The sequence below is a fragment of the Tigriopus californicus genome, chromosome 8, assembly GCF_007210705.1.
Source record: "Tigriopus californicus strain San Diego chromosome 8, Tcal_SD_v2.1, whole genome shotgun sequence".
Classification (NCBI taxonomy): domain Eukaryota; kingdom Metazoa; phylum Arthropoda; class Copepoda; order Harpacticoida; family Harpacticidae; genus Tigriopus; species Tigriopus californicus.
Window position 1 is genome coordinate 9,600,312 of NC_081447.1, and position 62,447 is coordinate 9,662,758.

At 42.5% G+C, this 62,447-nt stretch overlaps 5 protein-coding genes and 1 long non-coding RNA gene across 8 annotated transcripts; 2 read left to right on the top strand and 4 right to left on the bottom strand.

The window, feature by feature from the left end:
* Positions 1-1,412: 1,412 nt before the first annotated feature.
* On the bottom strand, positions 1,413-2,475 carry LOC131885052 (larval cuticle protein LCP-17-like). The gene is made up of 2 exons (XM_059232976.1): positions 2,180-2,475; positions 1,413-2,112 (listed from the first exon to the last, which is right to left on the bottom strand). The coding sequence occupies exons 1-2, from the start codon at positions 2,186-2,188 to the stop codon at positions 1,540-1,542; spliced, it is 582 nt and encodes a 193-aa protein (XP_059088959.1). The 5' UTR covers positions 2,189-2,475; the 3' UTR covers positions 1,413-1,539.
* A 953-nt stretch (positions 2,476-3,428) lies between these two features.
* On the bottom strand, positions 3,429-9,447 carry LOC131885336 (protein nervous wreck-like). The gene is made up of 5 exons (XM_059233360.1): positions 8,486-9,447; positions 8,058-8,267; positions 7,127-7,399; positions 6,847-7,046; positions 3,429-6,781 (listed from the first exon to the last, which is right to left on the bottom strand). The coding sequence occupies exons 1-5, from the start codon at positions 8,738-8,740 to the stop codon at positions 3,850-3,852; spliced, it is 3,870 nt and encodes a 1,289-aa protein (XP_059089343.1). The 5' UTR covers positions 8,741-9,447; the 3' UTR covers positions 3,429-3,849.
* Positions 9,448-23,603: 14,156 nt separating this feature from the next.
* Positions 23,604-25,248, bottom strand: LOC131885138 (larval cuticle protein LCP-17-like). Its single transcript, XM_059233075.1, has 2 exons — positions 24,362-25,248; positions 23,604-24,294 (listed from the first exon to the last, which is right to left on the bottom strand). Exons 1-2 carry the CDS (start codon positions 24,368-24,370, stop codon positions 23,722-23,724), a joined length of 582 nt encoding a protein of 193 aa, XP_059089058.1. The 5' UTR covers positions 24,371-25,248; the 3' UTR covers positions 23,604-23,721.
* A 2,098-nt stretch (positions 25,249-27,346) lies between these two features.
* On the bottom strand, positions 27,347-28,703 carry LOC131885198 (larval cuticle protein LCP-17-like). The gene is made up of 2 exons (XM_059233155.1): positions 28,368-28,703; positions 27,347-28,299 (listed from the first exon to the last, which is right to left on the bottom strand). Exons 1-2 carry the CDS (start codon positions 28,374-28,376, stop codon positions 27,592-27,594), a joined length of 717 nt encoding a protein of 238 aa, XP_059089138.1. The 5' UTR covers positions 28,377-28,703; the 3' UTR covers positions 27,347-27,591.
* Positions 28,704-32,913: 4,210 nt separating this feature from the next.
* On the top strand, positions 32,914-41,904 carry LOC131885272 (potassium voltage-gated channel subfamily B member 1-like). 2 transcript variants are annotated; one of them, XM_059233281.1, is made up of 5 exons: positions 32,914-34,040; positions 34,833-34,891; positions 36,712-36,765; positions 38,692-39,230; positions 40,330-41,904. In XM_059233281.1, exons 1-5 carry the CDS (start codon positions 33,435-33,437, stop codon positions 40,557-40,559), a joined length of 1,488 nt encoding a protein of 495 aa, XP_059089264.1. In that variant the 5' UTR covers positions 32,914-33,434; the 3' UTR covers positions 40,560-41,904. The 2 variants fall into 2 exon arrangements, with proteins under 2 accessions (XP_059089264.1, XP_059089265.1); XM_059233282.1 differs by lacking the exon at positions 36,712-36,765 and having other exon boundaries at positions 32,915-34,040.
* A 13,008-nt stretch (positions 41,905-54,912) lies between these two features.
* Positions 54,913-56,596, top strand: LOC131885162 (uncharacterized). Of its 2 annotated transcripts, none has more exons than XR_009373804.1 (3): positions 54,913-55,592; positions 55,644-55,804; positions 55,884-56,596. It is a non-coding gene; the product is annotated as an uncharacterized LOC131885162 (long non-coding RNA). The 2 variants fall into 2 exon arrangements; XR_009373803.1 differs by having other exon boundaries at positions 55,654-55,804.
* Positions 56,597-62,447: the final 5,851 nt, after the last annotated feature.

Consider the following 62,447-nt stretch of genomic DNA (forward strand, 5'->3'; position numbering starts at 1 on the left):
TCTATGAGGCCGTAGCAATTCGCCTACTCTATTTACGACAAACAAAAAAAGCGTAGGTTTATTTTTTCTGGCTCCCCTTCTTCTTCAATGAGGCCGAGGCTTGGGGTACCCAATAATGCCATCCCCGAGATGGCTGCCAATGCTCAGGGTTTTCTAGTTCTACAATCGTCACGCTCAACCTCAAAGGGTTTGACTTGGAAAGCGGGAATCATACGTGCGCTCTGCCCTCCGCCCTCGGCCATAGATGGCTTCTGGGCGTTGTGGCTGAACATCATGGCCATGCGGTCAGCCAGGAATCAGCCAATGCATGAGCTCCCCTTGAAGACCGGACCGTTACTTTTAATTTGAAAATCACAGCCAGTGTTGCCAAATCTTGAGTAATTCTCCCTTTTGGGTTAATTTTGACAATCATGAGGACGACGATATTTGGCCAATAAATAGCACCCAAAATTTAAAAAATCTGGAGATGTTTTGCTTTTCTTGGTGAAAATATAAACATTGGATAAAACCAGCCAAAAGCAAATAAAAACTGATCTAAACCATGACTTGAATGCAATTCATAACAGAGGAGACGGCAAGCAATTTTTCGATTTTAAATTTTTGAAAGTTAGCATTATTTCAAGGCGCTTAGCATTGAAATGTTTTGATTAACATTGATCTAGGTATTAGCGTTTTTGTATGTTCTTAGCATCATGAAATCTTGTCTGGTATTTTAGTATTTTTTTAACATGATTGTTTTGTGGAATATACTATATTACATTTTATTTACTCACAAAACACCATGTACTGTCTTTGAATCAGCACATCTAATACAATATTGATTATTCTAGTTGCATCTCATTCCAGAAGAAGCTTTAGCCAAATCACTCTAATCAACTAACGAAATGTCAACCCATGCGCCATTGTTTTGATTTAAAACTGTACAATTTAAGATTCAGACCTTGATGGTACTAAAAAGGCAAAAAAAGGAACGGACCAAACTAGAGCCCTCTAGACCAAACTAATCTCAGTCGCCTAAGACTACTCAAACATGACACGGGGTTTTGTTTCAACGTTTTCAGACCTAAAATGCCCCGGTTGTATGTTACTTCAACTTCCCAAAGATTTAATATCGATTTTCATTATCACAAAAATAAAAGCTTATTTTGCTTCCATTCCCAGACCACGTCTCTAGAAGTCCAAGGTTTGATCCACCAGCCTAAAACATTATTTAATAATCTATTGAATCATTTGAAACAAAGTTTGTGGAATGGTATTTATTGGATGTCAGTAAAATGCGACTTAAAAGCAAAGCTAACACTTTCCTGATTGAATCCCATTCAATATTTAATCTCACGGTAAGAGACTGATACTACTGCATCACTAGAATACATCTCACTACCCTGAAGTTTTGCAAGCAATGGCAGAGAGAATCATCGATATTCATATGTTTAATAAATAATCATAGTGCATAGAGTTTGGGAAAGTGTTGCGGATACCAACTAAAGACGACTCAACAGTCACCTCTTGAATCCTTTTTGATTGAATCCCATTCAATATTTAGTAGTTGTATTGCGTGTATGTGGGTTGAGCAGGAGAAGCAGCACCGTATTGGCTGGTGGGAGCGGCCGGAGCCGCAGCAGAGTAGCTGTTGGCAGGAGCAGGGGCGTATCTGTTGGAAGTGGAAGAGGCAGCGGCGGCTTGTTCCTCTTGTTGGGCAAAGGCGATTTGAGCGGCCACAGCCTGGCGTTGCTCTTCAAATGGGATCTCTGGGGCCACGGGCAAAATGTCAGACTCAGCACGATAACCATTCTCATCGGCCTCCCAAGTCACGGTCACATCACGACCCTCGGCATCCAAATAGGTGTAGCTGCCGCGCATCACGACCACCTCGGTGTCATCAATGGTCTTCATCTCTCCAGTGGCCTCTTGCCGGATGCCATTCTCTGTCTCAAAGGCAAAGTCAAAGTTCTGCGACTCGGCGGTGGGGCCATTGTAGACTGAAGAGACAATACCAATGGGAGCTTGAGCTTGGGCATTGCCCCTCTGGGATCCACTCTGGGAGTATCCCGAGTCACGGGGAATGCGGGCACCTGAGGCCACAGCCACGATAAGGGAAAGAACGGCGACGAACTGGAAACAGGTTTTGGTCTCATGTTATTGAACTAGCATCCCTTGGCAGGCTGACAATTTGACTTACTTTATTCATGGTTGGGATGAGATGTGCTCTTGAAGTCAAGAAGGGATCAACTGATACCACTGGTTATTTTGGGATGCCCTTATATAGGTCCTTGTGCCTAAACTCGTCTTCAACAGTAGACTTACCGTTCAGTTTCGACAAAATCTGATACACTTCTTCCACCGACCGGTCATTTCTCCCTTGTCCAAAGGGGAAAATGACGCTTGCCATTGGGTTCAACACCGACGCACTTTTTGCGTTAATGTGCTAACTTCTTGGCGGCGCTGAAGAAGTGCCTCACGTTAACCCCTCGCCTTTCCGTTCAGCTCCCATGATTCATTTTTGGGTTTCGTCGTTGAGCGTTCGAGCGTTCTCCGATCTCAATGCTCCGCTGTGATGACACTTTGCTCCCAACAGGCAACGGCGCATCTCTAAAGTACAAAATTCGAAAGATTCTGATACAATTCTTCCACCGACCGATCAAAAGAAAATATTTCGCTCGAACTTTGCAGGTAAAGCGACATTGACGCTATTTTTGCGTTAGAGGAGCAACTTTATCACAAAGCCGAAAAGACTTACCTAACCATACGGTTTAAGTTCTCCATCCATGTTTTTTTTCTTGAGCTTGCCATTGATTTGAAAAGGTTCCTCGAGGCCTACAATGTAAGTGTACAATGCATACACGAGTATAAGAGTAGTTCACAGAAAATTGAAAAACATTACTTTGTCCAAATATCCCAAGTAGGTTAAAAATTAATTTGACGTTACGTCAGTAAACCAGTTTCACGGCTATCTTGGCGTGCAGGATAGTTGCAATGGATGCAAATGCGTTTTTAAACCTCTTAACTTATCAGGGGTCCAACTGACAGGCAAGCTCCGGTTTTTGGTACTGAGCTTAATCAAAGGATTCTCAAAGTTTAGCTTCAAAGCGAATCATACCTTTTGGTTTCGTATCTTATTTTTTAACTTTTCACCACCACAAGTAGATGTCACTTTAATAACATGCGTAATTTTACATTTGCTTCCACGTGTATAAATTGATTTGGTGTTCACTGAAGCTTTGCTATTATACTCGTTTAACGGTGTTTTGCAGTCGCTCTACTGCTTCCCTTATTAGTCGTAAATGTCAAAAAGGTAAAAAATCACGAAAAATGACTCTTCGGTAACTACATGTAGCGAGCGCCATTTAGCTCGTGAGGGGTCTGCTGATTTCTAACGCTCAAGAATAACCGAAGGCTCTCGTTTCCCTTTCGAACATTGAATGATACAACAACGTTAATAAGCGTTTATTCATCAATTATATTATGGTCATGCAAGCAGTGACAGAGACAAAGGCGTTTAAATCTCTTTTCAACTTTGGGCATAAGTTTTCTGACACTGTTCACAAGATTATCGTTTCAAAAGATGCGATTGGTTGATTTTTTCCATCAAAACGTAACTTGGTGCGAAACACACCAGAAGGTCGCTAAAAGATCCTCGTGATACTTCAATTCCACGAATAAGCACTAACATTAGAAGTAATATGTTGAGGATTTTTGGCGCTTGATAGATGGGACTTACTATTATTTTAACAAGACATTAACACGCCCCCTTTGGAGTGGGCTGCCGCTTGGCAATAAGAAGCAGTTGAATGAAGGATTGGAAAAATGAAATTCGTTTGAATTCGTTTAGCCCTCTTGGGGGGTCATTCATTAGGCTGTGGATTCCTTCATGCTATCTAATTTTTTGAGTTGTCGAAGTTCCAGTTTCTCGGGTGGAACTGTCATCTCTGATTCGGTCTCAGATTCGCTCGAGGAAACTGGGTCTGGTTGGCCTGCGCTCTCGGAACTTGAGCTCCCCTTTTCCTTGCCCAAAGAACTTCGCTTTGAAGACACGCCGGACGAGACGGAAGAGTCCGAAGATGACTTGCGCTCAAGAATGCGCCCTGCTGTTGACACTGACTGAGCAGAGCCAATTGTTGCATCGATCTGGTCAACCGCACTGGATTTCATCGACGACTGATCACTGATCATACCCTCTGACTCGCGTTTGTCGGTTTTTGTTTCTATTTCAGTAATTTGTGGTGGAGGGGGAAACTCGGCGGCGAAGTTTGCCGTGAAGTCCGCCGTGAAGTCCGTTGTGAATGGAGACGTGGATGGCACTTCTTTGACCGAGACATTGCCTGAAGATTCAGGTGAGCTTGGAGATGATGAAGCCTCTACCGGGTATGCAGGGGGCAATGAAGGAGGCTCAGTTTCGGTTGAGGCCGACATGGACTCTTCATTTGCATTGTCAATTGATGTCGTGTTATTTGAATCCTCCTGTTGTTGCTGAACATCTTCTAAGGCATCTTTAATATCTGAGCTATTATGCAATGTTTCCGTTACAGACTTTTCTTCTGGTGATTGAATCGTCGGGGTTGGGGCTGTTACTACAATCTCCATGGAATCCAGATTGTTGGAACAATCCACTTCGGCTTTGGGTTGAGATGGCTCAGCAGCGCCTTGGTAGAACTTATCCGTAGCATCGTCATCAACTGGAATGTCTGGAACTTCATCAATTGAGATCTGAACACAAGGCACAACGGGCTTACACATTGCGTTATCAATTGGTTCCTCAGATTCCTTATTGACTATGTCTACGCTGGTCTCTGAAACCTCTTGGACTGGCTCTTGAATTGGCTTTTGAACCTCTGTGACCTCTTTTGGAATGCTTGTCTCTATTTCAGCTTCAGCTTCGTCGTGATCCAACTCAACTTTCTCCGGAGGTGCCGTCATAGGTGGAGGAGGTGAGAATGGAGGGGGAGCAAAACTAGGCGGCGAAGTGATTGAGCTTGCATCCGGTGTTCCTGAACTATCCGTGACTTCCTCGACCACGATGGATGGAAACAGTCCAATGCGTCCCTCAATTTCTCCGAGCCACCAACCGTCATCTACTCCGTTAGGGCAACGTTTTAGAATCCTTATGTTGTCTCCTTCCTCAAAGGAGATTTCGTCGGAGCCAGTTGCTTCATAATCGTAGAGAGCCTTACAAAACTCTTTGCAATCATTGATCGACATACTCAAACTAATCGAGGGTGGGCGAGAGTTTTTTAAGGAAGCCTGTGATTCCACAGATGGAGCACGGGGAGGGGGTCTAGGCGGAGGACATGGAGGAGGACCTGTCGGTGGCAGCGTCGTTGGACGAGGAGGGGGGCCCGGAGGAGGGCCTGGTGGTGGACCAGGTGGAGGACCGGGTGGAGGACCTGGAGGTACCATGCTCAATGATTCCGTGAATTCGTCAGAAGATTCATCTTCAGGAGAACTAACATCTGGTTGTAGGTCTGGAATAATAGGTTGTGCAGCCTCTCCTTGTTCAGGAATGGGCTCCATCTGAGGAGGATAGCCGAAAGCAGACGCTCCCCAACTCCCATTGCTCCCTTGGGAAGTGACAGAATCTTGACGAACCACTTCATTCTGCGAAGCAAGACTGTCCTGTCGATAGATACTTTCACTTTGAGAGACGTAACTGTCCTGTCGCTGAACACTTCCCGATTGCGATTGAAAAGAATCTTGTCTGGCCATAGACCCATTGGCAGTGTTTGTGTAAGTTTCTTGGTATTGATAGATATTGTTGTCGACGGCAAAGTCATTTCCTTCCTCGGGTGCTACTTGCTCGTCATATTGTTGTTCATATTGAGTGGCATCCACGGGGATTTCTTGTCCATCCAATTGAATGTACGCTTGAGGCAAATATCCACGATGGCCATCCGCATTCATGCCCATGACCCACCCTTCTTCGTCGCATTCGTCCAGGAGTACACTGATCTCCTCGTTCTCTTGGACGGTCAACTCGTCCTCGTTCTGAGCATCAAATGCGAACATAGCAACGCCTCGAGCAATATTGGGCTCAGAAGACGCAGGAACCTCGGTGTTTTCGGCCCAATTCTCATCAAGGTTTTGAACTTGACCATCGATTGGAGCTTCAGTCCCCACCTCTGATGCACCTTGGACTTCAGCCTGATTGCCAAATTGAGCCCATCCCTGGTCTGCGTCCGTAACCACCTCCTGCCTTGTATTACCACCCCACGCGGGTGTATCAGCCCAACCCACACTCGGGTCGTCGTCAACCGGGTTCGATTGAACATACTCTTCAATCTGATGATTCTCCACTGGGGGGTATTGTTCTTCTTTGGGAGAAGAAGGCCACTCTTCTTCCACCTGCATAGCATCAGGATTTTGTCTGGTATCTTGTTGCTGCTCTTGATCTTGGGGTTGTTGTACGTTGTCTTGCGTTTGCTCATTGTCAAAACTGTACACAAAGGCATCAATGTACTCATCAACGGCAATGCCACCTTCTCGCAATTTGGCCAAGCGGGCTTCTGCTTTGGCCTTCTCGTGTTCAGCATTTCTTATAGCCAGTTCCAATTCTGCAATTTTCACGTCTAGGCCTGGGCCACCTGTGTCATTGGGCTCCTTTTTCAAGCCTTTGCTCTTGTGATAGTGGCAGGCTTTGATCCGTTTATGGTATGCTTTTATGGTCTTAACAGCCTGATTGAGCTTGGACGCATTTTGCCTCGCTTCATAGTTCAGACTGTAACCACCATCATGTTCAGATGGAGTTATGATCCGTACTTCGTCCCCACTCGGAGTTTCGTGTTCATACCTAAAATTAAATCAATCTTTTTTTCTGCTATGGCTCGCATAGGAGGTGCGCTAATCCTGACTCACGTTATGTGTTGCCCTAGGGAGGGATAGACTTTCGTGTAGCATTCATAGTTGTATATCCTCGTTATAGAAGTGGCATGATCGCGAATGGTGGAGAATGATGAGTGCATTGCTGAACAAGTTAACAATTCGGTTCGCGCTATGGTGCTCAAATATTGAGAGACTTTGTCGTAAAAATTTCCTTCCAGATTCCTCATAGTTTCCTAAAAAAAATGAAGGTTAAGTTCAAAAGCGAAAGAGTCGGACAAGAGGAAAAACTTTTCAATACTATCAAATCACTCACTCCTAGATCTCTTTTGTAATAGAAATCTTGATAGGCGTTAGCAGAAGCCAAGCTGAGGATGTAATCATTTCTAGCTCCAGTTGATCGGATTTCGATTTCGTCTTGTTTGGCAGATAGAATTCCAGCGTGCTTCCGAAGGGATGTTTTTGATTGGAACAAGCTCTTCATATCACGCTTCTTGCCTTGTTTTCTGTCTTCGGCCTCTTTGGCCTTTCCCCGGACATCCTCAGCCTCGGATTCTTCATTGAAATAGATGCGTTTGGTTCTATCCAACTGAAACCCCGAAATTGTAAGTTAGTTTAAGGAAATCAAATTGCACGTTTTATTTTGTATAATTCCCAATAAATAGGATAGTGGACAAAAATAAATACGACGGACTCGAATATTTTTGCAATTTGAAGAAATGTTTCCCCTTTCCATTTTGAAATTGTTCTTCCAAGCTCTGCGTAGAAGTGCTCTTTCCTGAGATTTGGAAGACTTTTTATCCGGGTGTGTGTCTAAATGAATGATGAATTAATCGCCAGAGACCAATAACATAATGAGTTGGCACATCAATTAACTAATTAAGCTGACCTAAGACAACATGAATGAAGAACCAAAAGAAAGAAGTATTTACCTAACCATCTCCGGAAGAGCGAAAAGGCAATTACACGTACCATAAGAACTTTCTGGAAACTTTTGTTGTAACTTCCTGATATCACTGCTTATTATAGAAAGGTTGTTATTTGGTGGATTTTGTCTAGAGCCTCTTGTTTATGCCTAGTGAGTTGCTCTTAGAAGCTTTTAGATGTCAAGGACAAGACAGTTTTGAAAATATCGAACAACAGTTTTCCTCTGGGACAGCAACATGTTGAAGTCAGATGAAAGACGCTTTGACAATTAAGTAAGTATTAAATAATCACATGATACAGTTCTCCTTCTCTTTTCTTACCTCTGCAATGCACGAATGAAGATCCTTTTGGTAATAACTGAGTTTTTCGAAGGCTTTCTTAGTTTTCGCCTGCTTCTGTGTCCTTACACCCTTGGCATCTTTTTCAACCTCCTCCTGGAAGACTTGAATGGCGGCCAAGCGGGCTTTCGCCAATTTCTCATTCTCATCGAGCACTTTTCTCCAGATGTTGTAGACATTAACCTCCTGATTCTGGAACAAATCTCAGTTTTAATAGTTACTTGTAGGGAGCTGCATTCGAGCCTAGGCCTTCTTGGGTTTCTATCAGGCCTATCATAACAGCTCTGAACATCCTGTTATCGTGGCTTTTTCAAACCCCTTAAATCTGAGCGTGGTGTGGTGGCTCCAAGGTCAATTGAGCTAATTTGGTATAAGTACAATAGCAAAAAAGTTATGAATGAGTCATCTACCTGCTCATTTTCTCCTTTTTGGATGTCCGGGATGGTTGGTAAACGGTGATTTAGGTGCGAGTTGCTCAGTTTGAGAAGTCCTTCCGCGTAACTCTTTTCCAAAGCAATCTTGTGCTTGGTAAAGGTTCGAATGTCTTCCAGAAGATCAATTTCTTGTCCATGCTTAGCTTGAAGCTTGATCAGTTGGTCTTTGTGGAGAGCTTGAACGTGTTTCGAGTATGCGCCCTTCCGGGGCGGGGCAGCCAAGTTGGACATAACCTACAGTACTTGGGGTCGTCTGCAAGACACACCCACTTTAGTAAAGGAACGTGATGCTTCTTTCCACTCGTCATGAATTGTTCCAAAACACCACTGCAGCTCCGCTCTTACTAGGGGCACTCTTTGAGTAGCCAAACAAGGCCCAAACATGCCCTGGTGGGCTAGGTCGTTTGATTCAACTAAAATAGTCTCAGGTAATACTTCACCATAGAAGAAGTAGTTATCGGACCATCAAAATGAAATCCTATGCCATGTCCATGGTCGAACAGCAGTCATATGAAGCCAGGCAACAGTCATTGTAGGGCAAGAAACGCCACCACGCGCTTCAGCAAGGCCACCGAGCGCGAAGGACCCTAGGAAACCAAGCTCTAGTGTTGGTAGTGGTGATAGTAGTAGCATTAGCAGTATCAGCAGCTATTATTTTGAGCTCGCATCTTGCTCGATTGTCACGTGAGAAAGACCATGAAAGGTGCCGTGGCACACCAGCACACCCCGTACTTGGCATTGTGCCTCCACAACTTGTGTATGAGTGTGTCGGTTCGTCGTTGCGTCGGGGGAAGTGGATGACCAAGTGGCAGGAACGGCCTACACGTCAAAACAGCAAGTGGAAAGGCCCTTTGGATCGTTCAAGGACTCGCTGTCTGAGTAAAGAGGTGTTGGCACACAACTTCGATCTCAGTTTTAACTTGGAACATTTTCAAATCCGAAGAGTATGGAAGTAAGACACGTAACCGTTTTCTTACTGAAATATTCATTCTATGTATGACTTTATGAAAAGAGGTTGAGCCCAAAACTAGATTGTTTGGTCTGGCTGCAGCTTTCTTTTTCACACACACACACACACTCACACGCACTTTCTCTCTCCAGCGCCGCTTCCCCTCTTTCAAACAGGGCCCTTGAGTCTTTTTCAAGGCTTCTTTCTATCTGTTTCGCTCTCCTCTAAACCGAGCTAGAACAGACCACTTGGAACACATCGGCGGCGTAGTGGTCTTGCTTGGTTCGCATTCTACACAACTCGCTCCACGATGACTCCAAATATTTGTCCTCCAAACGTTCCAAATGAGAGTGGAACAGGCAAGCTTTCTTTTTCGACGCTGGCTTGTAAAGAAAACCATGTGGGAAAATAGTCTTGAGAAAGGTTTTGTCTGGTGAAGGCCACAGCTATGTTCTAGGTTCAACCAATCTCTAAGGCCTTCAACTTCAGAAGCACATATGCCTTGCCAAGTATTTACTTCAGCGTCAGTCCGTATAATTAGCAAAATCTCAAAAGACATTTTTATCTGAAACTGCGTAAAAAATGCTGGCAAGCCTCTATTCAATAAGACAGAACCGACAGACACCAAACACTAAGGTCATCAACAATCTATACAAAAAGTCTCAATCAATTTGACCAAATATATTGTTTGCTAATATGAATGTTGAACCAATTAGTTAGTTCATTTGTTAAGGTATAAAGTACCAGGCTAGCCTTATTGAGTTACCATTACATCGGCTGAGCCATTCATTATGACTTATGATTTCCGCCTCCCGGTTTCAATGTTGATTGTGTTTCAAATGAAATTGATGCAACTGATTCGATTGAAGTTTTGCCAAATATTGTGTTTGCAATAAGTTGAAGTGACGCTCAAATCTCACTTCATCATTTAGGAAGTTGCGTTACAATCAACCGTCAGTTGCGTAGTGATTTTTTTTACTTTTTGATTATTCACTAAAATAGCTCCTCTTCAATTAACCTTTTAGGACCTTACATCAAATCAAATAATGTTATATTACCCTAGGACTGTACAAAAATCTAGGTTCTGGTTTCCAAATGAAGAGAATGATTCGTGTCAGTAACACTATAACAAAATTAAAAGAATGCATATTTTCCGTACATTCTTGTTCATCTATTTTGCAATTTTCATGTATTTTGTAGCATTAAACATTACATTGAAACATTTCTTTGAGCATGAAAGTACAATTTATGACTCGATGCCATTGCTACATAACTAGTTAAAATGTCCTATAAAAACAATAACTTTGGCCCAATTGAAAGAACCTTGAGAAATGTACGATGCAAAGTTTTTGCCAGGCCTTTGTATGGTAATGTTGTGCTTTTTTTCAACATCACGATCAAATTCTTCTATTGAACCTATGGCATAAGTGAGACATGGAATGATGGAATGATTATCGTTGGATATTCTTCCAAATAGTATGTGAAACTAATTTATCACCCGCTGGCTTGAACAGCGTGATCAGTATTTTGTATTTCTTTATGGAAGGTTAATGAGAGTGTGTCAATGTTAGTCAATTTAGACTACTTTGACCGTCTTGAGATTGTCACGAAAAAAATATTGTGCTGTAGATATATGTATCAAAGATGTGCCATCAGATTCAACAAATGTTGTCCATCTGTGAATTGATTTCTGTTGATGACATTGTTTTCCTCACCTTTGCTCTCTTCGACAATCCCAAATGTCTAAAATTTCATGGGTGGTAGCCAAGAGTCTAAGTCTTCTTCTCTAAATTCCCTCACAGATACACGTAAAACAGCTGAAGTTCCCTTTTTGAAAATGCTTCTTATTTTGAACATGCTTTTATTGACAGAAATTATAAGGCAGATTTTTTTTGTCTACAAAGCAGTTTTCGACCTAGATATAAAAAAGTTTGTTCTATTAAGGTTGATAATTGCATTATTTTAGATTACTTTATGAGGGTTTTAGCAAGTGATTTGAAAGTGGCGTGATTTTACAAAGCTCTTGCACCAGCAAAACCTTTGGGACATCCTGTAGGTCGCATGTTTAAGAATCTCATTGCTAGAGGTCGCTTGTTCAAATTCTGGTGCCCGAAGTTAACCTTTAAACGGTGGGGATTAACGTCCCGGGAGCGGTAAGGAAGCTCACAACACAATGAGCATCGAATTACATTTGAGTACCTACTTGTTGGTGCTGTACCTTGATGTCATCTCTAATCCACAACAATTTATTTTAGCAACATTATTCGCAAGTCTTCATTTGCTCTGTTGACACCGAAGAGACGAGGAGTCTGGCGCAGGGCTTGTTTTAGGATTTCTTCCTTCCAAATTTCAGATTGGCGGACCTAATTGTTGTTCATTTTATCAAGTTTTGCAATCCCATGCTCATAACTCATAAATTGACTGTAGTGTACGTAGAACATGTGAAATCGGATGTGAAGCACATCAAAATAACTTTTTCACCTCTTGGACGTTGTTTCCAGATCATTGGAGAAATATTTTAACTACAATGATGGAACGTTGGCCACGGTTTGAAGCTATCTGTGAAGTCAGCAGCCTCATCTTCAAAGGGCGGAACAAGCAGTAGCCGAATTAAAAGATTTGTTGTCCTTTCCCCGCTTGTTCTGGGCTTTTCTTCTTAACCATGTTCAGACTCCCGGAACGAATACTCTTGATTTATGTATAACTAACTATTGTCATTTACGAACGCGGTTGCACGTTCCCTTATCCAACATCTTTGTTCCCTCGAGCTACAGGGGATCCCGAGGGAATCCGGCTTGGGGTCCAACTCGTTCCACAAGAGGAAATCTTTTGAAAACGATGGCTAAAAAAAAGGACACAGACTTACTCGTAGAGTACATATTGTCACTAATATTGTTTTTCTCTTTGGGACATGAAAGACAATTATCAGATCAATAGTCCCTTTTTCTTCTGTGATCGACATCCAAGATGATGATTAAGTGGACAACTAGAGCGAGAATCAAATCCGTCCCTCGGTTGCCCCTTGCGCTTAGTTTGAGCCCAATTTTGGAAAGTGCTTTCACGTTCCCTTACTCACTCCCTCAGTCCCTCACTCTCTCTTGGATATTTTAAGACAAAGAAAGCCACTTTGGAAGAGACGCCATGTTGTCATTTTCCTCAGGGAAACGGTATGTGGGCAATTCATCAGTTCCAAAGGGAGGCCAGATCATGGTGATGATAATAACGGTCACATTTATGAGCTTGATGTACGTACTCTAGGTGCATTGTGGCATGCATGTATTCATGTACTGTTGTTGACTGACTGAAGCACGTTCAGAAGAAGTTCGCAGTTACTATTTTTGAGGCATTCTTTGGCTCCAACCATTGCAGTGGCTGTGTGGTAGTCAACTTATCACTCCATTAGTTGGATAAACGATGGCTATGGCTCTCGTAAGTATTATATATTGTCTCTGGAGTTACCGGGAAATTGGGCAAGAACTTGCTTCTCTTTCGCTTCCTTTTCGACCCCCTCCGACCCAATTCTTTGGGTTAGATCCATTTCAAGATCAGTAAGGCCATCATCTCTACGGTTTGTTCTGTTGGGGTGATTATGACAAATGAGCCCCGTTGATCCATAGGCCATACCCATACCACTTGGCTTTGGTGTTGAATTCAGATCGTCGGGAACATATTCAAACCCACAGCATGCAGTAACAAAGACCCAAACCATGAAATGTTAACACTGATGTGACAAAATGACACCAAGTCGAAAGGAAACTGCCTTAAATTGTTACGCTGTTTGATTTAACAGCGTACTTAATGTGTCCAGAATATGTACAAAGAATACCTTGTGATCGATAATAATGGTAGGTTTTCAACTAATTTCTTGAATACATGCCTGACCGAGAACGTGATCCAGAACGGGAAAAGAGCTTTACGAGTCAATTAATTTGGATAAGGTCTCATGTATTTTTGTTTAACAACTGTATTTTTCGAGACCTTCACTCACTGATTCATTTGCTAGTGGTGTTTTACTCAGATTTTGATCAAAGCGTTGTGAAGTGGATGTGGGAGTTTAGAAGCTCTTATTGATAGCATCATATGTGGGAAAACTGCGGATAATGAAACCATGACACTCTCTCCTGGCCGAAAATGCACTCTGTTTAATGAACAGAGGTACGAGTCTTCTGAGGTTGCGTGAAAAGGTATAGAATAGGCCATCAAATCCAGCAAATGGCGGCCTTGGTCCATCTCTTCGACATTATACGGCCCCCATGTCATCCCCCAGGAGAAAAACGGTCCCCCATTTCGCTTCTCATCCTTTACGACGCAGTCATTTAAATGCAAATACAAAACCACTCGAAACAGTCCGACATGAATCGCTCGGGTTTCCATTCCAGACCCTCCTTCGATCAGCGTGACGCCTTTTGCAGGTCTCTCAGGTGGCATCCTTATCATCCGTGCATTCATTATCTGTCAATCTAACCACGGCAAATGGTCTGGACATCCCCCAACTAGGCATTCCAAGGAACGGATGGCTTGTCGCCTTGTCACATCTACGTAGAGCCACCAATTTGACTTGAATCTCTTTGGACACTAATCTGCGTGTAACCTGCTCGGGGCTTCACAACAGCTCACATCAGCAAAAACCTGACCAAAGATCAAGATGCCAGAGGGTGAATGAGATTGACCTCAAACTGTCAGGTATGATAACAATGAAATCATTGTTATGTTACGACGGCTTTCCTCGCTTCTTCTTGTGCGAAGAAGGGGGCAAGCACCTTCTTGACAAGAAACATAAAAGCGAACAACGCTATCAAGGAATAAAAAAACCACCCTAGACATATATCGATACATAGAGCCGTGTCTAACTTTTGTGTCGAGATTGCCATTCCGCATAGAAGTTCTCGAAATAAAGCGAAACTCAATGGGGGGATATCTTTATGGGTATCCCAAGAGGGGCCGCTCCATCTGAATATGGGCCTCTAGGGTTTCTCGTCGCCCCTTTCCCGTCCAAAACGTGGCCAGAGAATTGAATTTCTATCCTCGACAAACGGAGATGTTGTCATCAATCCAGTAGGCTTGGTCTAGCAGGCTTGGGGTTTTCAGTTTCCTGTGTTCGGACAATGAGAACTTCCCATAGATTGACTTTGAATGAGCGGATGATAAATTTTTCAATCTCAGGGTATACCGCAAACCAAACGACCTTCGTTATTTCTTCTTATCTTTGCGATAAATCTTCAATGTGACAAATATGACTCTGAGAGAAGAGTCGATGGAATGAGCTGTTGCCTACTGGGCGTTTGAAAGAACTTGACAACGCACAATTTCTGAGTTAGGCCCTTCGGTCTTAGTCAAGACATAACGATGCAGTTGGAGCTATTGTTTTCGGTTCATCTTTGGTGATCCTTATCTTTGTCAAGCCAACGGCTGGAGGATCACGATGACAAGATGGCCATATCTTCTCAGAACAAGATCAAGAATGCCGGTATCCAAGACAGGAGGAAGTTCTTATTATCAATAGTGCATCTTTCGTCTGCGAGACAATTGAAAAAAATACGGTATGTTCCAAAAAAGTCGAGTTTGCAAACTTGCTCCCCATCATTGCTAATGAACATGAAATCTTTGAAATTTTCGGGAGTTCAAATCCATTCTGTGGGCCCGAACTGAAAAAGATGTCCACTTGCTTGCAATTTGTCCTTCAACTCCAAATCTGTTATCGCTGGTTTGAATCAGGCACTAGAGAGAGCAGATACCAAGAAGCGAAGGATTAGAGATTGCCCAGAGATGGGATTTGGTCTGAGCGAGCTCAACCATGCCAAGCAATTTCCAAGCTATTCCATTTAAATTGTTATCTTCGCATACCAATCTTACGCGCCTCAAAGGGTCAACTTTATCACTCTTCGGCAGATATTCAAGTTTGATTCTGTCGTGGGATGGCCGGATGAGCACATGAACCCATTCGGTTTTCCTCATTTTGATATCAGCTTGATGGGGCATAATTAAACCACTTTTGTAAACCAGTTGGGCGCATCATCACTCCAGGAATAGAATGCTCGGGATTCTTGTCTATAATCAGCTAGTCTAGTTGCAGCTCCAGGCAATTTGGTGTTCGAAGTGTCCTTGTGTGCATTTAAAATAAAAGAAGCGCAAACCGTCGTACTCTTACAACGAAACTGGCCCGCGGATTTGCCAGCTTTTTTTGGCTTAATCGAGAGGTTGGAAGGTTGATCTTTTACCTTCTCCTTCTTTCTCCTCTTCCTTCTCCTCCACCACCTCTTTCTCCCATATTGGTAATGCTTTCATGTTGAACATCAAAGTGACTAACGGGCATCAGGCTTGCACATACCGTATATCCGTAACCTCGATCAAAGTTGAAAATTGTTCAAGTATTAAAACAACGCACAGTCGGATGCTATGACCCCACGATTGAAATATCTTGCATATTGAAAGAAAGCAATCCTTGTAGATTTTTTATTGTACCCTCAGTTAACATCTTTGAAAAAAGCCAACACTTTCTAATGCTGTGCTTTGTTTTCAAACTGAGTTGCTGACATTTACTCCACGAAATGAACCGGATTCAAAGCTTTGATAAATTGAATTATTGGTCAATCCATTACCTTGATGGATAATCGTCTTTCTAGTGGAGGATGATTGCACTTCCTTCAAACAATAAAATACATACTTCCAGCAGTCCCATCAAATATTTCTGCCCCCCCCCTTCAAACGGATTGGAAGATTTAGATGGAAATGGGTTGGCAGCATGCGTTTGATTACATTGGAATGGAATTGGAATAATCTGGTTTGACCATTGATTTGTTACACCGGCATAGATTCTTCCACGTGCCTAGCAAGGATCGAGTGAGAATTTCCGGGAAGTCAAAGGCCAAATCTGTAGCAAAACCCACTGTGGATCCGCTGATTTACAACCACCAGTCCTCTAAAAAGGTGATATGAGTGTAAATGGGGTAATAAGGTAGAATCGAAGCAAAGTATAGGAACCCATGATGGTCAGGTATGGCAATTGGTCAATAGCCATGAATCTTTTCAAGTATTGATAATTCATCGGGATGATCAAGATGGGGCTGCCGTTAGCATTCTCAACATAAAAAGTCTTCCATAATTTGAGGATGTTTAAACCTCTATTTAGCTTGCAAAACATTCAGTGCCTCTTGTATTACAAAAAAACTATATTTCTCTGTCAAAACTAATTCAAGTTATTTTTTTTTCATTTTCTCATCGACCAAGTAAAACTTACTAACAAATTGTTTTTGGACGTTACATTCCAATTCATTCATTTTACTAACAACCCAAACTTATTTACGATACCGAAGGATGTACGTACTACATGAAGTATTCGCTATGGATGTCGCAGTCGCTGCAAATAGAAAACATATAAAATGCCCTTGAATGTGAGTCAGGCGAAGGTGTTTGGATTACTGCCGATAGACCTCAAATTGGTTTAATATAGCACAACAAATTTTGAAAAAGCGTGAGCTCCGACAAAAAGATGGAATAACAAAGATATACAGAGAGAGAGAGAGCAAGAAGCAATGAGATTAAAGCCGTTATAGTAGTGAGAAGCCGGGCGGTTCGGTCTTCTCGTCGGGATTCACTCGCACTTCTATCGAGTTCTTTGAGGGTCGCTTTTCTACTTGAGGAACCAAGACAGGGACGGCGAGCGGGGCTGATGCATAGCACATACACTAGAAAATGACACGGGATTAGTAATTCATCATCTCGAGCTCTGAGAGCATTGTAAACAAGACATTTTATCTCAAGGGCTTGGCTGAAGAGCGCATTGGTCCATCAACATAGATCATATCATGGCTACCAAAGCAGATCATGAATTTCATCCGAAATACCTTCAGATGGATAAAAATTAGCAAGAGATTGAAGATTGTAGAATCAAATAATGTCATGGTTTACGAATTTGCAGATCAGAACAAAGTTCTTTTAAAGTCACGACCAAGGCAAATTGTCGGCCTTCATACCGGTATAACATCTACGTGCAATACTATAAAGTCGGTTAAATAGAACATGAATTACATCTTAAAACTGCATGAAATAAAGAATGGGAGAAAACCTTCACTACACCCAAGAGACGATATTCTGGGGTATCAATATATTTGTTACAATAATCCATAATTAAGCTGTTTTAGGATCTCATGGATGATTGAGGTTTGTCTTTCAATTTGATTATCATTATTTGATCCTATAAACTTGTTAACTGCGAGTTTGACTCTTCAATCTTATTTGTTTCAGACTTCAGTCAAGTCATTATTGTGATGCTACAAACTCACTACTACCGCAAATTCACTTTGTAAGCGGCTCCATTGTCAGGAATTGTCCTACAACATGGCCTTTGACAAAATTCGGGTTTGGTTGAAACTCAAGAACTCATTTACTAAACGTGTTTATTGTCCGTTTTAGCATTAAAATAGCATTATTTGCATAGTCCAAGCATTGTGAAATCTCGTCTAGCATCTTAGCATTTTCCTAGCATTATTTCACTGAAAAATTGACCAAAAGGAAAGAAAAGTAATAAAAAAATCTCACAAGGGAACTACATTTGCGGTGTTAGCAATGTTATTTCATTGGATTTCATCCCATTGCATGAAATTGATACTCTGTAGCCATAAAGTGATTTCCATTGGATTGTTTACTTTATATGAAGCAAACAAAATGATTGAATTTAGAAACAATAAGAATAAAGGGAGATTTAGCCAAATTTATGTTTGTAACCAGACTTTTGGCACACAAAACGATTTCGGGTTAGCTAACTCAAATAAAAAATTGATCAAAATGTTCAGTGCGTGTATAAGGACGAAGTACCAATCCTTGAGTAAATGTAAGTATGGGTTAATTTCACGGTAATATTCAAAAAACCAAAAAAAGGCTAGTTTCTTTGTATTCCGAGAAGTATCTCCCCCCCCACACACATTTGAGGTAAACCAAATTACAAGATAAAAAAGAGGAAAACAATTTAAAAATAGAAGAGATAGACAACAATTAAGAACCATGGGAAAAAACTTATTGCACCTCTTGTTAATGTCCACTTTGAAGTATGAAGCACAATAAAAAAACCCAATTTTTCTTATTTTCATGATTTAATCTCACCCAAGAAGAACACTATTTTTGGCGATAAGATCAATTTTAATTGTATGCCAAAAAACCTTGTTCAAATCCTGAAAATATATTTTTGCACAAATAAAACTTGTCACTTTTTGGTGTCCCCTTCTAAGTCTCAGGGTTCAAAACTAGGAGAACATCACAAACACAACTGCATCATTTTTTCTGCCAGGTTTTTCTTTAGATTTTTGTGTTTTTCAAATGCTTTTTTTCTAAGAGTATAATTTTCAAGATGTTGCCTGAACATACCCTGTCAAAGAGTGCCAAAAATAATTGAATTGTGAAACTGTAATTCTTTATGAGCACCATGAATAATGTGCTCTTCTTAAAAAAGTAGCTGTTTTTAGCATTCCAGACAACCTCACCCATGATTGAGGCGCTGAGTTCACTGGGCAGCTCTGGACCTCTTTGACCCTCCTTGTCAGCATCAAGGCGTCCAACACCATGGCCTACCACCTGCAGGCCAACGGGATGGTCAAGGGCTTCTACTGAACCCTCAAGGACGACGGTCCTTACACTTTGTTTGAGTGCAATGTCAAATATTTCGTCTTGGATCTTGGAGGCCGTCCCGACAAAGTTTCCCTGGACCAACTCAAGGTTGCCAGGGGCGTGACCCCAGAGGTCGTTGCTGTCGCACCCCGTCGTGGGCGTCCCCAAGCTACGGCAAAGTTCGACCCTCAGTCCACCAAGGAGCTCGGCCGGATGATAGTCAAGAGCTTGAAGGTTGTGACCCCGATTTCCCGCCCTTGGGCGCTCAGACCCCGAGAGTCACGAGATCGAGGCGTGTCTCGCCAAATCGCCAACTACGGCATCATACATCACCATCCAGATTGATTTGTTTACTAATGGGGGCATATTTGTAGCGGCTTTCATTTCCATCATTAAAAGGCTCCAACATCTGAGTCAAATCTCGTGATTTGTGATTCCCCATCTTACTTTGTTTATGCTTTACAATTGGAGACGCCAATATAAAGCATAGTTGCGTTTGTTAACTTTTCTTCGTGATTTATTTCATTCAGAGGACAACCCTCTAAAGTATCGTCTATTAGAATCCCCAAGTGATTGATTTTCACATGAAATGCCTCGTCTCTTGCTAACGCTATGTCGTATTCCCGGGCAAGGACACTAAAGCAAGGAAACGCCACCTTTTTGTGATCACCAAACCTTTCCCGCCAAGTAAGGCCTAAACTTTTGCCGCTGAAATTTTTGAATGTCAGTTATTGGCGTAATTATTGAACAAAATATGTGACTAATATCATTTTCGTAACCATTGATGGTATGTGCTTAAAACCAGGCATTCAGATAAACTTAAAATGACTTTAAACATGCCTTAAAGTACAACAACTGAAAATTGCTAATTAGGTTTTCTTGATAAAACAAGAATTTGCTCAAAACACAATCATTAAATTCTCTTTTGCCAAAAATATTATTTGTAGAAAATTCTTTCAGACACATCTTGACCAAATTTCAAGTAATTTGACGCATTTGTTTTGAAACTATGGTTCTCACTCTAGGAATGGCCCTCAATCCAAAAGTAGACATACTGTAGCTCTGAGCTACGTATTTTTCTTTAAACTCATTTGGATGCTTCATAATCATGAAATAATAATTTTAAGAAATATGGCACCTGTTTTATTTGACTATATTGGTATTTTGGATGCTTTTGCAAGAAAAACAATTTATTGGAGTACAAAGTGCAAATTGAGATCTAGTCTACTGTACTTTGATATTTCTCAAAGCCCATTAAATAATGCATGCCTTTAATGCAAACTTTCTAATAAGTAGAAATTTAAACTCTACAAAAAGATAACTCATTCCTTTCTCATCAATGCCGCCTGATGTTTTTTTGTCAAATGTGTGGGTTTAGAAAAAATTATCAATTGTCCATCGAAGATATTCTAATTTGTTAACATTTATGTACATGCACTTTTATTGCTTATTCCATACATTTTTTTTATATTTTGTCAGTCTACAATACCCATCAATTAATAAAATGACTCTTGATGATTTTCTATCTATGTGTGTTGAGCCAATTTTACGCAATATTTCACCAATTTCAATCGAAAAACAATTAGATTGTTTTTGATTAATTTGATGTTCATTTATTCTTCTGATTTTCAAGATTAATTCAGAAATATTTAGTATATGGACGGAGTTGTATATCAAGGAGATCATTATTTAATTAAAAACACCTTAATGTACTATGCAGTACGGATAATCTTGTTTTATTTGTACTGGAGTTAATGTCTTGATTCAGCGCAATGGCCTAAGTTGGCGGTGAGGGGAAATCCGTGTCGTTTCCTCTCTATAGAGTCCCTGTCCCGGGTTAGGACAAAGGGAATGGAGACATTTATACACATAAAGGATTAGGTAAAGTTCATACCTACGCTGAATACTGGAAAATCCCAATGATTCGAGGCTTTCCCAATAGCTTAATTTAGACATCCCATCGAAATATTTCGTGAAACTTTTTTGTACCCGCTCAATCTTATTTAACCCCCAGCGGTCATGGGGGCCCAGATTCGGGAAGTGTATACAAGATGTGGCTGGACTATTGATTTGTACAGGGTTTTCATAGTCATTTTCATAGTTTCATACATCTCTGGACTTGAATGTTCGATATATCCAGCCGCAAGTCTGAAAAGCCTTGGTCACTTTTGACTGTACATGCTCTTCAAATTTACCATCGTCTTGAAGGATTATCCCGCGATCCTTGATTGAATTTACCGATTCGATAGGGTTCCGGTAGTTATCGATATAAATAGGGGGGTCTATACCGACTTGGTCGTATGTCATAACACGTAGTTTATCCCCATTTAACTCCATGTTCTGTGCTTGAACCCAATCATATATTGTGTCTAAGTCACTTTGCAACTCTGTCCCATTCGTTGTATTTCTTTCACACACTAGCTTGGTATCGTCAGCATAAGAGGAGATTACAGACGCAAGGGGTAATTCATGTAGTGGTGCGATAGAGGGTATGAAGAGGATTGGGCATAGTATAGTGCTTTGTGGAACTCCGGATGAGACTTGGCAAGTGCGACTCAAGCACCCTTCAACTCGAACAACTTGGGTACGGCTGGTCAGGAACTCTTTGATCCAAGAATACGTATTTCCATTGATGCCTATTTCAATTAAATAATATAAAAATAGAATGTGGTCTACTTTGTCAGAAGCTTTAGCAAAGTCCAAGTAAATAACATCTACACATTCATTATGCTGTAGACCCTCAATTACCTCGTCAAAATGTTGAATAAGTTGAGTCACTGTGCTAAAATGAGTACGAAACCCATGTTGTTGGTCAGGAATACTAACTTTTTATCAAAGTACCTTAACCACCTTTTCCATGACCTTGGCAATATTTGACGTTAGGGATATTGGTCTATAATTGCTAGGTATATCCCTATCTCCTCCTTTATAAATTGGCACAATATGGGCAGTTTGTAATTGGATGGGCACTCGACCCTCTGATAAAGACCTATTCATAAACTGTGTTAGTATTGGAGCAACGACCTGTGCGGTGCGTTTAAGGAACTGGGTTGTCACGCCATCAGGCCCCGGAGCACTCGAAAACTTCAAGGCTTCAATGGCTTTACAAACATCGTACTCATCGATGGAAATGTCTGCTAACGAGGAATTGCTGTTTCCCAAGTGGGGGTTCATTGCTACATGATCAACTGGGATAGAAAATGCAGAGGCAAATTGATCACTAAGGATATTGGCAAAATGGACTGGATTAAATACCTCTTCATCGTTCGGTAGTCTAAGGGGCCCTACAGGGGTAGGTTAGGCCCGTTAGGAGTTGGCGTATGAGTAAAACGCTTTTGGGTCGAATTTAACATCTTGGACAACTCTCCGCTCTTTCCACAACTGATCCTTGTCCAACGAGTTTTTCTAAAGAATGTCGATGTTTTTAATCTTATTTCTAACATTTTGTGATATGAATGATTAATCATCCAGGGACCCCTCCCCCATCCCTTCTTTACCAATGACACCAGTTTCTTGAACAGCTTTTGTCTCCGTTTATATATGTTTTATTTAGACACTCATCCTGCTCATTCATGAAGATGACAGTAAAACTTTTAAACCGTTCATAGTGTGATAGGGGGGCCTCGAAAACTTTTCGAGCTGAGTTCGGAAATGTGTGAGCGTAATTGAAGTTCTTTTTGCTTCTGCATCCCCAAGTCGAAGAACTATTGTTACTGAAGGGAAATCAGGCACACGTATCGAATGTTCAATGAGTGAAAGAAAACCTTTCGTTCCCTTTTCTTGCCCAAAAGAAGCAGCAACTTGCCACCTCACAGGTAACAACAAAACTTTGCTCTTGGGTAGCTGGCCACGACAAGAGAACAGATTCCCTTGAAGGCATATGGCGATGTCGAAAACCCTCGAAGACAAAGTACCAACAAAAAAGAAACAAACTTGCAGATTTCTTTATGTTGCTTTTCCGCTTTAAAAGCTTTACCTGAAGCTGAAGTTGATCTTAGACCATCATTCATTTGCTATTGCCAAGGTGGCAATGACCCACTTGTGGCAGAAACTGGCAGAAATTCGCTCAATCTCGATTTTTCCCGTCGCTGATCTGTACTGTAGGTAGGCAAAATGAGCAAGTTAGCAAGTTATAAAGGATTTGACAAATCTCCTTAATATCTGTCCATTAAGCTTTGTTTTACATTTTTCTGAAACAATCAAATTGGCTGTAATTTGAATCAGTTCAAAATTTGTCATTTGTCATTGTAATTGTTGGTGCTAGGGTCAGCAGTTCCAATCTCACCCAACCAGAAGGGCCGGTCATTCCCTCATTCTAACGGTTAGTGTCATGTCTAGCGTGAGACAGACTGGTTCTCGCTTTGATCCAGGTGCGATCTAACCAGGTTAACGTCTTCAGTAACAGGCCCCCCCCCCTACAAATGTCTGGGAGGGGAATTGAACTAGGGCCCTCTCTCACGGTAAGAGACTGATACTACTGCATCACTAGAATACATCTCACGAAACTGAAGTTTTGCAAGCAATGGCAGAGAGAATCATTGATATTCATATATTTAATAAATAACCATAGTGTATAGAGTTTGGGAAAATGTTGCAGATGCCAGAAAAAGGCGAATCAAGAGTCACCTCTTGCATCCTTTTTTGATTGAATCCCATTCAATATTTAGTAGTTGTATTGCGTGTATGTGGGTTGAGCAGGAGAAGCAGCACCGTATTGGCTGGTGGGAGCGGCCGGAGCCGCAGCAGAGTAGCTGTTGGCAGGAGCAGGGGCGTATCTGTTGGAAGTGGAAGAGGCAGCGGCGGCTTGTTCCTCTTGTTGGGCAAAGGCGATTTGAGCGGCCACAGCCTGGCGTTGCTCTTCAAATGGGATCTCTGGGGCCACGGGCAAAATGTCAGACTCAGCACGATAACCATTCTCATCGGCCTCCCAAGTCACGGTCACATCACGACCCTCGGCATCCAAATAGGTGTAGCTGCCGCGCATCACGACCACCTCGGTGTCATCAATGGTCTTCATCTCTCCAGTGGCCTCTTGCCGGATGCCATTCTCTGTCTCAAAGGCAAAGTCAAAGTTCTGCGACTCGGCGGTGGGGCCATTGTAGACTGAAGAGACAATACCAATGGGAGCTTGAGCTTGGGCATTGCCCCTCTGGGATCCACTCTGGGAGTATCCCGAGTCACGGGGAATGCGGGCACCTGAGGCCACAGCCACGATAAGGGAAAGAACGGCGACGAACTGGAAGCAGGTTTTGGTCTCATGTTATTGAACTGGCATCCCATGGCAAGCTGACAATTTGACTTACTTTATTCATGGTTGGGATGAGATGTGCTCTTGAAGTCAAGAAGGGATCAACTGATACCTCTGGTTATTTTGGGATTCTCTTATATAGGTCCTTGTGCCCAAACTCGTCTTCAACAGTAGACTTACCGTTCAGTTTCGACAAAATCTGATACACTTCTTCCACCGACCGGTCATTTCTTCCTTGCCCAAAGGGGAAAATGTTGCTTGCCATTGGTTTCAACTATCGTTCCTCGCAAGCAAGTACGTGTCTGTACTGTAGGTAGGGCGAGACTGACGCTCTTTTTGCGTCATCCGAGCAACTTCACTTCGACGCCGAAATGTCTTGCCAAGAGCTCAATAGTGTTACCTAACCCAGAGGATTCATTCCTCTCCCATCAAACTGGAAACGCCAAACGTCAGTGGCTTCGCTATTTGTACATGTATATCATAAAATGTGAAAATCTATCACCTTTCAAAGGTGCTTGATTTTTGAGATAAACTGACAAACGCAGACTCTATACTTGCCACAGAGTTCTTGAGCTTCATTCCCATTGACAGCATTTTGTCCCCGTTTCATTGCTCATTGATCTTTTTCAGTTGGTGTTGCTTTGTTCTATAGCCTAAAATCCAAATTTGAGCTGAAACTCAGATAATGGTCAAAAATCTGAAACTGGGATCGCCGAACTTTCACCTCCGTTGCACCTATCAGGGCCCTGGGGAGGGCTTTAAAGGGTATTTAATTCTAGCGCCGTACAAACGGGCTATTTATCTTGCTCATCCCTTGAACAGATATCTTCAAATAGTTTTCATGGTAGCGACAAAGAGAGGGCACGATTCTTAGCCCTTTGTAAAGGTTCATAATAAATGAGTTTTGATAAAGGGTGTTTCAAAAGAAATGGACCACATGAAGTTTGTTGACATTATCTAAATTGGACTTTGCCTGGACTGGGGTACTTGGGCCAGTTCCTCAGACAAGCGTTTTGACTATTAGGCTGGCAAGGTCATCAGTGGTATCACAATTTTACGGGTCTTTGTGACATTCTATCGGTTTCATTGGTTGACCAATTCCTGTTTATGATTAACCCTTCATATTTTCTTCTTTTACACGATTTTTACGTGCCCACGAGTTGGGAATAAAGTTGGTTTTAATTTAACCCGCACTTGAGTGATTGGACATCATGCCAGCCAAATAAATTGAAAAATGTAACTTTTTAAAATGCCACTTTTGTGTAATACTTTTGTTGACTGATCAATCGCCCCTGGGAATGTAATCCCCAGCAGTATGATAATAAAATGTAAAACGAAATATTGATGTCTGGAAGCCTTACTTATCTCTATGTTATTGTAACATATGAACCACCAGCAAATTTGAATTGTCAGATCTTGTTAGCCAATAGCCCTTTTAAGCAGGATTGGTCTAAAATTTGGTTCACAAACCTATCTGATCCTGACATTAAACCTGTTAACTCTAATCTAAATGTCATCCACCAAAACTTACAGTCTTGATAGCATATGATTTGCTCAAACGCCAAGAAGTAGCAAAAAGTGTTTTTCTTTTATGAGGACCGGTTTTCAGGGGTGTAATATTCACTCTCATGCACCAAAGGGAAACCAAATGCCATGGTTAGAATCTTTATTTCATGGCTCTGAGTTTATAAGTGGCTGGAAAATAAGTTTCTAGCCTCTCGTGGAGCAAAAGAACATATTCAAACGTCAAATTTGGCTTTGAGTGGTTTTAAGTGTAGTTTATTCATATCATTTATTCCTTTTCTTTTATGCTTTTGATTTGACATAGAGTTGATTTAATTTGATCTGCACTTGGGTGATTGGACATTACGCCTCCCAGACCTTTGCAATTATTTTCAAAATGTCAGCAATAAAGTCTTTTATTAATATGACCTAAGATTATTTGTTTGTAGTTGCTATTATGTTCCTCCATGAGGTTTTGCCGAGCATTTTAAGTAAGGATGTGCAAAAGGTGCTGACAGGTTTTTTTCCAGTGTTATGCACATTTGAGGTGTTTAATCTGATTTGCATTTTTCTTTTCATTATCAGCAATTCTTGACAAGAAAAAGTGGATTGAAATTATTGACCAATGAGGCTTGATATGCGTTGAGAGCATCTCTAATCCCAAGACCATCCAGGCTAGATCAAACACTGATGTCCACTTCTCTTCATTGTTACACTAACGAAAACCAACATCTTTTTGAGCCACCTTCCACACCCATTGATCCCAATATTCAGTCATCAACGTCCCTCTCCTTTCACAAGATAACTTCAGTCACCGGGCTTACGAAGCTCCTCAAGGAGTATGGTAAGCCTGGTGTGTGATCTTACAACAAGCAAACCAAGGCTCCATATTGAGCTTTCAAACTGGCCTTCGCTAGAATTAACAAGGTTGGTAACTTGTTTCTATTTGAACTCGGGCAAAAGGTTACTGCTGATCATTTCCAGCCATTATGCTCCAGTTTTCACGCACTGCAGTATTTTTCATTCAAGGTTATTGACATTAGAATACAAATTTGGTGAAATATTTGGCTGTTTTTCGCTCAGTAGTGGTTAAAACTTTTGGTTCACTTTCAAGAAGCTATTACATGTTTCTGGCAGCCACTGTAATCAAAGATATTTTGGAACTCTACACAAATTCATGTCACTCGTAATTTTTATTAACGCAAGTCAAATTTCTTTATTCGTGCATGCTGCATTACCCGTTGAGCTGAAACTAAACTTGGACAGCTATTAACTTGAATCGTAGAAAAAACAGGTTGACAAGAATTATTTGAGCTAAAGCGTAAAACTTGCCATGTTCCTCTGTATAATTTTAAATACTTTTGGCGACTGAATCTGCGTTGCTAGGATAACGTGACTCAGATTTTTTCAATTACTGGTTGGAGGTTCAGTTTAATGGTTTCTAAGTTTTCTGTTATCCTATACAGGAACATTTGGCAGACGCAAATATGTCTAGTGTACCGTCGTACATGCACAAGCACATGCATGAAGCATGTGTCAACGTTTATCAGATGTCTCCCTCGTTTTGTTCTTTCGTCCAAACTTTAACTTACCAAAAATGAGAGTAAACTGTGAAAATATGCCTTTAACATCATTTATTTTTCGCGTCGAGAAATTGAAATCCATTGTGGGGTTGTTTTCACATTTTGTTGTAAATTGTGAAAAGAAGTAGAAATGATTTTCGTTGGCATTTCAACATTTTTTTTCATAAATAGATATGTCAAATAAATATGTTACACATTTTTAGTAGTTGTAACGCCTGTAAGATGGCTGGGATTGGACAGGTGCAGCTGAGTAACGGCTCGCAGGGGCAGGGGCGGCGGAATATTGGTTGGAAGGGGCGGGAGCAGGAGCTGGGGCAGCACTGTATTGGTAAGAAGGAGCAGGGGCAGAAGCAGGGGCCGCAGAGTAACTATTGGCAGGAGCAGGGGCGGGAGCAGGGGCAGGGGCCGGGGATGCAGAGTAACTATTAGCCGGAGCAGGGGCATATCTGTTGGAAGTGGAAGAGGCAGCGGCGGCTTGTTCCTCTTGTTGGGCAAAGGCGATTTGAGCGGCCACAGCCTGGCGTTGCTCTTCAAATGGGATCTCTGGGGCCACGGGCAAAATGTCAGACTCAGCACGATAACCATTCTCATCGGCCTCCCAAGTCACGGTCACATCACGACCCTCGGCATCCAAATAGGTGTAGCTGCCGCGCATCACGACCACCTCGGTGTCATCAATGGTCTTCATCTCTCCAGTGGCCTCTTGCCGGATGCCATTCTCTGTCTCAAAGGCAAAGTCAAAGTTCTGCGACTCAGCGGTGGGGCCATTGTAGACTGAAGAGACAATACCAATGGGAGCTTGAGCTTGGGCATTGCCCCTCTGGGATCCACTCTGGGAGTATCCCGAGTCACGGGGAATGCGGGCACCTGAGGCCACAGCCACGATAAGGGAAAGAACGGCGACGAACTGGAAACAATAACAAAAGTGATGTTTAGCCTACAATTTTATCTAATACACTTGTACCAATGTCCTACTTTATTCATGGTTTGGTTGAGATGTGCACTTGAAACCAAGGAGGGATGAACTGATGCCGGTTGTGACTTTTGGAGTCCTTAAATACTAGCACTAGCCTCCCGTTTTGAACTAGAACAGCATCGATTGCTGATAGTTTTCTTCTACCGACCGGTCGTTTATGCCATGCCTTAAGGTGAAAACGTTGCCGTTGCATTGGCGTCTTGTATTAGTAAATAGGTGGTGTGCACTTACCATCATTGACGCTTCCCTTTGCGTCGTCGATCCCTCTTCGCAATTTGACGCAACAGTTGAGCCCATCTTCCACCCTGCTCATTTCTTTTACATCCTTACCTTGTGCTCCTAAAGTGCTCTAGGTATTGAGCCGTCAATTTGTTGCGTCCGTTTCTTGTCCCGACGACGCCTCAAACCTGAGAAGACGCTTCCCCTCGCTTTGAACTGACCACACGACGATTAGGTGTCCGTAATCCAGATCAACGGAACTATAGCGCACGAGGCTTCCCATCACAGCCAATTCTTATGGATTGCCAAGGAGATTTAGTCTTTAATTAAAACAAGAGCAACTTATTGTAAAATGCAAAAAAATCACCTCATTGCCAAATATTCCTTGAAAACATGAATGGAGTTTGGGCGTATCCGCTATTCGTAAAATTGTTATTTTTGCCAAACATGGCCGAAAGTCATCATGAGTTATAGTTTGTTGAAATCATGTTCTTTTTGGTTGTACTGTCTGTACGAATACTCTTTTGTCAATTTGGAATGCTATTCAGCATTTCATTCCATCTGATGCCAATTTGATGAAAACACGTTAGTAAAAACATTAGGTAAAAGGAAAGGCTCTCATTTCTTCTTTGCAATTACAAATCAGGGGCATTTTGTCTACTTCTGCCAATTGGTACTTGAAACTAAGGTGTTCATGGTACATGCAAGATGATTGAAAGTGACAAACACTGACCCTTTAAATGAGATTTGACTTGAATTCGGGGTTCATGGCCCCAGCTTCTTATAGAAGAAAGGACTAGCTTATCATATTCAGTAAATTGAAAGCAGTCGTTTAATTCCCATCCCGTTGTTGGAAAACCCTTTTGACAAAATTTCTTCTTCTTCCATCCCGACTTTCGAAGCTCCCGTCTCTTCAATTTTCAAGCTCGTTTACTGAGGCAATCCGGCAGATTGCCCGTTAGGCCAACCACGAGAGGGTTTCCGGAGCCCTCAAGAATAACCTCCAACCAAGATGGCCTCGAGGTCCTAAACTTGTCTAAGTTTGCTGATTCGATAAATGTTGATCTTATGAGGGGAATGGGGCCAAATGGGGGAAAATCCTTTCCGCTCTTCAGATCTACAAGTGTGCAAAGAATCATTCAAGTGTTTCCTGACCACCAATGAAATTCACTCCCATTCTTTGGGCCAAACTTCACGAGGAGCAACTTAATCCCCAGCTTCCTCAAAAAGCATCCAGTGTGCATGCAATCGTATGTTAGATACGGGGTGTTAACTTGATTCAAATCATCCCGACCTAAACGAACTTGCAGACGATTATCAAAAAAGTAAATAGCCAGAATCCAATGGCCTCAAAATCAAATGATAGATATTGCCTAATGATCAAAACATGAATGCAGAAGCAAAATCAAACATATTTTTGCCAATGTTTGACCTCTGAGGGCGCCATCTAGTGGCGAATTGTTAAACTTAATGTTTACTAACCAGATTCATTTGATTCTATTCTGGAGCCTGGTGCTGCTGCTTAGGGTGCTTTGGTCAGAATTAGAGCCCTCTAGTCAGAATGAATTTGGTGGGATCAAACCCATCATGACAGCTCCATTTTTTGCTAATTGGCCCAAGCACATAAAAGGGAGTTGAGTTTGATACTTTTGCTAAACATTTCAGTCAGGGGGTTTATTTCTCCATCTGGTCATGGTGCACGTAAATAGTTGAAAAACTCTTAAAAAACGAAAAACAAGTCAAGAAGGAAACGGATACTAACAACCAAATGGCTAAAATTTTGCAAAAGGGTCGCAAAGTTGAAAAATGGCAAAAAGTGAGAAAAATTTGGCTTTTTTCGGCTAAGAAGGCCATAACAATACAAGTATTAGGCTTCTTTTATCTTTTTCAGGTCTAGTTATCACATATCCCATATGGTGTTTAAGAGGTTCGAACAATCATCGAGCAAGCACTCTTTAAAGATGGTTAAACAGTGGTTCGGTGGTGCCATCGTAGTTTTGGGTAATTTTCATTGTGACTCACTTCAAAGACGAGTGTCAAGATCGAGTTTAGGTTCAGAAAATAAAGGGCTATTCGACAGTACTAGACATTAAATGAAAATGCGTCTTTACTGTGCTGAATACTACCAATCAGGCTAACTGTAACTTCGTTGCAAAATTCGCTAAATTGTGCAACGTAATCTTGCCGTAACTTTACGAGTAAATACATTCTTGAACACTGAAATTCGGCATCGACTCCCATCTTGTTTCATGACAAGCATCAAAGAAGCAGTGATGTGTTAAATATAAATGATAATACAAAGTTATATCAAAGATCTACTAACTCTAGTTCGTTGGTGGATCAGAAATTAAATGAATAAAAAGTTAACCAAAATGAATACGCTTTTCTTCTTGAACTGTTAGGGATCCCAATTCCAGTAGCGTTAAGGAACTCTGCAAAAAAGCATAAAAATGTATTTCATGATTAAAAATCGAGGGGGAATGATACTCTTCAATAGCCCCCCGTTGTTCCTTGGTGCATTGGCGCCTAAGGACGTTTCACTTTTGTCCTCCCGTCCAATCCATGAATATCCTATGTATGTACTCATTAATGGGGATGTGGTCTAGGTACTCGCAAGTGGAGAGTATTTGGAAAGACGAGCATGCAACGTCGATGAATGACAGCGTAGGGCTTAGGGATGATCAATCTTGCCATCCTCGTGGATTAGGATTTAGAAAGGCCTCAAGAGACGATCCCATGTTGTTGACACATTCCAATGGCTCAAAATAGTGAGTATCTCTCACTTGTGCATGATTAAGCAGGTCGAACGTGTGATGGCATCGAGGAGGTGAAATCGGCAATCCCGTACACGGAACATGGAATTGAGCCGAGTTTGCAAATCGCCATTCCTCTTTCCTCTGGAACTTGCCGACTCGGCGGGAAACTAGCCCTCGCTCACCTGACTACTTTTGCGGATGGACTTGCTTTTTCTTCTTGGTCGTTCGTTCTGTTGTCTCCTTATGGATAAGGTTTGGTGGAACGAGAAGAATCCATCTGTGAATTATTTCAGTCAAGAATGATTTGAATGCTACTATTTGAATTACTTACCTAAGGGTTTATCAACAGACTCCTCTCAAATTACTAAAGGTGTTAGAAATCCTCCTGGCTATGTGCGTGCGTGCGTGCGCACGTGTATATTGGATCCGAAAAGCTTGATTTGGATCGGATTGAGTGACTCCTTTTGGATTATAAAAGGATCCAAATTTGCATGGGACACGAGCCTTTAGAAATGTGGACTGTGAACGGTTTTCTTGTCAAATTGGACAGCTTTGGTCGGAGCAACTGTGAGCCAATTTTCGAAATATGCAGTTAAGCACCAAAACTAAAAAAAGGAATTGAAGTTAGAGAAATCAAATTAGAGTGGGGCTTTTTTAAAAATTCAGCTTCAATTACGGGATATGTGTTCGGATTTATAACATCTAGTGCAATAAATCGGTTTTACCCTCTTTTTTTATTGGATTATGAAGGGGCAAAGTAAATTGAATTCGAATCGGATTGAATGACTGTTTTTGAATCGGATTCGAACTTGGATTCGGAGATCCAGTCGTATCCGATGCACACTTCTGGGCTATACATAAATGTGCATGCGTGTTTATGCGTCGTACGACGTCTTTTAGACAACCTTTATTCGAGAGCCAAAGGTCGGCTTCTGGTTCAGAGACAAGGTGGCCTCCTAAGAGAAGCAGCTTTCACGAGGCCTACTCAAGCCTTGACGCTTTAACTTTTTCTTCGAGCTTAGGCATGAAGAAGGGGTCCCTTGCTCTCTTTCGACTTCCCGCGATCCCGGAGAAGAGACCCTTCGCCAAGGCCAGGGCGCGAGCAAGACATTCTACGGACAAATATTACGCCTACAGCAGCAGCCAAGACTTTTGCCCTTGGCGCTAATGCTACTGATGTTGCCAGTCGTGTGTCGACAAGACAGTTACTGTTGCCGTTTCCACGAAAAAATAGTACTAGTATACTATTGCTTCCTTAAGAGCAGGATTCCAAGTAGTGGTACTGCTACTGTCGCGTACAATAAATGGTCTTTCGGCCGCTAGATTTCGTTCCCACAAACCTCATCGGGACGTGGTCCTCTCGAGGGAAACGGATCTTGGTGCTCCGACAACTTGCTGCTGCTTGCTCGCTTACTTGCTTGCTTACTTGCTTGCTTGCTGGCCTGCTTGTCTGCCTGCCTGCCTGCCTGCTTAGGTTTGCAATATGTTTCTTCCCCCTCTTCGAGGTCTGACTAGTCGTCGTTCTCCATCCTTCCGCAGTTGCCCGCGTCCTTGTTCTGGTCGACCTTGTCTTAGACGGTGTTGTTGGGCTCCTTGGGCGAATTAATGTCTGTATAGCTATCGTATGCGTGAGCATTGGGGGTCCTAACCCAAGGTTTCACTACGAGCCGAAATAGGAAGGCTACTTCGGCCTGGAACTCCCCTGATCTATCTTGGGGGCTGTTGCTCATCACTAAAATCAGACAGCCTAAAGCATCATCGTCTCCATTGGTTCCTGGCGCAAGGTCAGTCTCTCTTGAACCACGAACCAGAGCGGATCCGTATTCGTTCTACCCTATGTCATTCCTCTGCTCGGAGTAATCTGCGTTTCAATGGGACCTCAGAGGTGATCCAATTTCGTATCTCCTTTCACTACGTCATCAATACAAGACGAACCTGATTCGTCATTGCTGTTGGCGCCGCCGTTGCTAACCTCTTTGTCGCCGTCCTTATAACTCCCCCACCCCCCACCCCATCATCATCATCATCATCATCATCTTCTTCTTGAACAACAATAACAACATAATCAGCAACGACAACGGTCTCAGCACTATGGATAACAAAGACAAGGAGGAGTGTCAACCTCTGAACCCGAAGTCCGACAACAACATGGCTTCAACAGTGAGCACCTCCAAAGACACCTCGGATGGCGGCAAGGTGGTGATCTTGAATGTGGGAGGTCAGCGTCACGAGGCCCTCAAGAAGAATTTCGACAAATTCCCTCAGTCCCGCTTGTGGAGAATCATGCGTGCCAACTCTGTGGATGAGATTTTACATTTCTGTGATCGCTACCGGGTCACTCACATCAATGACGAAGTCCCCGAATACTTTTTCGATCACAACTATACCGGGTTTATCGCGATTCTTGACGCCTACCGAACGGGTCATCTCCACTTGAACGCCAATAACTGTGCTATCATCACAAAAGAGGATATGAACTATTGGGGCATTGATGAGCTCCTCATCGAGCCCTGTTGCGCTGTCAAATACTATCCTGAGATCGAAGTCTGTCAAAGTGAGATCGACATGGAGGAAGATGAGAAACAAAAGGCCATTGATCGAGAAAAGCTCGAAGATTTCGGCCCTTCCAAGTTAGGAAGACTTCGCAAGTTCCTGTGGGATCTTTTTGAGTATCCTCAAACCTCAAGAGGAGCGCAAGTGAGTTCCCAAATCAGAATGCATAAATCATGAGAACAAACGAGGATTAACTCTGTCTGCTTAAAGTTTCTGAGCAATTTTTGTCTTATTGTTTTGCTCCCGCCTCCTCCCGCCTCCTCCCCGGGGGCGGCCAAGTTAGGTCCATCACCCGGGAACTCGAGCATTTCAGTCGAGACCTTAACCAACCAACCAACCAACTAACTGGCTTACTTTCAAACTCCCGAGAAGCGAGGAGTTGTTTGTTATTGACTCCCTGGTTGACTCACCATGATTTACTCATGTTGTGCTTCGTGCTCAAACACGAAGCGAACTTAAAATAATGATCTCTCATTCCAACTCCTCTATTTCGAGAGCCCAGGGGAACTCCCAGGGGTCAGTAAGATAACAGCCACCGAAGTTCGGGCGAAAAGCAGTACGGAGTTAGAGTGCGGAGAAACTCGACAAGAATGGGGAGCTCGCAGAAAACCATGTACGAAAACTGATTTCACGATCAAAATGGACCCATAGGACTAGCTAAAGGTTGTTATGGATTGGTTATGTGGTTTGGAAGATTGGTCGGTGGGGTCGGAGATAATTGTCAAGATTTAGTTCCAAGAATTGCAATTCTAGATATTTCGAAATTTTCGGGCTAGATAAGAGCTTTCATTTTTCCTTTCTGAAAGTGCATCAACTTCAATGAGCTAGGAACTTTTGATAGAGATCCTATGAACATTGCATCGTCAACTGCATATTCACGTTTAAATAAGTCTGATTATCCGCCCTATTCGTCATTTATCTGTTCTCCTTTTCCAGTTCGTGGCATGTTTCTCACTTTTGATGATTCTCGTATCGACAGGTTGTTTCATTCTCAGGTAAGTTATGCTCCTCTATTCATGTCCAGATTGAACTCAAACGGTTTTTGCTAGCCAAAGATCAACTAGTGAAACATGATTGATAAATTGGCTTCATTCGATCCCCCCTCCCCTCCACTTTTGAGGAGAAGAACAACAACTAACAGTTTTGGTCTTACATGGACTTGAATTTTTGATGACCATTTCCTTCTTTGATACCACCACTTCGTAGAACGTACGAGCTTATTGGTATCTGAGTCAAGATACGCACGATATCTGGTTATCTATGGATCCATACATGTGTAGGCTCACACCCATCGACAACTGAATACGAATGACATCGGACAAACGACCTGGCGTGACATTCAAAGACATCTTTGACAGCTTCCCAGATGAAACGAAATAATGACTGCCACTAATTTGTGCGGGCGAAGAGGGCCCGATAGGCCTGACGTGCCTAACGGGCCTGGCGGGCCTGACCAAGAACAAGATCTGGAGGATTAAAAGCCTCCTTAACCAGTGACTCTATCGGATTATCCAGATCCAGTGGCAAGGGGCATTCAAGTTGGTTTGATTGATCGGTATTCACCTTTCCTCATTTTGATTTATTGTTGATTCGACATGAATTGGACTTGGAAGTACCCAAACCCAATGGCAGTCAACTTTGAACAACTGTTTTACGCCTTTGATTCTCGATTCATTTAACAGCCGAAACCCAAGGCTTTTGACATCTTTTTAAGGCCTTATATTGAAGCCTTGTAGTAATTCGATGAGCAATTTGTTGGAAACATCTAATTTAGAAACAAGGGCATCAAACACGACTTTCAGTCTTAAACAATAATCAATCGACCGACCGACCGACTGACTGACTGACTGACTGACTGACTGACTGACTGACTGACTGACTGACTTGACCTTTGGCTCTCCGCTACTCCTGCTCCTCTTATCAACATCATTATCATTATTAACTTGTTTAAATCGATGTTGGACTGCTAAAAGAATCAGCCCCTCCCTCAATCTTTGTCCGACCCACAAAGCACCTCCAAGTACGTAGTACATGAGGAATCGGGTCATCACACGATAGAAAAACATCGATATTTAGCTTTACTTCCTAATGAAAGCAACATGAGCGGCCAAGGTGCACACCATTGCTAGTCTCACTGCATAAAAAGTTCGTGGCATGTTCAAACCATCAATCAAACAGAAGCAACCCCATCCAGCCCACTACGGCAACGACCTGTCACTTTCCCGAATTGTGCCATTTTCATGATTTGTTTTAGTCTTTTGCATTAGTGCTCGCCCCACACGCGTGAGCCTTGAGTAGGCAAAACTTTTCCTGTTTTTTTTTTCGAGACATTTTGTTTCTTCTTTTGCTCTGCCATTGAATTAGGAAATGAACTGGAGTTGGCGCTCGTCCATTCGTCCTCTCGTCATCCATTCGTTGATCGGTCGTTGGGCTGTTAAGCACTGAAACAATACTTATTGCCACTATTAGCTCTGAATGTTTTCCTTTGCATTGTTTGCTAATAATACATTGTTGAACTGAAAAAAAAAACAATTTTGGAGAAATTCCATCTTGGTTGGGGCAGGTGGCGAATGCGACTCGAGTTCTCTCTTTGAACGACTAAGTGAAGGCAACAGATTTCCTGATCCAAAGGCAGACGGAACTAAACCCAATTTCCAACTGTAAGCGATGACTGTTCCATTAGACTGAACCTTTTTGTGACCACACTGGCATTCCGTTTGTTTTCCAAGCAGAACCATAACGATTGCTAAACTATTGATCACTACTGATAAGACGAATCTCCAAATTTATATTATATCTCTGCACCTGTATTTAGTTGCATTTACGGTGAGGACTCCATCTACTTGAACATCAAAGAAGATAACATCAGGTATTGGTTCATTCATTCAAGGAGAGAACGTGATACCATTACGAACGTTGTTATTATCATTATCATCATCATTACTTCTTTCACTATTATCATTATCCGTATTATTATCGCCAAGATTTTTAAGATGACTTCTATTAGTTCTTTGTACTTTGGTTTCGGTTCCAACTTTTCTCCATTTTGCCATTATCTTTGTTATCGTTCTTTTCCAAACTTTTCATCTTTAAAGCACATTTTTGTACAGTAAATCTTGATCTCGCTCTCGAACTGAAACTGAAATTGTAAAGGGGTTGGCCTTTTGGGAGCTCGATCTTGTGAATCCACACCAAAGGCCAACCATCCACATTAATCGAGGTGTGGCGGTAGCTGAGCTAAAGAGGGGACGTGAACAACCCGCTTTTAACTCTGTGTTTATTGAATGACTTACTCGTGCGTAGTGTAGTGTACCGCATAAAACTGATGAAATGTACATATGTATGTTGTGCATGCACACGAGCCACCTAACCTGTAGCACATTAGTAGGACCCACGGTGATCCCAATGGTGCCCAAAAGATGCCCAGTGGTGGGGGGTTGGGTTCCAAAAGAGGCTGCACATGCAAGGTACACTTTTGATGAGGTCTTGCTTTTGACGTCTTGAGTGCAGAAGTGTAATTTTAACATACGTATGTAGATTCAGCAACAAATAAAGGGAAAAGTGCGTTGAATTGACATTGAAATCAAGAGCAGCACTGTGGTGCAGAATATTGGCATTTTTGTGAGGTATTACTCCACTAAACATGCTTTGAGACTCCAAAATGAACTAAACCTCTACTAGAATTGCGAATTATTTGATTTGGCATTGTAACATGTAATCTATGCAGAATACAAATCCATGGCTACGTACATTTAAGAAGTACATGTATGGAAGTCGGTGGGCTAATTGGTAGAAATCCAGAATACAAGAAAAGAACGTTGAAGCTTTTTTCCATGTTTTGTGCGGCATCTCTAAATTTTTACCTCGCGTCAGAAGCAAATGTTTAATTCAAACCAAACAGTAGAATAGCAATAGTAGTAGTAGTAGTAGTAATAGTAGTATTAATAGTACGAGTGTGTTGGGCTCTCTGTAATCCATGACGAGACTGCCAATCGTTTTGGACCAGATGGGCTTGATCACCACATCAATACCATAATCATCATTGCTAGCATGTGTCCAGTTACTGGCTACATATGTCTTGTGTCAAGACATATGTGTGACTGTATCAGTGACCTCTCCCCTAGTCTGCCAATACCCTGTATATTACAGTAGCACTAGTAGAAGCAAACGGTAGATCGGTATAAGTTGACTGTGTACAGCAGTACGAGTATGTATAGCCTCATTCCGTACGTACATAAACGTCTCAACATTCTTCTACCTCTACCTTTCCAACTCTCTTCCTGCTCTGTATCGTGCATTCTTCTGAAAACATTTACCCTACATTATCACATACTACATAAGTATTTGTTTAAATAATCTCTTCTTTCCTGTTAGTATTCTTAAAGAACCACTGGCACATATAGTGCATAGTGGCCATATCTATTGTTCTTGTATAATACTCTCCATGAAACATATTTGCTAAAAGGAACAGCGGGTGGGAGGGCAGATGGGTGATCTAGTTCTACAGGCTGATTGGCCAATGGTACCTGGTTCATTCAGTGTTCATAGAGGGTCCTTCTGGTGTTGAATACAACGCTGAGCAATTTTGAAGTCATTGGGCGAACTGGACACTGAAATGTGGCGGTACCATTGGCCATGGACGGGATTTGTATTTTCCAAAGCATGCCTTACTTTCATATTACGTACTCGTTCATACTTCTGTACACACAACAGACAGCGAGTTTAAGATTCTTGGTTGGATTGTCGACGACAAATCATGGTCTTGATTCGTGATCCAAGTGTCTCCTCGTTGCAGTACGAATCCAGATTTTGATATTGTGGACAAGCCTAGCAAGGAGGAATTGGAATCCGAGGAGCATCAACGGAACACGGTGGCCACAGTCATCTTATGGGTGGACGCTTTCACGGCCGTGTACTTTACCATCGAGTACTTCGTTCGCCTGGCCTGCACCCCCAAAAAGCTGCAGTTCTTCATCCAACCCATGAACCTGGTTGACTTGTTCGCCATTCTTCCGTACTTCATCAACTTCATTGTGGACCATCTTTCGGAGTTCCACATCATTGGGAAAGCGGGCAAAGTGGTTCGCTTGGTGCGAGTTACGAAGATCCTTCGCGTCTTCAAGTTGGTTCGCCACTTTGCCGGTCTTCAGAGCATGTTCTTCACGATCCGACAGGCTGCCAGGGAATTAGGTCTCCTGGTCCTGTTGATAGGTGTTTCGGTGCTTACTTTCTCAAGTCTCGTCTACTTCGCCGAGAAAGACGACTCAACCAACAACTGGAGCTTCATGGACAGCTTCTGGTGGGGATTACTCACCATCACCACGGTCGGAAATGGTAAGTAGAATCTGGATGGCGGGATGGATGGATGAATGGATGCACTCATCTTGACTCCTCGGCCTTTTTCATTTTCTTCCCTTCAAACACAAGCAATGTTCCCTGAGAGTAGGAACAGTACGTACAACTGTGATGCTCGTGAATGTTTGGTGTATGTACGTACATACGTACGTACGTACTCCACCATTACATGCATACATACATACATCCATACATACATACATGCATATACTATGCGTAGTGTTTATATGGAGGACACACTTAAAGTACACGACTCTCGAGGTGCTCTCCAACATTATCCTGGCGGCATGAAGAAGGAAGAAGGAACGAGGATCGAGGACAGAATTTGAGTTGCTCAAGCACAACTTTATTGACGAACTTGGCCGCTCCTGAGATGAGTGTTGGCCGAGCCAACGGGCCACACTCGGTCGCTTTAAAGTCCCTAAGCTCATCTATCCATCAAAATTGTCATATCATGATGCTTTCGAGCTCGAATTGTTGGAGAGCATGTACAGCTTTTTACACGCACAATATGAACGTATTTCAAAAAAGAAAGAGGGATGATACAGGTTTGATGGGGGGGGGGGCCTTGAAAAATAGAAAAAAGGAAAGAGCGACGTTCCCTGGGTATTGTATTCTTGAAGAGAACCAGGACAATGTTCTCCTTCCCAGTGATGGAAATGATGGAGTGGAAGCAGCAGAAGCGTTTCTTCTTTCTTGTGATTGTGAGGCTCGTTCTCCACTTGATTAGGAATCCAGGTTCGTCTAATGGGAGCTCACTCAATGCACATCTGAATGATTCTTAAGTCTCAACGAACATGGTTCATTACGTACTTCACGTACTGCTTGAGCTCCAAAAAAGGAAGAACCAATTTGGCAATGGTTCAAGAGAGATGCTGGGATTCTTCTCCGGAACAACCACTGAATCGAAATGACTGAACTCCGGCCCTGAGCTTAGAGCAACTACTCAAATGAGTATTCGCGTTGGTTGGTCTCTCTCTCTCATCCTCTGTCTCTCGGTGCGGTTCGAGAGTTTTTGAATAACGATTACCCAGTCACCCATGCAGAGCCCGTTCCTTCATACCATTTTTAATTTCAGGCACTGACCGGCCAGACACGGGTGCAGGAAAGTTCGTGGGCTCAATGTGTGCTGTCTTTGGCATCTTCACCATGATCCTTCCCATTCCGATTGTGGTGAACAGTTTTGCCGCCTTCTATCGTAACCGCCTTTGGCGCAATGAAGTGGCTTTGAAAAGGCGAGACCGGATTGCCAATGGTCAGCAAGGAAAAGATGGAGGGATCATTGAGCTCAATGGAGTGACCACCTAAGTTACACAACAAGGTCTTACGTTGTCCCAACTTGTATTCGATCCCCTCGCCATCGTCGTCGTCAACACCAACACCGCCAACACCAACACCATCATCATCATCATCACATCATTGTCATCACAAAAACTACCGCCACTCTACAACAAGAATGGTTGATAAATTGAAATGTCAGGTCCCAATGACTTGACCTGACTGAAAATGAAGTTGGAACCCCGTAGAGAACAGATTTCTCACTTCTTTCTGTCTCGTACAAAGTTCAGAAAAGGCCAAAAGCTAGCAGTCCTGAGTGGTTACCTAGTACACCAAGAAAATACGACTGCTGCTGCTCAATTCAATTTGCTGCTGCGGCTTTAGCTGCTGCCGATGCTACTACAAATAATGCTCGGAGAGAAAAACCTCTGTAGCAACTCTACCTTATTGCAACTACTTCTACTACTGCTACTACTACTAATACTACTACTAATACTACTAGTACTACAGCTATCATTCTTATTAGTATTATAATACGTAAATACTAAAATTCCTTTCTATGTCCTCGATGTGCTAGAACAATTGTCATTTAGAAACAGATCTGTCACTCTTTGAACATGTGTCAACATTCCTAGAACATCGTACGGTATGTAATCACTAATCAGTCAGTTAGACCATGCCATGCCCAAACATGCAAAAGAATGCTAAACCTGAACCTGAAAAGGACCATCAGAAGTCGTCCTTTGAATCATCTTTATCATGAATATGTTGGTTGGGCAGCCTGAAGCACCGGGGACAGTATTTTTTCATACTGCCACTGTCTGGTGTCGGCGATGTGACTCCTCCTCCTTCTTATAGAACTAGAAAGAAAACTATCAACCACCACAACCGAATCTCATCTATATACTTACTGTATTGTCTCGTAAAATGTCGTCCCAGAGCTAGATTTGCTTTCTACGTTTGCAAATGGATATGATTATGGACGCTGCTGCTATCAATGTACAAGCACGAAATAAGTATACTCGTACGAATTTACCCACATCATTTCACTGAATCGCCCCGCTCCTCATGTTAGGCTGAGTTCTCCGTTCAATTGACTCATGTTGATTCATGTTTCCCTTATTTGAGCCTCTTCTCCCGTTGTTCCCAGTCAACCCACGCACTATTGGGCAAACTCACCTTTTGTTCCTATTCTCTCATTCATCAATGCGGAAGTACTTTCGCATACTTTCCTACTTCCCCCAAAATCTTTTACTACTGTCGGATCGATCATAATGATTATGATTTTCATCATCGGTATCTTCTTCTTCATCATCATACTCAGCTACTATTTCTCTGTTCGGAATGAAATAAATTGCGTTCGAAATGTTTCTTATCCCGTTGGTTTCCGTGTTCAATGATTATTTCCATTTTCATTTTTTCCGTCTCAAACTAAATCAGGAAAGGAAAAAAAGCAATATGCTCCAGCTTGGAAAGACGGGTAGATCATCTTTGTAATCCATTCGGGTCGGAATCGAGGTAGGGTCTGGAATCCCCGAGTTCCAAACGTTCCAAGGGGGGGAGGGGGAGCGAGAAAGTGGTGTTAGTGGGAAAAGACGGGAACGAACCGTCGAACACCTGTTGTGTTCAATTTCGGGCTTTATGGCCTGTAGATTTGTAGACTCTTGTGCGTGCCGGGTTTACCCCAACGCAGCTACGTAGCTTCTTTCCACCGACCTTCTCGTTCCCCTTCCCCTCTTCATCTCATTTAACAAGCTCAAGCCATTTCTCATGTTCCCTGAGCTAAGAGGCGCTTCTGGCTCTTCCGTAGTGCTCAGAAAGGAACTAGCGGATATTAGTGCACACCGCACACGAAACGGGCAGTAAGTAGTGTGTAAGGATCCAGCCGAAGAGTGGACGAGCCAAAGAAAAAGAAAGAGGTACGACCTAACATTACCACGTGCCTGCCGCCGTATAAAACCTGGCCTTCGCAGGCCAAAGGGCTTTGAGAAGGGTCCTTTCTCCTCGTCGCCTTCCGGGACCTTGAATTCGAGGAGATTCAGATTTTCTGAGGCGATATGAAACAGCCCAGGCCAGTGAAACGGAACAAGCTCATTTTGATGATGAATGGAACGGGGGTGAACGGAGAAAAGGGGCAAAAGCCGAGAAAAGACACTTGATTGAGACACGAACTCTCTCTCCATTGGGATCGGAAAATGAGCTCATGTCGAGTCGGATCTCGTTTTTCGGTCGATTTTCAATTGCTACATAATTGAACTGGAAAAGCTCAAACAACTTGATCAGATGGAATTCAGTAAAAATGTTTGGTTGAGGATTCAATATGCATTGGGGGACCCAACCGCATGCTTGCCTCATTGAATGACTTCATCGCTAATGTAATAAAAACATAAGCTATCAATTCCAACTCCACGATTAGGGACACTTTTAAATGAAGAGCGATCAATGAAAGTTAGCTACTACTGGTAAACACGAACAAAAATTAGGCATTAGTTTCCTGTTTTGGTTCATGAACTTGTTTAAAAGAGACGCTAACAATTTCAATCTACAACCAACGAAAGAATTGCAGTAGGACGAATTCGAATTTCGAAGTAATATTTAAAAGAAGTAATGCAACTTGGTTCACCTGGTCCAATCATGAATGGGGTTGGCGAGTTTGGATGAACAAATCATCCAAATCAGATCAATTGATTAATCAAGAAGTCCTTGTGAAGAATCAGGTTATTCAAAAAACACATTGGTCAACTCACAATTGATCGATTCAGATTGGTTGTAGTTCCATTTTGGAAAATGGAGAGGGATTATTTTGTTCTCGGAGCAAAAGCATTGGTGACCCCGACACGAATAAGCTGTCATGAAGCCGTTAAGTCAACCTTCACCCGTTTGACATTTTCCAACTTCTGAAAGGTTTGTTCCCAACAAGGTATAGTTGATGAATCAAAATTAATTTCACCCGATTCTGAGGGAGATGTTCCTTGTTAATGTTCTTAAATGGAGTGGCTTCCCTTTCAAACACTCCTTTGCAAACAAAGTGGTTGGAATATTGATATTAAATAAAATCTTAGGGTGTGCAAACGAAGGCAAACGAAAACGAAAGTTGATTTTTACAAATAGCGTATACCCAAGAAGCTTTCATACAATAAAAACGGACAGATCCATAATTGGGAGACGTCCTTGAAAGAGAGTAGGAAAGATTGCAAAACTTTGTTCGTTTTTATTGCTCAAGTGCAAGGATTATGTACGCACGCTACACACTGGCCACTATGCTGTGCATACATGAACATAGTACAGTACATCCCAGAGTAATACTATACGTTAATACGTCGAGTTCGTGCTTTCCTAGGTTGTGGATGGCTTGCGAACACTTGAAAATCTACACTTCATTTTACACCTCAATAAAACGGATCCAGAAAAAGAGAATGTGCTAATGTAATTTGTTCCATGATATATATTTCTGGAACATCGAAATGCTTTGTTCAGCAGTAGGTCAAGTTCCTATCCCAACCCTGCTTGGCAAACCCAGCGCCTTTGTAGAAGGCCACCATGAGAACACGAACTGACACGAAATTTTTCCATCCAGGTTCAGTGTCTAAGCACATACTGCCCTTGATACTCATCCCCTGAATTCTTTTTCAGTCTTAGTCGTAGACCCCAAGGTCGTGGTTTGGAGTTAAAAGGATCTGGTTTCCAATGACGAGTGCTCTCCTTTGTTCATGTCATCCTTCTACGATCAGGTTCATCTCCGGATGGAGACCTCCCAGACAACCTGACTTCTCACATAATGACACTCTCGAAACGTATTTATTTAATCAAACTAAGCTTTTAACGGCTTCTCTCTCTACCTCTTTGGTCCTCATACTTTCATGTGTACCGTGTTGAAGATGACTGCCACTTGATCTGTGGCCTGGTGGAAATGGCTGCTATGGGTTATTGAAAGTATCAAGGGCCTCCTTGCCGGGATGTCCAGATCAATGCATTTTCAAGAACGGATGTGGAGCAGCACCTGAGATTACGTACTTTTCTTCCAGAAATGCTTGGCCAAGTGGAGGTCCCGATCCATTGCCTCTTCGTTCGGTGGTTGGTTGGCTTGGCAAACCATGTAACAACTTGGCAACGCCGGAACAAAGACACATTGGCATTTGGCACCCAACAACTCTGAGCTAGGCCCCCAATTTCCCCTAGAATATGTTTCAGGCTGGACGTTCCGAGTTCAAATCTGCTTAGAAAGAAGTGGGCCTGACTGCTCTTTGCTGTAAGGTACGCAAACACAAAAAAGTTCTTTGCCTCAATGTTAGAAAAAGATCGTGAGTGTGCCGCGTGAGTGCATCGCCGGCGGAGGAAATTCAACAGTTCACTTGTCGCTTGGTTGATGAAATGACAATCATCANTTAGAAAAAGATCGTGAGTGTGCCGCGTGAGTGCATCGCCGGCGGAGGAAATTCAACAGTTCACTTGTCGCTTGGTTGATGAAATGACAATCATCAATGGCATTTCCACCAGCAACCTCTCTTCTTTTTCCTCCTCTGATTCAAGACTTCTAGTTCACGTGTTCACCCACCCAAAAGTGTTATCTTGCAAGAAAATCTGACCCTTATTTTATTGGGTTTAAAGGAGAAGCACATGGCGTAGTTTCCTACAAATAGTGGAATGAATTTGATTATGGGGAATTACAGATAATAATATGTAGGTAACGAACTTTTCCAGAATGTCAAGTTATCCCCCAGGACGACTTTTTGCTTCGTTGATCCTGATTAACTTTAACTTTGATGGAAGACATAGTCACTTGTAGTTTCCTAAATCATCATTCGAAAGCGATTTCTGGTCAGCTTGAGAGGTTACAAAATATGCCTTCCAGAGCATTTAAATTTTTCACAAAGGGTATCCCTGGAGAAATCTCACTTTTTTGTCATGGGTTAAATAGAAATCGGCAAATCAAAAGAATAAATTGGAACATGCACATGAACACACAATACATTAGATGTTATGATCACACAAAATATGAAAAGAAGCACACCAAATTTAGAGAGTGGCACATGTGAGTACGCACAAAAAAAGTGTTTATGTAAAAGAGGCACAATGAAAACTAAAGCTAAAAATTAATAGCTTAGAGGTGTTTGGGCAATAGGGGATTGCCTCCTCCAGCCATCAAAGCCAGCCATCAAATAGACAGTATCGAGTTCCTCAAAACCCCTTCTCTCAATCAATCAATGAAATAAAAGCTGGTAAAACAAGGTTGTGTCAATTTCTTTAATAAATGCCACATTTCGATTGAACTTGAAACTGGTCATTTTCAGTCAGTCTCTTGCCAGCCGGCCCTGAAGAGTGGCAGAACCCTAACCTGTTTGGGCACAAACTCATTTCCCTTCTTTCGAAAAAACAAACCATTGGCCAACATGCACGGCCACTATGAAAGCTTTCAGAGTTGAGAAGCTTTTTTTGTAATAAAGTCTATGATGTTGGATGCTGAGCAACATTTTTCAGCTAATGTCACGTCACTCATATTTTTGACGTGGGAAAATTGTTCATACACCTCTACATCCACTCAAAGCTAATGAAGCTTAGTTTTTCTTTAAGAAAAGCAATGCTTCAAATGAAAAAAAAAATGGTCAATTGTGAAATCGACACAGTAGGATATTCTGTTTGCCACTGACAAAATTTACACTGTATCTCAATGTTGCTTCTTTAATCTGGGATATCGGGTTATGAAAGTCTGTGGTGAAAGGTAGTTTTGCGTGTGAGACATGGAGTAAATGGAAGTCCATTAGATTCAATTGAAGTAGAAAAGAATCTAATTATAGAATATAGAAATCCTGAAAGGAAACAGGATTTTTCTGCCGTTTTTTTGCCTGCGGTCAGCTTGTCCTCGTCTGCCTCGTCGTCGGCCACCTCGTCATGGGCCACTTCGTCGTCGGCCACTTCGTCGTCGGCCATTTCGTCATCGGCCACCTCGTCCTCGACGCCGTCCTTGCGCCATCAACGATGGCTGGCAATCCACCTCTTTCGCCGTCATCACCACCACCTACGAGCCCGTGAACTGCGTAGTGAGAACCTTCCAAATGCGAATGCATGCGCCCCCTCAAAATGCGTAGAGATTAATGTGAAATACAGGGATTTCCCGCGATCCCGGCGGATTTTCTCCTCCTATTTTCGGGGGAAATGCCCCATCATTTTACTGTTAGGCCTTATTTTCAGTCACTTTCCATGACTTTTTTCGGATTTTCCCCCGATACACGGGATGAAATCCCCGGTAAGAAAAGTCAAGCACGGTAAAATATCTGATCCTGCAATGAATTAGAATTGGCAGATCGAGATAGGCCTGGTACAAAGGCTGGTCTGTAATCGTATTTAAAAACATATTTAACTCGGCTTTAAAAGATGGCATTGGATCATCTAATAAGTAGAATTGTCGAAGGCAGGAGGGTAAAAGAATATATAGGCTAGTAGCTCAATATAGAATAAACGAGGATTTCATGGTTTTGACAAGTCTAGTTTCATTATGACTAGACTGTACTCTCACTTCACGCGTTATACCCCGACGGTCATTCTCGTTAAAATGAATTCCCGGATTCGGGCATCGTTTGTGAATGCATTTAAAAACATATATAATAAGATATCTTTCATATCTTCGTTGAGTGCTATAAAGCCCTAGCTGTTTTAGTCCCTCCCAATAAGAGAGGCTACACATTTCAGGTATATTACGTGTAAAACTTGTTGGACCTTCTCTATTCTTTGAAGGCAGAGCTCACTGGTGCCCAAACAGGAGATGCATACTCTAGATGGGGTTGGACAATAGATTTGAAGAGAGTCAGCATAGTCATTGAATCACGGGATTTAAATGTTCAGTATATCCATCCGCATGTTTGAAAGGCCATAGCCACCTTCACCTCAGTGTGCTCATCGAATTTACCGGTATCCTGAATAATCACCCCTAGATCTCTAACTGACCCAACTTGCTGAATGGAGTGACCCCTGCTGTCCATGTATTTTGAAACTGTGAGGACATTACCGAATGTCATTACGAAATTTGTTACTATTAAAAGCCATATTATTTGCCGATACCCATCTGTATATATTTTCCAAATCGTCCTCCAACCCCGAAGTACAATCATCCGTTCTTCCTTAGACCAATATGGTGTGATCTGCGCAACAAGACACAATGGAGCTTGTTGCTAGATGCTGTAGTGGCGATATAAAGATAATAAAGAGTATAGGCCCAAGAATGCTGCCTTGTTGTACGCCCGATGATAAAGTGGTCTCGTTCAACGAGACTCACAAAATATTGAAAGATTTGTTGAACGAGACTTGCATAATAAATAATTAAAATGAGATGGAAATTGGAAACAGTGTTTAATGACCAGGGATCCCCCTTGTGTAAAATTGAAATGCTCTCGAACGCACATTTGAGGACTACTGGCTTTAAGCGTCGTAAACATTTAAGAGATGTTTTGGACGCTTCCCTTAGCATCAAAATAGGTTGAATGGATTCAAAGAGTCGACCACACGGGTTTTAAGCACAGCACACTCACACACTGAATAGGGCTTCAGAAGAGTGCATCCCTGGTAGTGACAAACAGGCAAACTGTTTCGCCTTTTCGGATTCGGGTTTCCCTACTGGTTAGGAGAGTAATCAAACAAAATTGAAATAGAGTTTAATGACTGCGACAAGAGTTAGGCGTTTGGAGAAAAGAATCATGTGAAATTGACGTATAATAAATAGAATCGTTGTGATGCCTATGGTTGTTATTTGATTCATGTCAATATTTTTGAAATGACACTTGTTTGCATTCAATCTATCTGTAATTATTCATCTATAAAGCAGATGACCGACAAATTCATAGCTCCGATTTCTTCAGAAATGTGACGAAGGGATTTTGGTTTCGGTTTAAGGGCTCTTATGGTTCACCATCAATGTTAAGACAAGGAGGAGGTGGTTAACAAGAGCTGTGATGATCCTACTGCATAACTGAATCTTTTATAAGGCCTGGCAAGGGCAATAAAAAAACCGCTGTGGTGGTGGCCGGCCGTCAATTTTATCATGGAGTCTTTCCAACTTCCTCGGCGGATCGGCACTGCACCCCGAAGTCAGCTTGATTGATCAGCGCGTTTATAGCTCCCCTCGGAGAGTTTAGGGATAGAAGAATAGTTATACAATTTGGCAACAGGGTGGTAACTTCTCCGGGTAGCCTTGAAACTGACACTGAAGGAGTGAAACTTTCTTTAGAACTTTGGCCTCAGGAGACACAGGGAGACACAAAACGAAGACTCGGCAGAGAACAGGGAATGAACGTAGGAAATGGTAAGAGAGAAGGACAAGGAGAAAGAGAACACGTGGGTGCTTTATTAGCCACCTACATTGACAGGGCTTGTGAGACTGAAGCGACTCACGACAGAAAACGATCCCCCCTTCCTCCTGCCCTTTTTTGACAACTTCAGTGCCCAGAAATCACAACTTGGGCACAAAAAACAGGCGTTCATCTCGAGTGATAGTTTAACACGAATGAATCGGTCATTACAACAAAAAGAGCACCATATCCTTAACACTTTGAGGTATCCTCCAAACCGTCACTAGGATCTAAATTGATGTTGGTGCACGTTTGAGTTCTTTTTAAAATCAGGATACCAAGGGGAACAAGTACATTGGAACAACAGGTCTGAGTTCTGATAAACATGAACACATTTGTGTCTATTGATATATTTCTTATAGATTGGACATTGTACCCTCAAACTCAGGGCTTGTGTAACGCTACCGGTAGCGTGTTGCTTTTCTGCAAAAGTAACGGTTTCGCTAACGAAACGGATTTTAACCCCCACTGCTACGGTATATATATACGGTTATATAAAAATGTATAAAAGTTTCCTCCCCGATTTTTCTAAAATCTTATCTAAGAATCTAACTTAGAAGTCTTAAATGCAGTGACTTATTTCACACTGATGGGATCCAATGAATAATCGCGGAAGGTCTTATAAATAGATCGTTATTATTATCATATCATTATTTTCATATTTAATTTCTTTTTTGGGTATTGAACTACCGCCAAATGATGCAACGTAAAACCAATCGGTCAATAGCTTTCAATTTTCAAAATAAAATGTCACAGTCACGAAAGAATGTACCAATCAAGGAACATGTAGGTTAGTATCTAATAGTCTATTAAAATGCATTTTCATCATGAAACTGAAATACCATTTTTTAATACTTATTCCCCGTGGCATCATGATTTCACAAAGTACTAACAGTGTGTGTGTGCAAACATTTCTGTCAACCCAATTAATTACTTGAATGGTGCATGCTTCCTTTTAAAGCCTTAACCTTCAATTTAGCCTAGAAATAATCATCCTCGTGGAATTTACACAGCTTTTGAAGATTCTTACTTTCCTAAAACAGAAGAGAAACGAATTCATCTACAGTGTAATGGACAGGTCTCTAAGGGTAACAACAAACTGTGCACGACTTTGGATTTGACACTTGGTTCTGATTGCATGTGTGTATAAGTGTAGTCCCAATGCTGGAAGTCCTTGAGAGCTATAAAGTTGATGCTCGTCCATTCAAGAATATGAATGCACTTGATATCAGCCCCTTCTCTCCCCGGATTTTGAAGATTAGAGCTAGTCGAATTGAGGCAAAGAGGCAAACCTCCAAACAATGATGGTCTCTGGTTCGTTCCCTTTCCTCCATTGTGTCAAAGTTATCAGTAGAGTTTAAGCTTCTCCAGAGAGGTACAGTGTTGTTATTTATGACCACAAAAGCCTTTGACCATAACAAACAATACGTTTGGCCTTTTTTCTCTTCAATTTCCTCTTTCTTTCTTACTTCCTGTTCCTTCCTTTTATCCTTATCGGTCTTGACAACAAGCCAGCCAAACACTCACCCACTCACCTACCGGCTAACTCCAAAGGCCAGCAGAATTCCTTGTTCGTGGGGTCGATCGGGGTCGCTGAATAAAAATAAGCATTTATAAATTTATTGGTGGCCACCGGAAACGACAAGGTCATCACCCACCCAGAAGTCCATCTAAGAGCCGAGAAAAAAAAACCATCAGCATGATGTGATGGGCACAGTACATCCATATCCATACGAAAACCGAACGTCAAGTACTTGGTAAATGGTGGTAGGTTCTCGAGAGGGTCTGGAAAGAGAAATTCCAAGCATTGACATATACGGAGGATCTAGGCGTGCATATGGATGGATGTGTATGGGTGTGGGTTATGCTCTTGGGTCAAAAACGTACCCAAACTCGTCTAGAATTGGGCACCCAAAACGAGCCATGAATTGCCCCTCTAAGGACGACAACACTGACGCTGGCTCCAATGGATCTTTTCCAATATTTGTTGTTGTCTTCTTCGTTTGTCACAAACAGATGTGCGACAGCTCAATCTCCTCATATAATCAGTTTTCTCTCTCAGGCAGGCAGCCTGATGGTCAGGACAAAGTTCCTGACTGAATCTATAATGTGGGGGTATCTCAGTTCTTTTGGTTTTCCGATATTGCCACAGGTACCTTGGCAAATGCTCTTTGGCCTTAATCATGGGCTCGGCTGATCATTATGGTTGTGCATCCAAGCTTGAGACAGACGAAAAATTACTCACGGGACTTTGGGAATGAATTTTCCTAGCTACGCCGAAAGAGCATGCCTTCACCAAAGAAAAGAAGAATAAGGCCTAAGCAAAGGTAACATTCAATTGAAATCCATGTCAAGTATCAGTTGGAGAAGAAATAAATCAGTTCTTGGCCGGGACAAGAGAAAGACAAATTGTTGTACTGAACTTTGATGCCCGTCCTGTGTTTTCCTTCTCTTGCTGACTTTTGAATTGTCAACGTGGAAAATAAGAAGGGTGAATCCTTGAATACCTTAGTAATAGTATTAGTGAAAACGTTGGGCTAGGGATCGAACCGTAGGTGGCAAGTAATGCTAGCCCATTAATGTAGGGGTAATTCAAAGTTTGAATTTCAAAAATTATAATGTCAAACTCAATATCTAATTGATTGTATTAGACTTTGTCACAATAGGCGCAGAATGAAGCTTGAATGGTTAAAGAGGACAAAGTATCAAATTTTGTTTTGCAAAACAGTCTCATTCGGAAAGGTTTATTTGCCTTCGTTGGTCTGCACTCATTTCAGGAGGTAAAAGTCGATTTGTTATTTGATGATTTTTCAAGAGTTACTCGACTACTTTGCTAATAGTCTTTCCTAAGCTACACAAAACATATCTTTCCTTCTGAACCCTAAAGTGGTTTCTTAGTTGCTATAAATCATTTTTAAAATATTCTTACTAAGTCAGATGCTAAATGTACGATATAACTGACGCAACTGCCGAATGTTCTTTTCGGAATATTGGGGATGAATTTCCCTATCGTTGTTGTTAATAACAAAGACGAAGAGCGTAACAAAAATCTTCTCTATAAACCGAATCAAAACGTACCTAAAGACCTGTTTTTCATTGGATTACTCTTTTCTCCAAGCATTTGGATGCATGCAACGAAACCACTTACATCGTTTTCACGCATGCACAACGAGGATGTTGATGTTAAATAGTGGATTACTATGAAAAGTCGACTCAGAAAAATCATTCCCGAAAATAAACACAAGCATATTGGAAACAATAAATTTTTCAGGCCATTCTCACGCATCGTGCATTCGAGCTCCTGCCTCCCAAGGCCTACCTAAGAAAGGGGGAAACAAGGCTGGGATTTAGTGGGTGTGCAAGCCATAATCCATCATAGGGCTTGTTGATTCTCACATCTTTCAACATCCTGTCGGTTTCGTCAGTCCGTCATTTTGCTATTGCCATAAAGTGAGAGACGCCTCCCGGTCCCAGAACCCATGTGTGTGGATGGCCCCGTTGTCGATGAATGATCTCATACTCACCTCACCGTGCCACTCCATGTACTCCGAGTCCGTAGAGCTAGCTCTGGAGGGCCAAAATGGCACGGGTGTGACTTTTGGTTCACGTCATGCGTTTCGAACACGAGCAGAATGCTGATTACAATACAGCTAGAATGATACACAATCCCCTTCGAACCTCCTTCTTGAACCAACCAAGGACGCAAGTTTTTATTTGTTTTTACAACAGGAAGCAATGGTACCCAAACCAGGTGTTTGATGAATGGTGTTTTGATCTTGACATTGGAAATCAATCAGTCTTCCGAACACGAGATAAATCCCAAGAGGGGAGCAAATATTACTTAACTGTTTCGATGAATTGTATGGACTGTGCATGTGTACTGCCGTACTGTATACGTATAAACGGAGTGGAGCAACGATTTCTCGCAATTCTCGTTGAAGTTTTTGTTTGAAAGGAAATGGCCAATAACCAGTAAGTAGATGAATAAACTTCAGGCACTTTGACCTCGTGAGAGTTTTGACAAAGTTCTTCCCAACTGACCCAATGCACAACAAACTTCTCGCATACAATCGACCAAGTCACCGATCCAGCTACGTCAGTCACCAAATCAACTGGAAACTCTTCCGGCAAATGAAGTTTTCGGTTTCATTGAATTAAGGCAACTTGTGGCTTTTCATTAAAGATCTGCGATCCAGTTGAAAGGTTGGCACTCTTAAAGACTTAAGCACCTTCGCTTTGTCTGGGACCATGAACATCGTCAAGGCGATGAGCCATCCAACCCAGAAGCATCACCCACCTCCACTGTCCCCTCCCAGCCTTGCCCTGCCAAGGGCATTTAAAAGGGTTGACCTAATTGAATTATGGTCTTATCATTCTCAGTTTGTGGGCTATCAGATACGGTGGAGTGTTTAGTATACTTACTGATTACACCGTGTGGTGCCTGACCACATTCGTGTGGTTCTCTCAGCTGTTGGTGGTCGAGGCCAGAGGTTTCACCCGAGCTGAAGAGAGTGGTTTACCGTATTAGATCTGTTTGCTTTGTATCACAGCCACTAGTACAGAAGAGTAAAGCAGAGCAGAAACAAGAACAAGACTCTCCGAGGGCCTTTGAGACAAGAGCCCTTGAGAGACTCGTTGAGAGATTATAATTGGATTAATCTCCAGGCTCAAAGAGCAGAAAAGTGGGCCTATCATTGGTACCAATTAACCAGACAGGCACATTCTCACACATTCTCGCACATTCATACGACACACGCAATAACAAAGTGCGGAGGAGAGAAAAACAATCACGTGGACGGGGGGCAATCCCCTTTGAAGTTTACAGCATTGCAATAATATCTAGTACTCATTAGAAGCTGAGAACAGGGCAGGGCACTTTGAATTTGAATAAAATGATTCAATACCGTCAATTCGTTTCGGGTCGGAAATTCATTTTTCTCGTCCAGTCAGTGAAGCAAATCCGACTACAAGGAAGAGAGGATGATTATAAATTCTGCGGGAAAAAAACTACGAGGGAAAAAAAGAATAATTTATGGAGGATCCTCGCCGAAATCCCAGATTCTAGATCGAAGAGCAGAATTGGAACACGACCAACATCAAGTGGAGGTGAATTTCCACTTTGGAGGCTTACATTCGATTGGAGATTCTAAAATGGAAACAAATGCATCCGGCACTCATTCTTCGGCCATTTAGCTTCTGATCCTTTAAACAATTGAACTAGATTCAACAAAGGTAACGGATAAATTGTGGGTCCTCTTCCAAGAGCACGGATACACGTAATACAATAAAACGATCGAGTACCATCATCAAGGATGACCAACCAACCAGTTGTGGAATGCCAACACAATCTGTCAAGACCCGTTTTTTTAGAGAATTAACCTCGTGGACAAGACAGGTTCTCTCGAAACAACAAAAAGAATGCACCGGTCGCTTTTTGCTCCAGTTTCATAATGGCATCTTCTTTGGCTCATCATCCCTTGCGTCTTCTTTTTCCGCGATTACCGGCGTCACTCTTTTGGTTCGGTCTAAACTTGTTCGGTTGAGATGGCCCAAGACTTCCGGAGGCTTTTTAACCAACCAATTATGATGCGCTCGGTATCTTCTATTTGATCCTGCGGCCAAAACATACTAGTACGTACTGTACTGCGTATACGCGTACGCAGTACGTAGTACGTACGCTCTCCGTAAACCGAAGATGCTCGTTTATCTCATTAATCTGCCCACGAACGAGAACGTTTTTTGCTCTAGTTGGAATTTTGACCAGTTCTGAGACACTCGCCAGCGAATTAGGGCCCAATAGGGTGCCAAAGCCATAAAAAGACACTTTCAAGAGTCTTAAAAATCATCGGGAGCATGATGCCAAAAACGATCAAGGAAGATCATTTAACCCAAATGAGTTTGAATAAGGGCCTTGTTTGGAACACTATCCTAAGTATCCGTCTTCCATGTAGGAATCTGCTGGCCACAGTGAAGCTTTTAGAAGTGGATGGGTGTTGCTGGCTGCCATAACTGTTGTCTATTATTTCAAGTTAAGCCCTGATTCAGTGTCAAGGACCATAATTGTTCAACTCATCCCAAATGGTCTCGTACCTACAATGTTTTTTCTCCATGATCCTACAACTCACAAGGATACACTGGGTCCCTCGGGGCCCGATTTATTCCCGTGCTGCTTGGCTCCAGAAGCCTGTCCAAGCGATTCGAGTATAAAGTACAATTAGGAGCACCTTGGGTGGCGAGGGTCACTCAAGACTCAAACGAGTTTGAACTGTGCAAGACATCATCTTTCAGCTGGCTTGCCCTCCATCCGTGGACAAGTTGCGAATACTCGAGCCACATTAAGAACTTGAAATGGATGAGTAGCCACAGAGGGTGCTCTTCCTGCAGACGGAAATAAAAACATCACATTGGTTGTGCACACTTACTACCTTTCGCCGTCGTCGTCTACATCGTTGTTGTTGTTGTTGTTGTTGAGCGCCTCAGGATCAAGATCAGGTTGGTCATTGAGAGGGTGATACGGTTTTAATGGTATCCAGGTCAGTTTCAGTTTAAGAGGGAAGAGACGCTGAAGCGCCCGCGTACTTTTCTTGTGAGGATTATGAATCTCGTTTGGAAGAAGATGTCCTTGCTGGAGGCCATCTCCCAGTTTGAAAAGAGTCCGAGCTTGTCGGATGGTCGGGCATATTCTTGGACTTCAGGGCAATTGCTTTGAGACAGATCAAGCCAAGTAAGTTGGTCTGATTTGTTGTGAGCGGAACAATCGTTCTAACCCAAATAGGAGCAAGTAGGAATTTCCAAAGAGGATTGAATTAGAGCCGAGGATAATTAGAAATGGATCCTTCCTCGCTTATCATGGTGATTTGGAAAGCTCCGTGGCTTTCCAATCGCGCCTTGGACTCTCGTCTGTCTCTCCCATCCGAAAAGAGGCATTACTTCCCGGTAATGCTCAGATTAACAGTCACAATCGACTACCACTGTTCCCACTATTCCCAGCCAGTCATTTATCCCTCCCAAAAAGATCGACCAACTCCAACCATGAGGATCGTTATCACTGTTTTGACTAACATGGGCTTCAACGATGCCAATCAAAGCAGTCACTCTATCGCCTGATCCACCATTGGTACTGTCACCAGGAACGAAACTAAGAAGAATATTGATGAAAGCCAAACCGAAGAATAAGGCAGCATGTGCTCTGGGCAAACCACCTCTCCCGCCCACCTTTCCCTCCCTCATCCTAAGGCTCAGAGACATAAGACAAAGCTGCTGGATGGGCGTACTCACGAAGGCCGTTGTATCCGAAGCGGACTTGTTCTATTGTTTGTCCATTAGTAAAACCACCACTGTGCTTACAGTAATGATGATGTCCTTACCCAGATCGTCTCATTTTTCACTGCCTTTTCCTCAATGATGGCTCAGAAATAACCTCCCCTCCGGCCTTCTTGTCTGCTTGTCTGCCTGTCAGCCCTCCTGCCTTTCTGGGCTTCCTTTTTAATGATGGACGACTACTATGCGTAGTATACAGCATATACTGACTTCGTCCGATCATCACGACGAGGCCACAGCAGAAGACGATACGCCTTCTCGCTATTATTCGTGGGAACAAACTAAACGGATCCCCAGCCTGTAATGTCCTACTTTCAGATCAAAATGGCACATGCGGTCAAAAATAAATTAGCACATCCCACGTGGGAAATGGAGGTGAGTAGAATGGTAATTGCCTTTTCTCTCCCGTGAGCTCTTGGCATTGATGTAGGGGTTGGCTAAGGGATTTGCTCGATTTGGAAAGTCCAAACCTGACCACACCGTGTCATTTAACGTTTGAACGATGTTCAAAGGCTCTTTGGCTTTTTGGTGTAATTTATTCACAAACAGAGACTTCGTTGCTCGTTGGATAAATTCAAAAGGGGCCCCAGTCTGTCACCTTACGTGTATGTCATCCAAAAATGGAGTCAACGTGTGCGTTGTCGTATTTTACAATTCATAGACAATAAGGTACTCTATATTTCTGCTGGGCCAGCTTCTGATGATGTGACATGGGTCTTTATTCAAGTTTGAGAGGCACACCAAGTTTTAGTGTGCAGGAAACTTTGCAATTTTGAGGATGAGCCTTGAGGCTGATGGAACCTTGTTCCACGTTCTGAACACACATTCATAACTAGCGTTAATTAGAGCACTTCCTGGTCTTGAGAGGCGAACCTTCGCCCCGCGAATGCACAGCTATGAATCGTGGCAAGTTGGTCGTTGCTTTTCTTCTGTTTTGTTTATGCTCGTTCAGCACGAAAAAAAAATGGGGCTCAGTGACAAGAGAAAAAGTACGTAAAAGTGGAGGTGGCTTTCATCGCTGATGGAAAAGAAACCCAAGTCCATGTGTTGTTCAAAATCCTCGAATCCAAATTGGAATCTTCACTCTGTTTGTCTTTCAACTAGATGTGACCAGACGCGTTCTAAATCGTAGGATCATTCAGTCATGGCAATGTTCTTCCGTCTTTGCCTTTATTTCTTCATTCGCCGACAACAAATTAATTTCAGCCCGTCCATTTCCCTCCATTGATGCAATTGTGTTTCGAGGATAGAGGGAACCCAAACCATTCGAGTGTTGACAACACTCAACTGTTTGCCAGCCCATGACATTGAGGGCCCTGAAGTTGGACCAGTTTGTATGAAGTTCCCAATAATGGGATCAAATCAGGTCAATATATGTGGACTCTGATCCTATCGAAGAGAGAAAGAAGCGAGGATGACCGAGTCAGTGACTGAGTAGGAGAAGGACGAACGATATACGTACGTACGTGCGTACGACGTGGTCCAGAGGAGAATAAAAGAATGGAAAAGAAAAGGCAAAAGACCCACTCCATCTGGGTACTCCAACCAAAGCTGTTGAGGCACACTCAACAAGAGGAGAGAGACAGCGAGAGAGAGAGAGAGAAAGAGAGAGCGAAAAGGAAAGAAGGAAGGAGAATGAAAGAAAGAATCGAAAACCCTGGGGAAGAGAGAAATCGGACGCCAGCTGAAGAACTTTTGGCAGGTTTCTCTTGTGTCACTGATTTGAAAGAAACTTGGACATGTGATAAGAGAAGCGACAGATAGAGAATTGAATGGCCGGCAAGATGTCTGATATTACGTACGTTCAGTCACTCCGACAAACGCCTCGTCCTTTGGGTTTCGTACGTGTTCAGCACCACCAGAGCAGTGCTCAGATTTTGGTTATCACTTCTCATCCTCATCTTACACCATGTTTACTCCTTACTACTTGACCAGAAGGCAATGCCCAAAGGTAGAAGAGACATATCAAACAGAGTCTTGATGTGCCTCAATACCTGGCTGGTCTCTCGCTAGAAGGGGGAAAATGATTGCAAATAAACAACGACCAAGTGCAGTATCTTTCACAAATTTTCTCCTCTTTTTCTTTTGAATTATTCGTCATTATCGTGAAAAAAAAAATGGTTTTGCACACTTTTCTTGAATAAAACTGGGCTTTAGATACTTCATCAGACTTCCATTAGTTCTAAAAAAGAAGTAGGACGCAGACGAGCTCCGTATTCTTAGCTTGTTTGTGAGACTGTTGATTCTCGAAACAATGTTTTGGAACGAAGCCTAAACGAGAGATGGAGAGAGAGAAAGGGGGAAACTTCTCCCCTCTGCCGGCACCACTCGCAACAATAGAATTTAGAAGAGGCACGACTAAGTTTTTGTAGTCACCCGACTCTAACAAAGAGGATCTTTTTCGAAAAGACACAATCAAGAGCGAAATGGCCCGGAATGGTCATTTTTGGTTTGTCCTCAATGGAAGTTATTCCTGCCCCCCTAAAACGAGGTCGCTTGCACACAAGGAGTGTGCGCAAACCGCTCTAAATCTGGCTAATGGAAGGCTTCGAAGGCTACAAAAACCGTGGTTCGTCCGAATTCTAGTCACGTTCATGCATGTCAAAGTTGATTATGATTGACCATGCCACTCTTCACTTCTTTTTTTACAAGGAGTGTGTGTGTGTACATTTTCAGAGGACATGAATTGGAATTTGCGCTCGGGATACAAATACGACAGATGGAAAGTTTTCTTCTTTCGTCTTTTTTTACTTTTTTCAAGAGAGGTAATGGCATCGAAATAGGTAGGATTTGAATGAAATTGTGTTTTTTTCCGTCTTCGTTTTGTTTTGTCAGCTTGGCAACGGGTAGCTGGCTACCTCGCTCCCTGGCAAAGAAAGAGGGGAATGGAGTTTATTCCCTCCTCGAAATTCAACTGGTTCATTTGGGACAAGGCCAACCAAAAACCGTCCTCCATCACCTTCTTGTGCCTCCGTCTTTCCGTCTTTCTTTCTCCCTCCTTCCCTTCTTTGCTTACTTTTTCATACATTCTGTGAGGCAGGCTCTTTCCAAATGTACGTATGTCGGTACTGCGTACACTATTGTACATAGATGTTCAGTACCTTGAGAATAACGTGCTTGTCGACCTAAGGGTAATATAATTCTTCGTGATACCAGCCATTCTTTGCATTCCAAATTTGTGTTGCTCTATCTACATTACATATGCTGGTACATATGTACAACCTACCCACTAGACAAACGGGCGGTTATTTTGCAGTCTGTACAAGTTAAATGGAGTGTCCGAACGATGCTCTCCCTCATACTTTGGCGAAGACATTACGTCGCACACCTGGCAATCAGGGTTGAAGAGGGGTACCCGGTGGCCTCCTCAGATCGTTGTCAAGCGGGGTTCAAACACCGTCAAAAGTGCTGACTGGCTTTCCCTGTAAGGGAGATCTGACGACCGAATGCCCGGGTTAAATTCCAAGGTCATTTCTCAAGCTCTAAGTTTAGACTGGATTCTTCATGTGGCCATTTGTATTCGACAATTTAATGAGAGGACATAACAAGTGTAGGGTGGCCCGCCTGCGTTCAATTGTTGTTGTCGGGTAGTTGTCGCATTCCAAACTTACTTGGAGACACAGATATACCCTCCTCTCCTTCCGCCTCTTGCTTCTTGCATCTGGCTTCTGGCTTCTTCTTGGTTGTTTCTTCTACTTCTTGGTCTTTCACTCAAATGTAACCCATGTCGATTCTCATGCACAGGATTTTTTCGTTCCGTTATTGCACCCCACTCAATGTACGGTTCTGTTCTTCTGACAGGATGGGATGGAGTCATTAAATATTTATGATTGCCACGAAAATGAACGAGCAGAGGGACTTCGTTACTCGCCGTGAGGTAGCCTCTCAACATCGAGTCCTCGGTGAGTTTCGATTCAATCTCAAATTCATAAGCAAGACTCCCTAGCGAGAAGTAAACAATTCAACCGAAATTAGAACGTGGGTCGGACCACTGGTACCCACGAAAACAGGAATAACGTTGGAAAGTGCGAGTAGGGAGGGAACTAGGTGCATACAATTTGCGACATACAGTACATAGTGTTGTAAAGGAGAATATTTTTTTGTTTTCATCGTCAAAGTATGAGTGGGCCATTCTTGTGCTAGTATGCGCAAACTATGTAGTGTACATGAGTGTTCTAGGCATTTCGTTGCTGTTAATGGTATTGCAAAACAACGGACAGACCAAGGGTAAGATGATGAGTAAATTCGTTCTTGGTCTAATCAATTTGTGATCTAATGTTATCTGCTCGTTATCGGCAGACCTTCTACTAACATTCGTCTAGTTGTACAAAAAGGCCCCAAAGCAATCCATCGTTATCCTGCTCCCGTCTTCCATTATGGACAATCGTTGACTCAACGCTGAACATTGAACAGTATATACATACATACATAGTACATGATGGGCATACAGTAGCGGTTGTCCGGTTGGCCTCAATGATGGCCCCGAGGAGCGATTAAAACTTTCAAGAGGACCCATCATCTTCACACTTTAACTAAAGGAGAGCAAGGTGGGCAGTGGAATTGAATGGCCAAGATGGTTTTAAGCGATGATGGGACCGTTTCCCCTCGTCTCGTCTTTCATTTTGATTGGGGGGTATCATTAGGACTGGTTTGATTGATTGTGTCTCATTTCTGAGCTCCAGCAGAGCGAACACAAAAACTGTAAAGACAGCACTCGCACATACGCTCGTACGAAGACAGCATGCAGTAGTAGCTACGGCAACACTCTCAAACCCTCCGTACTCCCTAGCGTGTCCTTTGAAATCAGCCTTAGCATGGAGCTGTTCCTGAGAAAAACGTGCTCCTGTCAAACCTCTTTGTTCCTAGTTAATCAAGTGCTTCTCATTTAACCCGTTGAGATCGGGGAGACCTAGGCATCTTGCCCTCAAAGTTGTGGTCATTTGTCAAAACGGGGCCGAGCATTTGGTGAGGCCTTTGGTGTGGTGTTTTTCTATTACGCCCATCCGACTTGCCTGTCCAATTCAATCGCATCTGATCTTAGCAAGCAGCTTTGTCCAAGCCAACAGATGAACCAGTTGGGGACAATATGGTCAACCATACGTACATGGTTGAACGATCCTGCCATGTAGGATACGTAGATTTTGATCAATCGGCTTTGAAAGTCTCGACTACTGAAGTGTCAAGAAGAATGGTCAGGGCTTTGAAGTTGTTGTTTTCAGAAAACGGTATCGATTATGGCTAGGCATAGGCTAGGCCGTGTGTTTGGGAGGGTTGAGGCGGGACAAGAAGTCGATAATCATACAAGTTTTCCCATCTGAATCTGGAGGGAGGACAACCATCCGGTCACTCAATTGGAAGCTAATAATCTCTAACTAAGAGTGTCTTATCCGTAAGTCTCCATCCAGTAATCGGCTTTACAAGGATTAAGAGAAACAAATGGACTTGGAAATGATGCAGTGGAAGAGAGGAGGAGGAAGAGGAGGAGGAGTAGGAGAAGGAGGAGAGGGAGGAGGAGCAGTGTTATTGCGGAAATGAATCTGGAGCTACAAAATTCTATTGTCCAGCGGATTTCGGGTCGCCCCACCAAACAGGACGTGATAGCCATGGTGGACACAACCATAAGACAGACAAATTCATGCCTTAAAGCGCATAAACGGTCACATCCATCTGTGTCTTGAGTCTACCCCGTGGTTCATACCAAGTGCTACTACATACATTGAAGTGATGGCTGGAATTTGCTTGAAATTTTAAGCGACCATCACCATAAGGAACCTGTCGCCGTGAATCTCCACTTACCCAACACGAGAGATGTAGAGTAGATACGATCGAAATCAGAAGAGGGGTTCAAGTCTTTCAAATCCCACGTACGCGTACTCGTACGTAGAAGGAGGGTGCTTTCAGTCCCCTTCCGAGACGTTGGGAAGAATGTTCTTCATAAAGAAACACTCATTGTGGAAAACTCACAAAAATGCAAAGTCCGGGAGCTATGTTTTAACCATCTTTTCCATGGGCTAAGATCACTACCTAATTGTGGCAACCTATCAAGGACGACAAGTTCAGTTTATGTGAGATTCGATCTGCAGTATACTAGAGTGCAAATAAACCTGGATAGACCTGGTATGGCTCATGCATGCTTCTCGTATGATATTGGCGTCCTTTGAAAAGTCTGTCGGTATTTCCAAAGACGAGATTGAGTTTAATCCTTCAGCCATGAAACAAATCCAAATCAGTGACGCAAACCTAAACGCAGTTTTGTCCC

What these genes read in the sequence shown, in the direction of transcription:
- LOC131885336 (XM_059233360.1), bottom strand. Translation starts at nt 8,740, where the DNA reads ATGTCCAACTTGGCTGCCCCGCCCCGGAAGGGCGCATACTCGAAACAC. An exon ending in ATTACAAAAGAGATCTAGGA is followed by an intron (nt 7,047 to 7,126) that starts GTGAGTGATTTG and finishes CATTTTTTTTAG; the next exon opens with GAAACTATGAGGAATCTGGA. An exon ending in TCCCTAGGGCAACACATAAC is followed by an intron (nt 6,782 to 6,846) that starts GTGAGTCAGGAT and finishes ATTTAATTTTAG; the next exon opens with GTATGAACACGAAACTCCGA.
- LOC131885272 (XM_059233281.1), top strand. Translation starts at nt 33,435, where the DNA reads ATGGATAACAAAGACAAGGAGGAGTGTCAACCTCTGAACCCGAAGTCC. An exon ending in AAACCTCAAGAGGAGCGCAA is followed by an intron (nt 34,041 to 34,832) that starts GTGAGTTCCCAA and finishes CTCCTTTTCCAG; the next exon opens with TTCGTGGCATGTTTCTCACT. An exon ending in CATCACCACGGTCGGAAATG is followed by an intron (nt 39,231 to 40,329) that starts GTAAGTAGAATC and finishes TTTTAATTTCAG; the next exon opens with GCACTGACCGGCCAGACACG.